Source organism: Nicotiana sylvestris, chromosome 1 (genome assembly GCF_000393655.2).
Source record: "Nicotiana sylvestris chromosome 1, ASM39365v2, whole genome shotgun sequence".
NCBI classification, from domain to species: domain Eukaryota; kingdom Viridiplantae; phylum Streptophyta; class Magnoliopsida; order Solanales; family Solanaceae; genus Nicotiana; species Nicotiana sylvestris.
In genome coordinates, this window is record NC_091057.1 from 118,693,707 (window position 1) to 118,765,795 (window position 72,089).

Here is a 72,089-nt window from a genome sequence, read left to right on the forward strand (position 1 = left end):
TCACCCCTCAATTCTATCAAGGGACTTTACTGAATCTTTGCCACTGTGGGGGAAAATGTTTGGTGGTGAGAATGGATGACAAGGATAATTAGCATTTCTAGCTTGACTATTTCTTTGTTAGGACCGAAGACGTAGTGTCCGCTGTCGCAGCCTTCCCTGAGGCTTGGAACCCTTCTCGTAAGTGTTCGTATCAGTTTGCATACCTTTTCTCTTCTAATATTTTCCTTACTGTTGGTCGGCTAAAAATTGTCTTTGATATGGGCAAGCTACGTCAGTACTGTTATAGCCTTCATCGACCTCCACGTGCTATAAGTGACGTTCCCTCAAAGATCAACCTTGGGGCGAAGTAGTCTCAAAGCAAGGAAAGATGCGGTCGAAGAGTCACCATAGTTCAAGGTCGAGGTCGAGCATCTTAAATAGAATTATAACGACTAGTTCTAAGATGAGATTTTATTTGAAAAAAAAGACATTTTGACTTTATAGATTGAATCTGGCCCTATTGCAAACGTACAAAAATCTTTTTACTAAGATTCTTGTCTATTATTTTTCCGGGATCCAAGAACAACCTAAGTGTTCAAAGGCTTATCAATTATTCATCACTGCCAGAAAGAATATCCATTGATCTCACCTTTTTTGGATGATTCAAATATTCTATTTACTTAAATGTCATTTATTGTTATTTAATGTCATATTCGTCTTTTTGGATCATTGAATGTTGTTTTCATTACTTGTATTCATTGCCATCTAGACAAAATATATTAGTTGTTTTGTCTGGACACCGGTAGCTTTATCTTTCGGATATTATTTTTAACTAAGATTAACTCTTTCTTCATATAAATCTATTTGGTTGAACCAAAATCTACATTTTTGGCCAAACAGTTTGGCGCCATTTGTGGGGAGATTCTTAGTTAATTTTTTAGTTTCTTTTAGATCTACAGCTAACGTGAGTCACTAACATCACAAATCCAAAGCTCTCTCTTTCTTTGCACGTAAAAAAATTAATATGGCAGGTAACCAAGGAGGGAGCGCTAAAGTAACAGGTGACTTCCCTAGTAACCTCATGAACGCAATCAATGAGAGTTGTGAGACATTAGGCAAGGACGTGACGCTACCGGTATCAAAACAAAATAACTAGTATATTTTGTCTATATGGCAATGAATACAAGTAATGATAACAACATTCAATGATCCAAAAAGATGGAATATGGTATTAAATAAATAACAATAAATGGCATAAGTAAATAAAATGTGTAAATCACCCAAAAAAGGTGAGATCGATGGATATTCTTTTTGACAATGATGATTGATTGATAAACATTGAACATTTAGGTTGTTCTAGGATCCGATGAAAATGTTGGACAAGAATCTTAGTAAAAAAGTTGTTTTTGTTTGCTTGCAATATGACCAAATTCTCTCTATAAAGTCAAAATGTCTTTTTACAAATGAATATCTCATCTTAGAACTAGCCGTTCTAATTCTATCTAAGATGGTCCACCTCGACCTTGAACTATGGTGACTCTTCGACCACATTTTTCCTTACTTTGAGGCTACTTAGCCCTGAGGTCGATCTTTGTGGGAACCTCACTGATAGCACGTGGCGGTCGATGAAGGCTATAACAGGTTAAAATAGCACGATCTAGCCAGTTTTCGGACTGATCATTCAAAAATAGTCAGTGTTTGCCGTCATTGAAAAATAGCCACTATTTTGCTGCAACAGAGACCGGTACAGCATAATATACTGGAGTTCGGTGCACCTGTGTATGAACTTCCAGCGTATTATGCTGGACCGGTATACTTTGCTGGCTCCAGTATAATATACTGGAGACTGGAGCACCGGTGCTCCAAACTCCCGTATATTATGTTGGACCCGATATATTATACTGGAACTCCAGTATATTATGCTGGAGTATTTTTCCGAATTTTGAACAGTGTTTTCATTCAGATTTATCTTTATATAAAAAGTAGCTAAATTTCGATTACTTTTGAAATTGTGGCTATTTTTGAATGACCACTTATAAATCTAGCTATTTTTGAATTTCTGTACTGATGCAGCTGGCCCATATCAAAGACATTTTTTAGCCCATACAATATTATCACTATCCTATCAAAACAGATAATTTTCGACAGGGGCCAAGTTAATAAATGTTACTGTTAGAACCCCAATCATCTCTTCACTTGATAAAATCAAGGAAACGCTCTTCGTTTGAAATAGAGTAAATTAGAATCTATCATCCATAACGAAACTGGAAGATTTGAAGCTCAAAGCTCAAAGCTCAAAGCTCAAAGCTCAAATCTTTAAGAAAAATTAAAACAGAAAAGACTTCTTTAGCTACAAAACTGTTAGGTGCCACTGTACAGATAAACTATGTAGTACATTAAGTGGAATGGAATAAAACACTTTGAGTGGTGATAAAATTGCTCTTCAATGAATCATGAAAAGCTTGTTTTCCATCTAGCTCTAACCAAGAAACCAGAGGGCCTCAGCAGGAGAGAGAAGAAATATTTGCAAGTTAAAAGAGCTTTCATGGCTCAACAGGGAACACTTTCTCCAAGAAATTGATGAAACGTTTCGAGTAAAGCTTGGGTTCAATTACAGAGACCGACATGGGATCAAATTGCAATGATTTGTAGGTATGCTCCAATTTCTTTTTCATGTTGTATTCCTGCAGTATATCAATTATTCCCAGATATAGAACAACATCATATACCTCAAAAAGTTCAACTTGTACTGAAGCTGTCTCATCCTGCATGAGTTTTTGGTTTGCTTGGGCTGGCATGTTTACACCTAATTGTACCCTTAACCTGAAAAAACTGAAAGCTGTTAGACATAAAGTGAATTCAGCTTGACAGCAAATAACATGACAATGGCTGTTCTACTTTTTCCTGAATGAAACTGATGAAGGTCCATGAGAAAACATGGCATGCTTGGTAAAAAAAATTTCACTCGATCACACCAAAATGTAGTGCCTTTTTGCTAGGACACTCGGGATTCAATGATCAAAGTAAACAAAGAGTAGAACATTTTTTGAGCATTTTTCACCCGATCACACCAAACATGACATGCTTGGAAAAAGCTGGTCATCCCTGCCCGTCTTTCATTCCTTTCTACACTTTTTTGATAGAACCGTTTTTTTCTACATTTAATTTGAGGTGTCTTGCAACATTTCTTTAAGCACACGGTAATCCCTTTATCAATCATATCAATAGGATAAATCCTAACATCATAATGCAGATGGTGCGAAACCAATATGGTGGTTTCCTTGAAGTCAGAATTCCGCTATGCAGTACAAGCTAGCCAGCAAGACTGAGTCACATAGCCCATCTGCTTCTCTTCTTTCTATTCTCCATCACTTACCCTGAATAAATAGAATGACTGAAAATTCAAAGAAAGGTTTTGAGGTCCGACTCCTTCCTCTATAATTTCTTGTTGCGTGGTTTTTTATTTTATCGACTCTCCAAGAGATTATAATATGGTTTTCTCTCTTCTTTCCCCATTTTGCCATCATCCCTCTTGCTCTTCGTATTTTTTATCTTAACCTACCCTGTGTTCCTGACTTCCTGCTATTATCCTGTATTTTTTCCAATCATTTGTCCACCTTTCTCTCTGTACATTTCCCTGTCTTCTTGTTTCTAACATTCAACTGCAACTTAAAACTTACGTGGTGGATTTTTTCCCTATCTCGTATTACTGACCTTTTCCATTTCTAGACAAGTAACATAAAAATTCTCAAGAATTTCTCTGGCTTATCTCTATCTTCTTCCTAAGAAATCTGTTTGGGTTTCTCTCATTCTTTTATCTGTTCCAACTTCTCTCAGAAAACCCTACTGCTTGTAAATTGTGCTTTAGTTAGATGACAGTCCACTAATTTTGAGAAGGCTGAAGTAAATGCATGCTTATTGAAAAAACTGTTGTGAGCGTACTTCTGATGATGGAAAAGCATTTGTGTCAGCTCTAAACAGAGAATAAGAAGCAGATCAGGTTACCTTCCAGTACCCGGGACAAGAAGATCAACCTCCTTGTCACCAACGGACATGGCTCTTAGAGTACTTCCTCTTATATGAGGACCTGGCGTAGTGCTGACAGAACTGGGTTCATGAGTTACCAAAATCAAACCCCTTGGTGGAATTGAGAGCTCCCCCTGAGATATCCCACCTTAATTGAGTGAAACAATAAATCAAGGAGCATTAGGGTAACGAGAAAAGAATTAGATGTCATAAAGCATAAAGAAGGAAGATTTCAAAAGAAAAGCTAATCATCTTTGTCGCTGATGCCCGACCTCTCAAGATAAATAGATAAACAAATAAGAAACAACATGCATGAAAAGAGGACAAATATTGAGTGAAATAAGAAGACAATGAGCATTGGTGTAAGTAGAGAAAAGAAATAGATGTTATCAAGCATAAAAAGGGAAGATTTCAGAACGAAGCTAATAACCACCGTCGCTGATGCCCAGCCTCTCAAGATAAATATTAAACAAATAAATGAGAAACGACATGCGTGAAAAGAGGGAAAATAGGAACTGACCCAGAGAATAGAGTAGCTTCCTAATGCACTGTTACAGAAGTTTTAGAACGCAAGAACTGAAGCATCCTAAGTAACGCCAGAAGTACGACTATTTTAAGTGAACTGGCCATTTACAAGATAACAGAAGTCTATTTGCAGGAGCCCTGGGGGCATGCTCGTCGAGTTGAATGGAGCCCCCTCCATAAGAAAGGATATGGGTGATAGAAAAAAGGCAGAATACATAATTTACCCCCAGAACTATGGACCAAATCCCTCATATTTACAAATACAAAAAGGCCTTTTTCATCTTACAAGGCTTCAAAAATTCAAAAAAAGTCTCTACATCCTCTACATAATTCTCTTTACACCAGAAGAGAAAGGACAAAAAAGCATTTGTCTTGATTTTCTGCATAGAGCAAGAATTGTCTTGAAAACACCTAACGTTCTGTTCTTGCCATACAGTCCACCAAATGCATGGAGGAACCATATTCCACCATTTCTTCGGTCTGATATTACCTGCTGCATTCCAGCTCCCAACAGATCCTTTGTATCTCTAGGCATTACAAATTTGAACCCAGCCAAGGACAAAAACAACCTTTCCTTTTTGACCACGGGAATCATTTTACACACTCAACCTTTCCAAATTGTCGCTAAGACACACCTCTTCGGTGTTTGACCACATTCTCCCAACAAGTGTGTTTCACGCACCAATCATGTTGTGACACGAGTTTTTTGTTAAAAGAGAAACCACTTCAAAGATACTTTATCTTCTTCATCTTCTCAAACAAAGACCGGCACCGAGAATCGTGAGTCGCAGGAAAATTCCTCTCACCATTTCTTTTATTACAATATCCAGCAGTGCCTCTATTTTTAACCACCGAAAAACAAAAACAAAATAAACACAAGAAAGACCTTCAATATTCACTCAAAACCGCCAAATTTTTGTAACCCAAAACCTTAAAACTATGATTTCCTTTTCTTAACAATTTCATACCCTAACAGAAAGACCTTAAAACTATGATTTCCTTTTACTATTTCATACCCTAACAGAAAGACCCATCACCATAGTTCAATTTCCTTCTCCAAATATACTCTTCGAAAACTCCACTCACCAGTAAGACCCATCACCATAATTGCTTCGATCATCTACATACAAATCCGTCTCTTCAACTCTTAATTTCCCCACACAAAAAGCACTGTAAATTTGAGCCACACCAACCTTTTTCTCCAGATATGAGTCCTTGGCATCAATTTGAAAGGGGATGGAGGGTTTTGGGGAAGAAGACTAAAGGGGAGGGTCTGTGAGAGTGAAGAAGAGGGCTTAGGGAAGAGGAAGACACAGGGGGTTTCAAGGGAAGAATGGTGGGGGACGATGGGGTAAGAAAATGGTGGGGGGCGCTGGGGTAGGGGAAGAAGACATTATATTTTTTTAAAACTAAAATAAAAGACAATAAAATTTGGACAAATTTGGGGCATGTGGCACTTAAACAAGGCCCCAGACACAAGTTTTTTACTTATTCATGCACTACTTTAGCGTGTAATCTACCTGGTCAAAAGTAGTGTGTCTTAGCTATACTTTGAAAAGGTTGAGAGTGTAAAATGATTCTTGTGGTTAAAGGTGGGTCACACGGATTTGGTACACCGCTCGGTAAACTACGTATTATGCCTAGAAAAAATAGAGAGGTTCAACCAAACTTAATGACCACAAAAGGATGGTGACGTGTTAATCTTAAGACGTATTAACCTTATTCCCTTATTATAGCAATTAACAATCAAGAAAGGAAAAGAAAACACACTGGAATCAGAGATACTGTTCAGCTTGAGGTAACACCATAATAAAGATTAAACCAAACAATAAGCTTAGGAAGAAAAGATATTACCTTCATGCTCAGGATTAGTTTCTACATTGTCTAGAGAATCAGGTGGCTGTAAAAGAGATATCAGATTCTCAGGAGCTCTAAAATGTAACCCCAATAGAAGGCTATAGTCTATAATGTTCTGAGATTCTAAAAATCTGCAGTCCAAAGATAATTGTCTGCAAAAAGCAAACGAGAGCGCTTTACTAAACCCAAAATATAGTTATAATAACAATAATAATAATAATAATAATAATAATGAGATAGAGAGAGAGAGAGAATTATAGTTAATAAAAGGACAACCTGAAAGTGTTGAACTTTCTGAAACCAACAAAACAGGAATTCAGGAAAAGAAATGAACAGTCCTAAATAAAATTATCCACGGCATTCACTATAACCATAAAAGGAAGAAAGAAAAAGAAAAAAGATAAGATAAATTAGGACATGTATAAGACACTTGCTGAGAGCCGGAAATTCGTAACTGGTCATTCGAGAATTGCGTAACCATGAAGTTTATCATGACACCATATACTATTACGGCAAAGTTCTCCACTTTTGGCATTAAAGTAATCAAATTGGTAAATATGAGATCCATCTTATGCACACAGCCAATGATAATTTCTGAAGCTACAAGCAACAAGATTTACAACAGATAGGTCTCTCCTCCCCCCCCCCCCTCCCCAACCACCCCACTCTCTCCACACCCACACCCACACAACATATATATATATATAAGGCATGTTGCATAATTTCTGACCTTTGTATATTAAGTTTTAAACATACTCAAGGCAACAACATATTTGGTTACCTGTAGATATTCAATCAATCAACTACTGCCTCAATCCCAGTTTCGTTAAGGACGTTCAAACTTTGAATAAATAAAAATAAAAATTCCTATGAGTGAGTGCACCGACATTTTTTTTTCAATGAGTGAGTACACGGAACAATATTTTATTTTTTTAAATCAAGATTCATTTACAAGTAGTCAGTCATTTGTACGGTAAAACTAACGTGTCTTGTGAAAAAAAAAAGGGAAGGTACCAAACCAAGAAGTTAAGCTTAAACAAGCAAGTCACTATTTATCGAGTTTCGGACTGTGCGTTACTAGTACTAGGAGAAAAAAGAAAGTCATTATTAGTGGTATAGTTTTTTTCACATTATATATTACGGAAATCACTTTTTTACTTACTACCATGAAAATTAAATTTGCAGCCTAAAATTATGTTATAACTCCTGAAATTTTCCTTTTTTATTTTTACTGTAAAAGAAAGCAAGAATAGAGGAAGGGTAGAGAGCAGTGTTTTGGATAGCGTGTGGCGACAAATAGCGACGAGGGCCCGCTTCACTGAGGCGAGAGGCGTGCAGCGAAGCGCTCGCCTTTTTGATGTGAAGCGACAATTTATACAAAAACACAAAATATTATATACATATATAAGACTATGATTCTACTATGTAAGACTAAGTTAATAATTGAAACAAAGGCAAACAAAGCCAAAAAAAGGGCCTCAAAACAGTCTCTATTTCTGGAAAAAAGGGCGTCAAAGCAGCCTCTGTTTCTGGAAAAAAGGGCCTCAAAGCAGCCTTTATATTTTGCCAAAACAGAGCCAAAAAAAAATTAAGAGAAGAAAAAAGAGGAAGTGAAGAACCTCTGTATTTTGCTCGAAAATTAGAGCACAAAAACAGACCTCTGTTTCTGCTCTTTTCGTCAAAAAACTGAGGAAAAAAGAAAAAGGAAGAAGAAGAGAAGAAGAAGGAGAAAGAAGAAAGAAGAAAGAAGAAGAAAGTAAGGAAACTCAGAGCTCATACCTGGGCTTTCAATGGCAGAAGCTTGATGAAGAAGAAGATGGCACTTGGAAGAAACCTCAAGCTTTGAGATGAAGAAGTTGAAGAAGTTGTTTTGTTCGAGCCCTAATCGCAGTTCCGACCTTTTCTTGTTGTTTTTTGTTCGAAGTTGAAGAAGCTCTAAACTCAAGCCCTAATCGCGACCTGTTATTTTAAGTTTTGCCCCTTTTTTTAAAAAAAATAGCGACGCTACAGTTGCTACTCGCTACAGTGTCGCCTCACGCAACACACCCTGAAGCGACCGCTATTTTGAAACGCAACGCAACAGTTGCTCTGCAGCGATACTGCCTCACCTCGCCTCACGCTATTAGCGCTGAGGCGAGCGCTATTTATAACACTGGTAGAGAGCGAAGAGAGAGAAAGAAAAAGGGAGAGAGACGCTCAGAAAATTGTCAACGAGGGGGTGGGATCAAAATTCAAACATTTTGGTCAGTACTTCCCTTTGATTTTTTACTGAAAAGAAAATTAAAGTTGTAGCTCACTTTGAAGAGGAGAGAGATAGTTGGGTTCAAGTGTTTTTGGGTCTGTTGAACTCAAACATTTCTGGGTCAAATGTTTTTTAGTCTATTTTCGAAGAGGAGAGAAAATTCCCATTTGCTTGTTCCTTAAAAAGAGATTTCTAAAAAGGAGTAAATAAATATAGCAGTTGAAGGGGAGCCTTGAAGCAACGGTAAATTTTGTCTCCGTGCACCGGCTTCCATTTTTAAATAAATGTAGCAGCTGAGGATCGAACTCCAAACAACCTGGTCGCTTTGCACATCCTTCACCGCTGGACCATCTATATCAGTTGTTTTAAGGGTGTACAAGCTTTATTACATATTCCAACAAAATATTTGATGTTTATACACTGTATAATTATCCGGCGAAGGGTGCTCAAGCGACCACCCTTACGCCACTGTAGCTCTGCCACTGCTCAATCCCAAATAAAGCTAGAGTTAGCTATAAGAATCCTATGTAACCACTCGGATCTGTTTGGATCGAATTATTGTTATTACGACTATAAGAAGATTGCAGTGACTATGAACCTACTGCAATCCTCCTTCTTAACCTAGCCTATGGGTTGCGAACTAACTGGAGTTTAACTTCAGATATCCAACTTGCGAGAAAAAAATAAAAATCCATCATCCTCAGCAGATTAGTTTTGGTTTACAGTAAAATTACTTGCTCCATCTTCAAAAACTTCAGTAGTCAAGCATTAAAGAGAAGAGACTACAATGAACCAGAATTTTAAACTCAAAACTGAAGGGGAAAACCAAACAAAGACTTACTTGAAAAGTGCCTCACGTAATAACTTGTCCATATGAAACTCATATTTCAAATCGAGGTCTTTTAATGTCGTCGTCTCATCAATACGATCTTTCTTTGTAAATCTCCCATGAGAAGAACCTTTCAAATCATAACGGCGATGTATTCTTAATTCCGTACAAAACATATTCCCCATGACTACAAAGCGTACCTGAGAATGAAATAAGTGAATACTCGACCTGAATAATGAGAAAAACTCATAGAAGCAAAGTACATAAGTACTTATGCCTGATCACTAACCTTTTTTCCACGTTTCAGTGATATCCTGTGCAGCCCAAATACTTTTGTTATGAGTGTGTTGTCATGTTCCTTTACATGTCTATAGTAATCAGGAAGCATCTTGAGTAGAACCTACGTGATGGTAAGAGATCCCTGTTAACAACCTTTCAGTCCACTCTCAGTTTGTAATTGTTTCTGAGCACAACAAATGGCACAGATTCATGATTACTTATCTCATCGTAAGTACAACTTCGGCATGGTAGTGACAATAAAGAACATACATTAACCAGAATTAGTTGTAGTCTTGACAGGTAAAAACACTATTCATAATTTTTTAGTTTCACCACTCATATGATGTGTCACACTCTAGAATGTGAAATTTGCATCGAAACCATCAATGATTCTATTATTCATAATTTATTTCATCTTTTTCCACAATGGTTTTGATTTTTAAAGGAAACCTTCCATAGCACATACGAGATAAAAAATAACTTTTACTGATCCCAGTAACTAAGTCAAACTCATTTACAGAAACAGAGTTTAAGGTGAAAGCAATCTGCAGTTCTTTATCCACACTTGAGAAATGTTTGGTTGAGGTGGTAAAAAAGAAGCGGAAGGTCTGGGTCTCCTTACACATGAACTTTTTAAATTTGTCCAACACTGGATAGAACAGAAGAAGCATATCACCTTTTCCCTTTCCTGCTGTACTGAACAACCAGTTGATCGTCAATGCAACCTAGGAGGAGAACAGATAGTTTTTCTCCCTCCTTTCCCCTCCCAAAAAAAAACATAGTGGTTATAGGTGAAACCAAAAAATGAGTAGGGTGCCCCCCCCCCCCCCAAAAAAAAAAAAAAAACCCCTTCTTTTGTTTCTTCATAGTCTATGTAGAGAATTTCTCAGGAGGTAGAATGAGGGAGGACTATGGAATAGGGAAAGAAACAGAAGAAAGGGACCACATGTATTTAAAACAGAAATCATGACCTTGACTTTCCATTAAGAGTTGCATTTAATTTCAATGTAAAGGCAACCTCTTGCTTACTTTTGAGTTAGCATGAAGATCAGTAGGCATGTAAATGTCGGCACAGTAAGGGAAGGAGAAACCTAAAACAGTTTAGTATGTTTATTTTCTTGTGCAAACCTTGAGCTCAGACTTCTTTAAAGTCTTGATCACAAATCTATCATCCCGAGAAAGATAGAAAAGGCTGCCACTCTTTCCAGGAGACGAAAGCTCTCTCAGACCATCATCACCACAGATGGACATCATATACTCTGCCGCATCCAGCTTGAACAACTCTCTCAAATATCTGAACATGACATTTTACATAGTCAGACAAATGACTCAAACTCTACAGTAACTCATGTAGAGCAATAAGAACAGAGAAGTCCTCTAGAAATTTTAGGTTATAGGTGAAAGAAAATTATGAATTTTCAAGGGTGGCAAATCCATACACTTCTAACATTTTTAGGCTCTGGAGGAAGGAAATTCAAGACCCATGGCACAGAATACACTATGCTAAATCATAACTGAAGAGTCCTGGAAGCAACATTCAGGATGAAATGATCCAGAAAGAGTGAACAGACAGCAGTAGAGCCTTTTAACCCATTGAGGGAAAACACTTGTACCAAGAAAATTTTAACCAAACCTTTTTACATAATCTCATCAAATCAAGTAGAATAAGTCCCTAACCCCCTCCTAGCAGTTAAGCAAAGTAGACAGTTCCCTATAAAAGAGCTATTGCCGGTTTAATCCAAAATTTTACTTTGCTCCCATCAGAAGGTCTTCATAGATGGAGAGTGTTAAAGAAACAACCAAGCGGAAGATATAAAATAAATGTGCAAGTACCTGAAAACCATAGGGCAATAGTCCTTCCAATAAAAATCGATGGAATGATGTGAAGGTGTAAATTGGGAACCTTTCCTGGGAAAGTACATTTTAATTCTAGCTTGATCTCCAAAATCTGATTGTCTCACTTCACGGATAGGCACAGGAGTAATCTTGCCAACAGAATACCTGTGATTTCTGCCATATTAACAAATAGTTCTACGGTACCAACTGGATTTTACCCCGCGAATTATCAATTAGAAAGGACATTGATGTATCCTTACCTGATACCAAGTTGCAAATTAAGCATCAGATAGTAGCTCTTACGGCCTTCTAGAAAGTACACACATGACCTCCGTTTTACTTCTTTTGCGTGAAACTTAATCCGTTGTTTACTTTTGCGAGATAGCCTACTAATATTTATAATCCTTTCTTTGATTAGGACTCCTTGCGTGTATTCTCTTTCATATGCCACAGAACCAGTTTCCAGAAAATCACTTTTGTCATCATGAGAGCTTTGAGATAATACACTTGATGAATCACAGGCCAACATGTCTTTGCTGGAATCACCAAGGGCAACGTCTTCTCCCTGTGACGTAGTCCTCAGTGATATGCTTCCTGAACCTTTAAGCAAACTATAGGAGAATCTCTCTGAAATACTACGCTTCACTTTAGGTTTCACAGACTCTGAAATAGTTGATGAAGTATGTGAGAGCTGCTTTTTCCTCTTCTCGTCATGCCTATCACTGGACTTCCCCAGAAAGCGATGCTTACTTCCAGCAGGATAAAACATTCCAAGTCCATCTTTTAGCCCTTTAGTCCACACCCCAAAGTAGTAACTTCCATCAGCAAATCGGTAACAGCCTGAACCATGTCTTAAACCATTCAACCAAAATCCATCAAAAAGATCTCCATCAAACCATTTCATAACACCTCTACCACACATTTTTCCATCTTTCCAGTTCCCAATATACATGTTTCCATTACTCCATGCATATCGACCGCTGCCTTCACGTACTCCCTCTTTCCAACAACCATCATAAACATCAGAATTCTGATACTGCTTTCTTCCTATCCCGTGCTGGGTATTCATTCTCCAAACACCTCTGTATATTGAGCCATCAGACCCATTAAATATTCCAAAACCATGGAGGTAACCTCCAGAGAAATCACCCTCATATGAAGCTCCAGAAGGCCAAATAAGCCGTCCTTCTCCAGTCATTTTTCCTTCTTCCCAACAACCATCATAAACGGATCCATCTGACCAAGTATATTTACCTTTTCCATGAGGAAGAATCCCCTTGAAACTACCCCCATAAGCATCTCCATTTAAGAAGACCTTTCCAGTAATGCTGCATATAGAATTAAGTAGTTGAGTACTAACAAAAAGCTATGTGGAAGACAGGCATAGTTCAGGCTAAAACTAAAAGAACCAGCATTGCTTATACATGGACGGATAAGGGCTCTAATGTGCAAGTACCTTCCACTTTCCTCCATGGCCTGTCGTAATCACCCGCGATCTGTTCAAAGCTCCTTAATGATAGTCAATGAACCCATCTAAGGAGCCTAGCCGTAAGTGAAATACTCTAGTTAGCAACTTCAATAATTTTTATACCTCACTAAGCACATTGCGATGCAATAATAAATAGGATAAGAAATATCCAATTCAAGTAGCATAAAGTGCACCTGTACCTCTAACCACTTCACAAATTTAGTTAACAGCAATCATTATTCAGCTGATTTTTCTTTATGAATAATTTTTATTATTATTTGGATAAGCACTCTACAGAGTAAAGGTTTTAGGATAAATAGAATTGAGGCAAATAGATACATTACAAGTTTAGTCAGTATAAAAAGAGAAGTTGAGGCGAGACTAGACGAGATTGCAGTGCCTAAATGCAAAATATTCTAGAGATCTAGGCTCGATTTTCTAAGAGAATGGTATGATAGATGAAGATGTAACATCTAAAATCAAAGTAGGATGTTTGAAATGGAGAACCAGAGTATTTTGCAACAAAAGCATACTTACCTAACTGAAAGACAAGTCATGTATAACACATTTAAATCTAGAAAGTTTGTGATTCTTGGATCACATTGTTAATAGTAACCGTACTTAGATACATTGTTAATAGAAGGATATACCATTTTAAATCCAAGTCACAATCCTTGAAACATTTTATGCATATCCGGAGATTGGAGCTGTTAATCTTGAAACACAATGTATCATTTGGTAAGTTTTAACTAAAAGCTAGAAGCTATTACATAAGTGATGGACTCACATATTTAATTTCATTGTTCTGAAACATTATCCCATTAATCTCCCTATATAATTACTTTTTCAGATTCTCATGCCAGGACTAAAATTTGCGTTCGACGCCAGCAGTTGTGCAGAAGAACCTAATAATATGCTACTACTCGTCAATCAACTTGAACACAATTCGTTCTGTAGAAATTGGAATCAAACGGTATAATTTCGACAGCATTACAAACATATTTCTGCTCCTCATCTTCTCTCTATATGAACTTAATCAGTCCAAATTTCCCTGCAAACTGACAATTATCTTAACAGTCGAAGCTAGTTGGCATCAAATTAAAATCCTCAACAATAATATCTCTAACTAGCAGCTGAAAATGAGAGCAGAAACACAAACATTCAACTAATCCGACGAATTCATCAATAGACTCAACAAAAGGAACTACATCATTTACTCAATTGAGAAAACACATCAACTTCACATAATCTGATAGCACAAAATAACTCGTCATTTAAATCAAAAATTGTCCATGATAAAAAATGAGCATCAAAGAACTATTAACTCACCTCCAAATTGCACTGTATACACCGAACGATCGCTGAGCCCTAAAATCGTCAGCTACTAAAATTTAAAAGTAAATTAAAAAAATCAAATCGATAGCTGCAGCGGAAAGCGATTTCGAATTGACACTTCAACTTCTTCCTTGAAATCTACCGCCAAAACATTCACCACTTTCTCTCTCTAGATTAATCTCTTTCTCTCACTATGACGTTACCTACAAGACTACAAAAGCTCTTCTATCAAGCTTAGCCTTTCCGCATAGTTTTCTGTATATGACATGAAGAAATTTCTGTTTGTACTTTTTTGGATTTCAGTTTTACGGACACACTTAACTGAGAAAAGGCTAACGCGATAGGTATTTATACTGACGTGGAAAAGGGGTAACGTGGCGGCCGCATAAGTGACGAGTTACACGTGTTTCGATCGTAGTGGTGATATACGGGGATTAGTTTGGACGGGAGTTGTAGCTGATTTTGCTGGCGTTAAACTGCTTGCCACGTAAAGTACAAATAGTGGGAATTAAAAAATTTTGAAGAGAAGAGATTTTAATTTAATTATTTAAGGAGGAATTGATTCCTCTTTCTGAACGAACAGCTCAGATGACTTGGAATTAATGGAATCTTTGGTTGCTCTATGTTGAGGTTCACACGAATTCACGTGAAAATTTATTAATTTCGTACATGATTTTTTTCCAATAGTTTTTTTTATTACTTCAAAATATGATGTTAGTAATATTATTTTAAGTGTTAAATGAATTTTTTTTGTTATTTTTAATTACTTTTATATATTGATCGGGGGGGGGGGGGGGGGGGCAAAGGGATTAATTTTCATGCACAAACTATGATAACATAGCTAAATTAATAAATTCATTGTAACGAATATTATCTTTGTTGATCTCACTAAAAAGATATGGTCGTCCTTTGGAATATTGACTCTTTGAAATTCGTACTTATGGCTTTTATTTTTTATTTTTCGTCTTCTAGCACAGATTTGTTGGATCGTGTTATAAAAGGTTTAAATCCGTTTCTTTTCTCACTTGCTTTATTTTATGATTCTGTCAAGTGAACCATTTGGAATGGACGTAGATCAGTGGAGCTATTGTGTCTCTCCTTCGTCAAATATTATACTGTATAGTTAAGTAAAATTATTATTTTTATGTATATTATATGTTGAATTCTCTTGATTTTTATATATAATTTATTTTTTATTTTTTGACACTCTTTAGTAAAATATTTGGATCCGCCTCTGCTTTAGACTTTAGTGGTTCTTTTGGCTTTGGACAAAAGCACCGATATGATGTGTCAAATATTGTCCATGACCCAAAAAAATATGTTGTCCATGCAAACAATAAAAACAACTTGACGTTTAGTGTCATGAGGTGCTCTTTTATTCATATATTCGTTTTCTTTTTTCTTTGTGTTATTGGAGGTGTGTCAATATCAACAAAAATATAGTGACAGTTGTTTACACGTTAAAAAAGTAGTATATTTGCGCAGCGTGACTAGATTAGGTAGCAATTCTTACATGTTTTCATTTCTTTCTCGATCTTTTGCTTTTTTTGGGTTATAAAAGAGTTTTAAATTTGTTAGGTACCTCTATTTTCAATGAGTTAGAAGGTCGTGTTTCTTTCAATTCGTGAATATAAGATAGACTAATACTTGCGTTCTTTTTAGGTGGCTATTACGCGTATACTCGACGGTTTAATTGAACTCATAACTTTCGATACGGAGTAAAGAATTATATTTAAAAATTTATTAAAATTGCAAAAATAGTAGATATAAACTCATAATTTTAAAAATATAATAGGTTCAAAGCTATTTTTTAAAAGTTGAACCCATAGGATTTAAATTCTGGATCCACCTCTAGCTATTATAGATATGACTAAACTCTATTGGTCTTAGTCCTCAATATTTTTCTTAAGAAATTTATTTAATTTGCATAAATTATTAATTTAGACCGAAGAAACTTAAAATAGTTAGAATTCGAGCTCATAAGCTTCAAATTTTGGTTCCGCCTCAAGGTTTAGCACATTTTCAATAAAAACTAAAAGATACAGGTGTACAACTAGCTGAATTTGAAATGCTTTCTTTCTTTTTTTTGTATTTCTAAATTAATAATACTATGTATACGTAGCATATTACTTGACATTTGATATGCGGCGCAAGATATCTTTTTTTATGTAAAATTGTATCTTAATGGACTATGGATTACCTTTATTTGACTTTAAAACTAGGTAGATTGACAAAAAAAAAAATGGCTTCTTCTGGGACAATGCATGTGAATCGACAATCTCTGATCCTATGTTTTGACTCGACATTAAAATGAATCTAAGCACTTCTCAAATATGAAATGATGACAAAAAGTCTATCTTTATTGTTCCTTTTAGTGATAGTTGGGAGATGGAGTGGGGTTACTCTGTCGATCGGTGAAAAAAGTTTAAAATAATTTAAATTTTTTAGGTTTACTATTTGATATTCAAAGTTTAATGGCCGACTAATACAGAGTCACATTACCAGATATTTTTCTATTCTTTCGACTCGAACCTTAGATTTGTAGACTCTAGTTAAGGTGATCCTACCATACCTCTTTATAGTGGAGTATATCAAATATATGCATCTTTAATTGATTGTGACTTGTGATTCCCCATTGACAATTATAGTACATAGTATTAACTAATAATTAACCTTTGGAATTAGATTCTAGACAGTTACTTTAGAGCCACGAGCAAATAATATGGTGAAGCTGGAAAGTGATGAGGTCCATCTCATTGAAGAAGTATTAGACCATGTGCCTAATAAAAGTTTTCTTTGGTTTGGTAGCCAACCTTGTTGACTTGGTTTGGTTGGTAGCCAACCTTGTTGAATTAGTTTGGTTTGGTAGCCAACTTTGTTGAATTTCTTTGGTTTGGTAGCCAACTTTGTTGAATTGTGAAAAGTGTGTGTAAATTGTCAAATATGGTAGGCTTTAGAGAGTGAAGCTTTGGCTATAAAAGGAGAGCTTCAACTCTCATTTCTACACACCAACAAAGAGAGAAAGAAAGAGTGAGGTTTCACAGACAAGGTATAAGAAAATAGTCTGTGAGGAAAATAGAGAGCGAGCGATATTGTAGTGAGGTGGGAATATCAAAAGAGGGTTATTTCTTTTGAGTGTTGTAGTGGTCTTTGGAGTATTTATCTCCGACCTACAAAGTGTAAAATTCCTTACTATAGTGATATCAGTTGCTCCTCTCGGGGTCGTGGTTTTTTCCCTTATTCAGAAGGGTTTTCCACGTAAAAATTTTGGTGTCATTGTTACTCTTTTATTCTTGTTAATTACCGTATCTCGGTGCTACATTATTATTCCGCTTTATTACCGTGAATATTATTTTGGTAAGGGGTTTATTCCCAACAACTGGTATCAGAGCACGGGTTCTGCTCGTTCACTGAAATACTATTCACTGTCGGTAGTACTATACTTGGTGAAAAAATAAAAATGTCCGGAGTAAAGTACGAGGTAGCAAAATTCAACGGAGATAACGGTTTCTCAACATGGCAAAGAAGGATGAGAGATCTGCTCATCCAACAAGGATTACACAAGGTTCTAGATGTTGATTCCAAAAAGCCTGATACCATGAAAGCTGAGGATTGGGCTGACTTGGATGAAAGAGCTGCTAGTGCAATTAGGTTGCACTTATCAGATGATGTGGTAAATAACATCATTGATGAAGACACTGCACGAGGAATTTGGACAAGGTTGGAAAGCCTATACATGTCCAAAACGCTGACAAATAAATTGTACCTGAAGAAGCAGTTATACGCCCTACACATGAGTGAAGGTACGAATTTTTTGTCACATTTAAATGTGTTTAACGGACTAATCACACAGCTTGCCAACCTCGGAGTGAAAATCGAGGAAGAAGATAAAGCCATCTTGCTATTGAACTCGTTGCCATCTTCGTACGATAACTTGGCAACAACCATCCTGCACGGTAAGACTACTATTGAGTTGAAAGATGTCACATCGGCTCTTCTACTCAATGAGAAGATGAGAAAGAAGCCTGAAAATCAAGGACAGGCTCTCATCACAGAAGGTAGAGGCAGGAGTTATCAAAGGAGTTCGAACAACTATGGTAGATCCGGAGCTCGTGGGAAGTCAAAGAACCGATCCAAATCAAGAGTCAGAAATTGCTACAACTGTAATCAACCAGGTCACTTCAAAAGAGATTGCCCAAATCCAAGGAAGGGCAAAGGTGAAACCAGTGGCCAGAAGAATGACGACAACACAGCCGCCATGGTGCAAAATAATGATAATGTTGTCCTCTTTATAAATGAGGAAGAGGAATGCATGCACCTGTCAGGTTCAGAGTCGGAATGGGTGGTTGACACAGCGGCATCTCACCATGCCACACCGGTAAGAGACCTTTTTTGCAGATATGTAGCAGGTGATTTCGGCACAGTGAAAATGGGTAACACAAGTTACTCAAAGATTGCGGGGATTGGTGACATTTGTATCAAGACAAATGTCGGATGCACATTGGTTCTAAAGGATGTGCGGCATGTACCTGATTTACGGATGAACTTGATCTCGGGAATTGCTTTAGACCGAGATGGATACGAGAGCTATTTTGCAAATCAAAAGTGGAGACTCACTAAGGGATCATTGGTGATTGCAAAGGGAGTTGCTCGTGGCACGTTGTACAGGACAAATGCAGAAATATGCCAAGGTGAATTGAACGCGGCACAAGATGAGATTTCTGTAGATTTGTGGCACAAAAGAATGGGTCATATGAGCGAGAAGGGATTGCAGATTCTTGCCAAGAAATCACTCATTTCTTATGCCAAAGGTACAACGGTAAAACCTTGTGACTACTGTTTATTTGGTAAGCAGCATAGAGTCTCATTTCAGACATCGTCTGAAAGAAAATTGAATATACTTGATTTAGTATATTCTGATGTTTGCGGCCCAATGGAAATTGAATCAATGGGCGGTAACAAATATTTTGTTACTTTTATTGATGATGCTTCACGAAAATTATGGGTTTATATTTTGAAAACCAAAGATCAGGTGTTTCAAGTTTTCCAGAAGTTTCATGCTCTAGTAGAAAGGGAGACGGGTCGAAAGCTAAAGCGTCTCCGAAGTGACAATGGAGGTGAGTACACTTCAAGGGAATTTGAAGAGTATTGTTCAAGTCATGGGATCAGACATGAAAAGACAGTTCCTGGAACCCCACAGCACAATGGCGTAGCCGAGAGGATGAACCGCACCATTGTGGAGAAGGTGAGAAGCATGCTCAGAATGGCTAAACTGCCTAAGTCATTCTGGGGTGAAGCAGTTCAGACAGCCTGTTACCTGATCAATAGGAGTCCATCAGTTCCGTTGGCGTTTGAAATCCCAGAGAGAGTCTGGACCAACAAGGAGGTGTCCTACTCGCATCTGAAGGTGTTCGGTTGCAGAGCTTTTGCACATGTACCAAAAGAGCAGAGAACAAAGCTGGATGATAAATCTATTCCCTGCATATTTATCGGATATGGAGATGAAGAGTTCGGGTACAGACTGTGGGATCCTGTAAAGAAGAAGGTCATCAGAAGTAGAGATGTAGTCTTCCGAGAAAGTGAAGTTGGAACTGCTGCTGATATGTCAGAAAAGGCGAAGAATGGTATAATTCCTAACTTTGTTACTATTCCTTCTACTTCTAACAATCCCACAAGTGCAGAAAGTACGACCGACGAGGTTGCCGAGCAGGGGGAGCAACCTGGTGAGGTTATTGAGCAGGGGGAGCAACTTGATGAAGGTGTCGAGGAAGTGGAGCACCCCACTCAGGGAGAAGAACAACCTCAACCTCTGAGGAGATCAGAGAGGCCAAGGGTAGAGTCACGCAGGTACCCTTCCACAGAGTATGTCCTCATCAGTGATGAGGGGGAGCCAGAAAGTCTTAAGGAGGTGTTGTCCCATCCAGAAAAGAACCAGTGGATGAAAGCTATGCAAGAAGAGATGGAATCTCTCCAGAAAAATGGCACATACAAGCTGGTTGAACTTCCAAAGGGTAAAAGACCACTCAAATGCAAATGGGTCTTTAAACTCAAGAAAGATGGAGATGGCAAGCTGGTCAGATACAAAGCTCGATTGGTGGTTAAAGGCTTCGAACAGAAGAAAGGTATTGATTTTGACGAAATTTTCTCCCCCGTTGTTAAAATGACTTCTATTCGAACAATTTTGAGCTTAGCAGCTAGCCTAGATCTTGAAGTGGAGCAGTTGGATGTGAAAACTGCATTTCTTCATGGAGATTTGGAAGAGGAGATTTATATGGAGCAACCAGAAGGATTTGAAGTAGCTGGAAAGAAACACATGGTGTGCAAATTGAATAAGAGTCTTTATGGATTGAAGCAGGCACCAAGGCAGTGGTACATGAAGTTTGATTCATTCATGAAAAGTCAAACATACCTAAAGACCTATTCTGATCCATGTGTATACTTCAAAAGATTTTCTGAGAATAACTTTATTATATTGTTGTTGTATGTGGATGACATGTTAATTGTAGGAAAAGACAAGGGGTTGATAGCAAAGTTGAAAGGAGATCTGTCCAAGTCATTTGATATGAAGGACTTGGGCCCAGCACAACAAATTCTAGGGATGAAGATAGTTCGAGAGAGAACAAGTAGAAAGTTGTGGCTATCTCAGGAGAAGTACATTGAACGTGTACTAGAACGCTTCAACATGAAGAATGCTAAGCCAGTCAGCACACCTCTTGCTGGTCATCTAAAGTTGAGTAAGAAGATGTGTCCTACAACAGTGGAGGAGAAAGGGAACATGGCTAAAGTTCCTTATGCTTCAGCAGTCGGAAGCTTGATGTATGCAATGGTATGTACTAGACCTGATATTGCTCACGCAGTTGGTGTTGTCAGCAGGTTTCTTGAAAATCCTGGAAAGGAACATTGGGAAGCAGTCAAGTGGATACTCAGGTACCTGAGAGGTACCACGGGAGATTGTTTGTGCTTTGGAGGATCTGATCCAATCTTGAAGGGCTATACAGATGCTGATATGGCAGGTGACATTGACAACAGAAAATCTACTACTGGATATTTATTTACATTTTCAGGGGGAGCTATATCATGGCAGTCTAAGTTGCAGAAGTGCGTTGCACTTTCAACAACTGAAGCAGAGTACATTGCCGCTACAGAAACTGGCAAGGAGATGATATGGCTCAAGCGATTCCTTCAAGAGCTTGGATTGCATCAGAAGGAGTATGTCGTCTATTGTGACAGTCAAAGTGCAATAGACCTTAGCAAGAACTCTATGTACCATGCAAGGACCAAACACATTGATGTGAGATATCATTGGATTCGAGAAATGGTAGATGATGAATCTCTAAAAGTCTTGAAGATTTCTACAAGTGAGAATCCCGCAGATATGCTGACCAAGGTGGTACCAAGGAACAAGTTCGAGCTATGCAAAGAACTTGTCGGCATGCACTCAAACTAGAAGACAGTGCTACCTCCTCTAGATGAATGAGACTGGAGGGGGAGATTGATGAGGTCCATCTCATTGAAGAAGTATTAGACCATGTGCCTAATAAAAGTTTTCTTTGGTTTGGTAGCCAACCTTGTTGACTTGGTTTGGTTGGTAGCCAACCTTGTTGAATTAGTTTGGTTTGGTAGCCAACTTTGTTGAATTTCTTTGGTTTGGTAGCCAACTTTGTTGAATTGTGAAAAGTGTGTGTAAATTGTCAAATATGGTAGGCTTTAGAGAGTGAAGCTTTGGCTATAAAAGGAGAGCTTCAACTCTCATTTCTACACACCAACAAAGAGAGAAAGAAAGAGTGAGGTTTCACAGACAAGGTATAAGAAAATAGTCTGTGAGGAAAATAGAGAGCGAGCGATATTGTAGTGAGGTGGGAATATCAAAAGAGGGTTATTTCTTTTGAGTGTTGTAGTGGTCTTTGGAGTATTTATCTCCGACCTACAAAGTGTAAAATTCCTTACTATAGTGATATCAGTTGCTCCTCTCGAGGTCGTGGTTTTTTCCTTTATTCAGAAGGGTTTTCCACGTAAAAATTTTGGTGTCATTGTTACTCTTTTATTCTTGTTAATTACCGTATCTCGGTGCTACATTATTATTCCGCTTTATTACCGTGAATATTAGTTGTTGGGAATAAACCCCTTACCAAAAGAAAGATGAAGAGATAATCATTGAGTAAACTCTCTTTAATTACCTTCTTTTAGCCGACCATTAACACATCAGGAATATAGTTAACTGTTTCTTAAGTGGATTTTGTTTTGACACCAGAGATGAAAGAACTTCTAAAAGTATGTTGAGGAAGTCCAAGAGCATGTTGACAATTAATGGAGTGAATAATTATATATTTAGTAGGCATGTTATGTCTTGATTTGATTACTCAACTAAATTTCATCATTATATCGACTTGATCGATAGGTAAGATATGTTCTACTGAACGTATAATTAATTATAAGCAGTTTCGTATAATATAATATTATTCGTCTTGTCTTTGGCAACAGCGATGTTGATTTTGTTGTAAGACAGCTATAACCTATATAATCATTCACGAGAAAAAAGAAAATCGAAAAAATTATTTCTGAGCTCATAAAACAAGGGTTCTTTTCCCAGAACTATTTGCACGCTACTAAGAAGAAAAAATAGCAGAAAAGATGCATAACTTATGATCTGCATGGAAGTGGTAAAACCATGTCATCATGTACAGTACAACTAAAACAGATTTGCATGTCAAAAACAACAATCTGTACTATGCAGCCACACGCGCACACACATTCGTAGATATATATATATATTTATATAGTTCACGATACATGGAAAAAAAAAAAGAGAGAGACGCACACAATCAGTAGAATTTAACCAATTATAAGGATTAGTCAATTCACCCAATCTTCGGGACTAATTATTCTTAATTTTTGTACCTTGAAGTTTGAGCTGCTAATTTGGAATCCAGGACTTAATGTCTTAAATATTTGAGCTGCTAATTTGAAATCCGGGACTAAGAGTCTAGAATTTCTGAACTGCTAATTTGAAATTCAAGGACTAAGTATCCCGAATTCCTAAACTACTAATTTAAAATTCAGGACAAAAGATTTGAATTTCTGGACACAATTTTCAAACTTTAGGGTACGATGTCCTGAAGTTTGAACCTCACTCAAGACGTCGTGCCCTGAAGTTTGAGCGCATTGGCTAATCTTTAAATATATTGTAAACTGTGAATATATTTTAAACAACATGCTTAATAGTGGTTACCTAATGTCATTTCGTGTACTTCAGGCACTCGAAAATTAATTGTTCCCTGAAAGTTTCAAATATTACCTCAAAAAATATATTAACAAGGCTAAACTATCATGACCAGAAACACTCTGGAGAAACTAATTCATGCCATTTCGTCACTTCTTAACACAGACATAATATAACTGGTCACCATAAACACACATTCCTTCTCTTCTGCAAACATCTAAGAAAATGCATTTAGAGGAAAAGTTCTCAAGTTTAGGTTTCAATGGATCAAACAATTCCATAGAGAACAAGTCTCAAGTGACAAAACATGTTCAAAACTTCAAAAAATTACATCATCATCCAGAATGAGAGTCCACGTTGATGCAACATTAAATTATTTAGAAGAATATTAATCATTCACTATATATATTACACTACCTTTTCTGCACCCCCACCACAATAAAAGAAAAAGGTAAGAAGAAAAACACAAAAACAAAATAGTCGTCTTGCCTTTTGGGATTGAGCCTACCTGTCGCACAGGGCTTGCCTAGTGTGATTTACATCCTCTGTGTGGTTTGCAGGCTATTACACAAGGGGATGTTTACCCAATGCGCACAAAGTGCTCATCACAGAGTGCTCACCCGAAGGGTAGAGGCTGTGGCAGAGATTGTAGCGGCTGCGGGTTTCCCCTCTTACCAAAAAAAATAAATTGCAGTCTTACTGTAGCAATCTTTCTGGAACATAAAGAGCATATGGCAGAGGAGAAACATCTTAAAGAATCAGAGGAGTAGAGAAGAGAAGAAATGCTTGATTCATACGACTGTATATGTGTTCACCAAACAAAAGATCCAAAAAGGTTATAAGGGTTCTGGTAAAAAGAAAGTTATCTCTTTTCAGTTGATTCTTCAAAACAAGCCATTTGAATCATTGCATCAACAGTCAGCTGATCAAGAAACGTTGGACGGAAACTTGTTTGCTTCCGCTTTGAAATTATCAGGATATCAATCAGAACTACATCAGCACCACCCACACTATTATGCTTTGATTAGCATTCATTATGTTAAGAACAACGAGAACAAAGACTAGATGTTCACAACAGAATTACTGATGAACGTCTTTTCAAACCTATGACTGAATGCCAACAGAATTACTGCGGATCGTCTTTTCAAATCTATGACTGAAAGCTAAAAGAAAAAGAAAATGAACGGTGGCCTAACTCAATCAAAAAGCTAGCTCATGCGGATTGCTGGTTTCCTAGACCATATAAAGAGACAACAACCTATATACTCAACCAATGTGGGATACTTTTGTTAAATGGACCTTGGGCCTAACTCAACCCCAAAAGCTAGCTCTAGAGGTGAGGATTGCCCAAGTCAATATAAGGAGATCACCCATCCCCTTCATTGTTGATGTGGGACTCAACAACTTAACAACCCTGCATGCCTAGGGCTGGACATTTGGAGCGTGGACAACATAACAGGAGGGGTCCAACATTAAGTAAACCAAGAGTAATGATGGCTCTAGCTTTAATACCAGGAGGTGCCGATTGCACAAGACCATATAAGAAAAAAACAGTCCATTCCCTCAAGGCCTCAACCAATGTGAGGCACTTGACAACCTCGTAGAATATCTCTCCATATGTGTTCAAGTTCTCAACCATTTCGCCAAATCTAAGAGTGTTTTGAAAAATCAAGGGCAGCAAGTCTAATGTCGAATAAACAATCATATCCAGGATTTTCAACAAATCTGTAACCCAAAATATATATACATGTACATATGGAAAGGGACGGTACGCAAACAGGGGAAAAGGTACAGTGAGAAACTTGTGTTTCAGCTACGAACTACAGTTAGAAGGGAAGCCCTTGGAGAAGTAAAAGCTTAGAAGGTCTTTAATTCACTTATTTCTTCAGACAATACACGTATGTGCATCGTTTGGGGTGATGGTTTCAACCTAGGATCTATCAAGAATGATCATGAAGCAATAATTAAGTGGGAAACAGACACTAACTTTACGAGGTTACCAGAGTAAGGTATAGCAATGGCGTAGACAATGGCTTAACCACAAAACAATTAGAAGTTCTCCAAGTACAACTATGACTGATATATCAACTCGAACAATAATGTCAACACTCAAAGATACAGCATAGGAATTATCTCTGATAGCACAGAGACAATAATAGTTTCAACTTTGTGCGTCAGACTGCAAGGAGTAAAAAAGCCAAGATGCTTGTATTTGGAAATGATCGAACCTTTAGTTCCTGACAAGCATCCAAGAATCTGTTTCGCGTTCTCCAGGTCAATGTCCATGGCATCTACATGACCTGCAACAAGATGTTAGGATTATGCCATAAGTGAAGAATCATAGAGCTGGCAGTTGCATTTTTAAGTATATTAGGTAAAACACCAGATGCTACTTCATGCTGAAGTTATAAGCAGTATGAAACTTATTCAAAGATACTGATTAATCGAGATGAAAGCAGAAAAAGAGGAGGAAAGACCTTATACATATGCAAGCCAGTACATTTATGCGTACATCCTAAGAAGCAGAGGGTACTCAAGAATGATCAGTAAAGAAATGCCTCTCTCAGCCAGCTTGGAAAGAACTTCCAGAAGATTGAGACACAGCGTCATTTCCATGTCAAATTTGAACCTTATGGTCATTCCTCAGCATCAATAAAGGCCCGCTGGCTATAATTGTAGATGATATGATGTTGAAAGCTTAATGTAAAAGCACTTTACCTGTTGCCTCCCAGAATATGCAAAGGTAAACACTTCAGGCGGTACTGAGACAGCATATTGAAGGAAAGGTGGCTCTCGACATTTGTCCAGATAGAACTAAAATAAACAATTGTCCGCATTAGCTTGGGGAGGAAGGGACCTCTCCTATGTATGGGAACGAGGCGGTTCTACAATCAGATATATAGTATGTTGCAAAGCACTGATATGATATATAGGTCCATTCAAGTAATGTCTCAAAGAGGAATGTAAATTTTCTCTCTTATGAGGAGAGAGAGAGGTCATAGGAGAAGCTTCACTAGTAATAGAATGTTTATGTCGGCTCAAACAAACATAGAAATTTTGACGAGTCAATCATATTATGAGAAACAACTTAATTATTATAAAATACAAACTTCAAATTTAGGATTCAACAGATAAACTTTTATGACTAAAGTAAGACGTTCACCATACAACAAATGTTACGCTTATAAGTTACAATGATGTACTATGTAGTGCTCATCCTAATTGCTGCAAAAATTATCTCTGACTTCTACGGTTGGAAGAATTCCCTTTTCCCAGAGGAGGGAACTCATCTTCATTGGAGAAGCCCTTATTACCACTTTCTGCATGATATTCTGACTTATCATGGTTGTCATTTATACCATCTTTGTGGTGTCGAATTCTTGACTTGTCCAATGATGGAGGAACAAAAGGCTCAATTGCTGAAAGCTCAGGGTCAGGAGTATATGCAAACGGCAATTTTCTGTCATCCATCTTACGGAAAGTGATGGATATTCTGCAAGAAAGAACATAACAATGACGGTGTCAGTGGAATAGACAAGACAATTGCACAAGATAAGGAGCCATTTGGAACTTTTAGACAATTTTTTTTGCAAAATGATATGGATTTCCTTTTGTGCGCAAAACACTTGTCTGGGTAGTGGTATTATACATTTTTATTAAGAGCAATTATTAATATTGAATATTTATAGTCTTTTTGTGAGTGGAAGAAGAACTACTCTTTGAGAACATCGTCAAATCACTTCTATCGAAAATAGTGTTTTGAGAAAATCTTCTGCAAAAACTTCTTGAAAAACAAAAACAAAAATATATTCTGAAAATCTTTTAAATGTTTGCATTAAAAAAAAACAGTCTTTTTGAGAAATGCCACATTGATGTCATACATAGAAGAGAATTGGACAACCTTTTAGCTGGAACGCTAGGCACACAATGTTTAGCAACATCAGCTCCATTACCATTGAGAATGAGCACCGACCTGCATGATAGAAAGCAACAGGTTCTTAAACATAAATTCCAGACCAAAAGTATAGCTTTTCATTAAGGTGAATTCAAAAAGTATTTCAAATGAAGGAAAGGGAAGCTTAATTTTGTGAGACTGTTCTTGGAAATAAAGCTAGCCTTATTTACCTCAATATGCCACCACTACTCCCTATAAAACTAGATGCTAAATCTCTTCTCTAGGGAGGCAAAAGGAAGTTTCAGAAGTAAATTTAACAGACTTATAACCATCCCCCCCCCCCCTTTAATTTCAAGTGTGAACAATGACATTCTTTGATTAATTCAAGTAAACAATGTAAAAGTCAGAACAAAGGTTACTAATTAAGGTTTGCGCAACTTCCTAGTACCAAGTTTGTTCAATTATCTCTACTTGAAGTACCCAATAATTAATCCAGACATTTTATGATAGACTCTCTTGCTTTTGTTTCACTATCTTAGACATTTATGCAAAATTAGAGGAAAATGAAAGGTACATATTTCTATAGCATTCCCTGCTTAATCACCACAAACGTGACAAGGCAATGCAGATGGGGAAGAACTTGGGATGGGACCGAATCATGTAAGGTATTAAAATTTAATAGAGCAAAAAGAATGTAGTGTCATACCCGAGAGGAAGAGGTAAGGAGAAAGGACCAGAGAACTCTCCAGGATTAATAATCTTTAAGCTTGTGCCAAAGAGTATATTACATTCTGCCAAAAAGGACACTGTGCAGAAAGGTCGAACAAAGTCGTGATGGTCAATATGAGGAGGAATGCAATCACCCTCGTCATAAATATTCACAATGCAACTATTGGGAACACATGTCGGAGGCAAAACATGCCATCTAACCATCCTCCTAATCATTTTCTTGAATAAAGGAGGCAATGGATCCACTTCTTCATCTCTAATAATGCCTGGTGGATTACCATCTTTGTCCTGTTAAGGAGGATAAGTGGATAAATGCTGAGATAAAACTGAAAAGGAATAAACATGCATCTCAAAGAATCAATTAGATAACTCTTACCACAGCATAATTATAACAACAACCAAACTGCATTGTGACACGGCCCTTTCCTTTCATCCACTTTCTTGGTTCAGAATATGTTCGTGCTGCAAAATCAACCAAAAAAGAGAGAGAATTGAAACACTTAATTTTATTTATTTTTGTGAGAGCAACATTGTTAATTGATATAGCTACCTCTCTTCTTCTACATAGCAGCCTGGACAAAAAACAATTTTCAGTGGAGACTGAAATATTACAATGTAGTCAAATAATGTGTTCTCTAATGCCAATCCACAAAGAAGAAGATACATATCAGGATTAGAGAATTTTCTACCTCACATCTTAACCTATCGTATGTACTTTTTTTGTTAACCAAGAAATTCCCGAGGGTCAATGCCACACAGTTTGAAGCTCGGTAGATAATGGTCCCACCCACTCATCTACCTTTCTCCACTTAAATACTAGGTTTTTGTTTACGGCACGATACGAACCTGTGACCCACGCCTAACCTATACATCACGCGCTGCACTCTTACCGCTAGACCAAAACATAGCTTATGTATTGAACAAAATATACTTTCTTAATCAGATAACTATAACAGAACTAGAAAACTGATGAATCTATTTGCCTCATATATCTGTCTCTCTCGTTTTAGCCTTTTCCTGAGTTGCACAATTATAGATACTGAGAGAATGCACTTCAGATTTCCCAGATATGTTTATCGTTTCCTATGTTCTATAAGCGGACAGTCATTTATTAATATTTTGACTGAAAATATATAAAAAAAACTTGTTGATAATTCATATAAGTCTAGATGTAATATGCGTGTATCGTATACCAACAAACACAAGAATAACAATACAATAGCTTTCCAAACATTCTTCGCATTTCTCTAGCTATTACTCTAGATATAATTAATGGAAAAATGCATTCTGCAATATTGTATCACCATACTGATAGCCTTAATTCAGAAAACAAGATTGAATGATAACTTTAGTATGTACCTCTAAGCTGCCGTTTTTGTCCCATTCTCTGAAGTGCATAAATAAATTCGACTATCTCTCTCTGCTCATCAGGATTGAAAACCCGAGTGTGAAGCTCAAGCCCTTTAAGTATATTTGTCTCCTTTCCATTGACCTTCTCATAATAAATAAAATCCTTTCGTCTACCAACTTGGCCAAATCTACTTAACTCTTTCTGAGCCTCCGATAAACCATTGCCTACGACTGACCTACTAAGTCCATCACTTAGTGGAATCTCATAATTTGAATGATTGAACACTGATCGTTTGTTGTTTATCGATGAAGGTGTAACAAGTACCTTTGGCCTTCCTGAGTAAGTTGATTCGGCAACTTGTGGAGAACGCAAAGAGTTGAGTGTATGAGCATAAGAATTCAGCCTTCTCTTTGGTGAAATTACATCATCTGATGATTCTCCATGCAAGAATTCTGCAGAACTTTTTGTGACATTAACATCTGATAAAGACATTTCATCTAACCTTCCTACAAATTAGAAGAAAATTATCTGAAATTTGAATTGTATCAAAAAAACAAATCACTCCAAAAATCCTATTTTACCATCAAAAAAAATGAAAAGAAAATACTGTAGCCATTCCATAGATTCTCTATCTGAAAAAGCCTAATCTGTGATTTAAATCGAATTACTCAGAAATTAAATTTCTATTCAGGAACTCGAGATTGAATTTGAACATTCCTTAAGAACCACCCAACCTAGGATTATGTCCGAAGCATTCCTTAAATTCAAAGAGAAAGCTCAGTTCTTTCAATACTAGCAAGCAAAATATTCTCACGAGGGAATCTTAGTATTTTCAGTTAAAACAAACAGGCACTGTAATCAATTTATTCAATAGATATATTAATCTCTGCTAGAAGGGAAGACTTTAAAAAATTCAGGACAGAAACAAAAACTATAGTGTCACAAACAGAACATCAAAGAATTGATAATTACAACCTAAAAAATAAGTTTTTTGAAATTAAATTCAAATCGTAACAAAACATTAGATACAAATCCATTGATAGATCCGAAAATAGAATAACTGGGACAACTTACTCTGATGAAGATTGTAAACACGAGCCTCAATAACATCTTCGCAGTGGGGACATAAACCTTCAGACAAAACATCAAGAATCTCTTCACGTGACAAGTTCCTTAACATAGCCATGAAATCCTGCGACCTGCGGCAAAAATCTCCGGCCATGACCCAATTCTTATTCTTATTCCTCTTAGCTCTTGACCCACTAGACATAAACATGAATCAATCTGAATTTAACAGAGTTCATTGTTTTTTGGGACTGGAATGTATAGACTAAATTTAGCAAAGTCTTCGTATTAAATATAGTTGACTGACCCGAGGTGACAAAACTGAAACCTAAATGAGTTAGGAGTTAGGACTATGTTTTCAGTTAAAACAACACTGTACTTTCCATCTGTTAATTGTTTTTTGCAAATTAATCCTTTTAACCGTAGGAGTGGTAATTGCTCTTTTGTACTACTTGTGAAAAAAAAACCTTGGGCTTCAAGGTAAGGAATAACCGACTTTTGCAGAGTAAATGAGAAATACTAGTTATTATTTAATTCAGGGACGAAAAATGGGCAAAAGTACCCTAGCTTAAATATGAAAAAATAAATAACGAGATTATTGGTAATATTAATTTATAAGAAAGTGTGTTCTGTTGGCACACTGTTTTTTTCTTATTTTTCCTCTATTTAAATAGAAACAACTATATTTCTCTAAAAAGGCTAGCCACTAAATAAAAGTTGAAACATAGAATTTTCCTAGAAACGAAAATTAAAAAAAACGAAAAGGGCCAAATGTGTCCCTGTACTATTGAAAATTAGTTATTAGTACCCTCCGTTATACTTTCCCACATTATTTATCTCTAACATTATCTATTTTAATATCCTCACCCACATCACTAACGGACCCTTCTAGAGGGACACGTGTCTTAATCCTAAACAACCTAACCACTTACCAGTTGGATGCCTCACCCGTTTGGCCCCGACCCGCTAACCTCTGTCCCCCTTAAAGGATGTAATCGTTTAATCCTCTCAAAACCTAGGGTTATTCCCCAACTGAAGCGATTTTCTTCTGGTTTCTCTCATCATCTTTATTTTCTTTATTATTTTGTCTAATTTTCAAGAATAGGGAGTTACAATGTCAGAAGGTAGTTCATCGTCTCAAGAATGTGTATCAAGTAGGACATGCAAATGTGGATTAACTGCACTCTACCTCATGGCTTACACTCCTTGGAATGCTGGTAGAAGATTCTATAAATGTCTGAAACCTGAGGTTAATATCGTATATTCTATGGTTTTCGTGGTTTTATGATAATTTTATGGTTTTCATTTTTTGAAATTTCACTTATAACATGGTATATGATTTTGTTTTTCAGAAAAATTCGTGTGGTTATTTTGAATGGACTGATAAAGTGTTACCCGACGGAGCTATGATAATTATTTGCAAGTTGAAAGCACAACTGGAGGCTGTCAAGATTGAAAGGCTGAAATTGAAGGAAAAATTGGAAGCATTAGAGGCAATAAATAAGGTTGAATTAAGGGTGTTAAACTGCTGGGCTGGGCCGAACTGGGTTGGGATTTTTTGGGCCCGTACGGATTATAGTCCGGGCCGGTTACGGGTTGGGTCTTACCGGGTTTAACAGGTTCAGGTTCATCCTAGTAAAAATTGAACCGTAAGGGTTACGGGTTGAGGGGGCCGGGCCGGGTTTAGTGTATTTTTAACTTCTTTTTTTTTGTATTTTATATAACTATTGTAAGTTATATTAATACAAAGTATTAACATAAAGAATACAAGGAAGATGAGAAAAAATTGCACTTATAAATTGCAAGTGCTACATTTATTTCAAAATTACAAAATTAAAGTTTGCATTTAAAAAGTAAATTAATAAAAAAATAGTAAAACTAAATTTTCATGCATAATAAATTAATAATACTTCATATTAATCTAACAAACTAAAACATTAAGCATAAATACGTCTAATAATTTTAAAATAACACAAATTGTCTTAAAATCTTAAATATGAATTTCCGGAGGACGCTCAAGATAATACTTTATATGCCTCCTTAAACTGCCTGTGCCAGACTCTGAACGAAAATTTAAGACTTGACCACAGTTCTTGCACTTTACTTTCTGACCTTCTTCATTTTCTTCTACCACCTCAAAGTGTTGCCAAACATATGAGCGCACTCTAGAAGTACGAGGCATGATTTAACTTGAATTGAGATTTGAGATTTGAGAATTGGGATTGAGAAATCAGAATTGAGAGATGAGTGAAGAAATGAGGAAGAGGAGGGGGTATTTATAGTTTTAGAGAAGGTTAATTTTGTAAATTAAAAAAAAAAATTTAAAGAAAAAAGAGGCTATTAATGCAATTAAGGGTGTTAAGCAACGGATTCCTGCCATGGGTGACCGTTGCCAATGGTTAGTGGGCCCCACAGATTTCAAAAAATTTAAAAAAAACAAAAAAAAGACTTAGTTGTTGTACCGGTCCAGGCCGGGCCGGTTAAACCGGTACACGGTACTGTTTACGTGGACCGGGTTTGACCGGTTCGGTTAACCGTTAAAAAAATAAAATAAACGGACCAACCCCCTCTACCCCTCCTACCCAGCCCCACCAGCCCCTATGTACCGGGCTGGTCCGGTTTCGGTTTTTTCCGGTCTGGGCCGGTCTAGTTACGAGTCAACCCGGCCCGTTAGACACCCTTAGGTTGAATGCACCAAAACAAGAGACATATTGAAGGAAAAAATTGAAGAAATGGAGGCTGCAATGCGCTGGAAAATGACCAATTCAAAGAAATTGAAAGCCAAAGTCTTGAAGTTGAAGATCTTTACTATGATATCTTGGGTCCTATTTGCTGGCTTAATTGCAGCTTGTATGATAAATAGTTATTAGTAGTAGTTGGTGAAATCTAGTTTGTATTTTGTTAAGTATCATGAATGATTAACTTAAGTGGCAGTAGTGCATTGTGTATTTTTTTGTTCCGGATTGTATGTATTAATTTGTGTTCACCTATTTTTGTTGGTTAATATGATTTGAGCTTCATGAACTTATTTCGAAATAGAAATGAGTCGCACATGTTAACTGCTACTCAAACTACATAAATGAACTTGTGCTTATTCAAGTAAAACTACACTACTAATCATATAAGTTGCAATAAGGAAAGAAACTGAAATAACAAACCGAAATAGTCTAAATTACCATTAACATTAGTAGCAAAAGTTAACTGTCAACATACAGTTAAATTGACACACGGATGCCATATGATAACCCCAAAAAAAGTTACCACCTAGGTCATACTATGGCATCCAACTGTCAGTACCAATAAAGCATTTAAAACTAGAGTTAAATGCACTGTCAGAAGTCATAAATTACAGCGCCAAACCAATTTGTTTAGACAAAATACTATTACTTCAAAAACATATTGTCCTGCAAAGTTTCACTTCCCCTTTCTTGCCCTAAACTTCCCAATCTTCTCATGCGCCTGCATCTCTAGTTTGTTAGTAGTTAGAGCTTCCTTCCCCTTCCATGTGAGTTGAGTATGACAGAACTGAGGGCTGACTCACACCAGTTGAATTACCTCTTAAGTTGATGACTTCTTGTTCCATATGTAATGTTGGGTTCCTGTCTCATTTGAAGACTTTTCCCCATCTTCGATATAACTTTTGTCCTTAAAGCAGGATCTTCCTCATCTTGGATAACTGGCAGAGAACATGTGGAACTAACAGATTTCTGGAGCCTCTTTAAGTGAAAAAAAACTGGTGTAGGAACAAACACAAAAGGATTGCTGGAGCCTACACTAGCTTGAGATTGTTCAGGCCCTAGCAAAGGTATGTCTTCATCAATATCTTCATAGCTTTTAGTTGTCTTCCTTTTCTGTGGTAGAGTTCCATTAGATGGCTATCATTAATAAATGTGACTTATTAATAATATAGATATCACTTGTTTAACTAATTATCTAATTATAGTAACAGTTATCTTTTTACACCCTCGTGAGTTGTGATTTGACTCTCCACAGTTGCTGCAATTCATAACCCTCCCCTTCCTTGACATAGACCATTCACTTTGTCTCTTAATTGCTTCATCCTTTTGCCTTGTTCTCTTCACCTTAGGTCTGCCAGCTAACTTCACTATCTATAGTGATTCCATTGCATCTGCAGGGACTGCCTTCCTGAATTTTTCTCCCCTAACAGGCAGTATCTTGTGTGAATATGTCTTAGATGTTGCCTCTTTTCTATACCATCAATATATTCCCTCCAAAGGGTCAAGACCTTTGTACACAAATGCCCTAATGGCATGAGGATATGGTATTCCAGATAGTTGTCAAGCCCTATGGCTGCACTCCTTCAAGACTATTTTTACTGTATGTCTATCAGGACCTTCAGATATTTCATAGCCTCAGTCATCATTAATGTGAACCTTGAATTTATGTGCAATTCTCAAATAACCTTCATAAAGATTCATGGCATAAGGACTAAAGTCAGTAGTCTATGACTTCACTTTGTCCTCATGTTCTCTCAACATTTCCATCACCTTCATCCTAATGTCCTCTAATATCTTAATTATAAGTTTGTACCTTGCATCCAAGATTCATGCATTGAATGATTCTGTAAAGTTATTATCAACAGCCATATTCTTGCATACAATGTCAAAAAATGCTCTACACCATGACTGGGGAGGGTAATGAAGCAAATCCTTTACTGCATTTTTATCCATGTTACCTATCTTCTTCAATTGATCATCAAAATCCTCCTCATATGTTCACCATGCACTCCACCACAGCAGCTTTTTATTTTCTCAGATCTCCAACTTTTACACCAATTAGCCTCAATGTGTCTGACAGAATACCTATGATTAACATCAGGTAAAACAGTTTTCATTGCCTCAACCAACCCCTACAAATCATAATGAATACAACATTAATTTAAAGAACCAGTCACAAGTTTAAAGAAACTGAAATAACTATAAAACAATATGAAAAAAAACACTACCTTTTGCATGTTTGAAATAAAAGTGTATCCTTCTCCCATCTTGAGCTCCAATGACATTTTTAGCATTTCCAAGAACCAGTCCCCAGTTCTCTTTGTTTCTTTGTCCACTATAGCCCAAGCTATATGGTAGAAATAATTCATTGAGTCAAGACCAACAACAACCAAAAGTTGACCATTAGTTTTTTCCTTCAGAAATATCCCATCTTGTCCAATGAAAGGCCTCATACCTTCCTTAAAACCATTTTTATAGCATGAAAGCAAATATACATTTTTAAGAACCTCATCTTGCCTTCAAGAAGAGCATCTTTTGACAAATTAATTATTATATCACTTCCAAGGTTATTAATCTTCATTTCATTAACATAACTCTCTAGCTTGTTGTACTCATCTTTAAAGCTTTCATGTAGCTTATTCAAAATAAGTGTTTTTGCTCTCTTTCATTTACTATGGCTTGCATTAAGCTCAAATGCAGCTCTCAAATCAGCCTTCATCTCTTTCACTTTATATTTTGGATTGTCTTGCAACTTCCTCTTAAAATAATGTGCAATAGTGAAGTAGTCAACAGTGCTATTATCATAAGCAATGAAACACTTATGATTTGGATTTAGTGTCCTCACTCTAACCCCTGGACAGTCCCCATCCTTAAAAATTAGGCAAATAAATGAACAACCTACTTGACACTCATACCTAAGCCTTCTTGTATCACTTTTCTTAAGTACTATCTCTTTCTTATTTGCCATAGCATACAGTTTCAGACACTTCCTAACTTCAGGAATATCCTTAAAGCTCATATTTTTATCTAGTTCTTTGTAATCCAGCAACTGCTTAGTTATACTCATACTCCTCTGAGTTGAAATAAATTCTAATTCTTCAGAATCATATCTAAAGAATCAGAGTCAGATTCATTAGCAAACTCACCATCTGTTGAGCTACAATCAGTTGCAGCCTCATGGTCAAGTGCAACTTCATTAGGTTCACCTTTACCATAATGTAAAATATCAGGTACATTCACATCCAACTCAGGCTCCTCTACAGCAAATATATCAACAACATTATAATCACTACAAATCATTCCTAACAGTTTCCTAATACCACTATCCCCATCAACTTCATAGTATCTACTAGAAAGAGCATATACAATAACTTGTTGAACCCACCAAAACATAACTTAGTGCAAAACTCATTAACTAAATCTATAAAGGATAGATGGTCAAAGTCATAACCTTCCCAGGTGTGTAACAACTTCTTTGTGTATTTGACTTGTGGCTCTCTAGTCCATTCTCTGCCATAGTTAAATATCAAGTCCAAATTAACCATAGTAATCTGTAATCAATTGACATATTAAACAATTAAAAGTTAAACCATAAAATAAGCTAAACAATAACTTAACTAATCGATATTATAAAATACAGCCAAAAAGAAACTAATAAAAAATAGTAAAGCAACATCCAAATAAGCTAATAAAAATAGTGAAGTAACATCCCTAGACAAAGGGACAGAACATGGTTCAAAAACCCTAAAAGACAAAGCACATAAAGACAACCCGGACCACCAAATCAGCCACATGCACTACAACAACTAATAAAGTTAAAGCCTTTAAGATAAAATGAACTATTATACTATACATTCGGGACCACCATCAATTGCATATGGAAATACAATAATCCATAAAGTTAAAGCCATGTATAAAACCCCACATTCTGCTTAAAATGTTAGACTTTGCAGTGAAAATCATATAAAACTAGGAGCCAGACACGAAACCCCAACCTCAATAACAAAATCTGTTAAACCCTAGATATTTTAGTCACTGAAACCAAACATGAAAAAACTAAGTTTTAATCAACTGAAAAAATCTTAAGGCTAAGCTTTTACTATGGTAGAAGAATTAATTTACCTTTAGACCATGAAAATCGGCAGATTGTAATCGGCGATAAGAGTGAGAGTCGCCTGATTTTAGGTAGGTGAGGTTAGACTTTAGAGATAAATGAGGTTTAACCCTTTTTTGTTTTAACGTATATGTCGGGCTAAGGAAAATGAAGGGGGTTAGCGGGTCGGGGCCAAACGGGTGAGGGATCCAACTGGTAAGTGGTTAGATTGTTTAGGATTAAGACATGTGTCCCTCTAGAAGGGTCCGTTAGTGATGGGGGTAAGGATATTAAAATAGATAACGTTATGGATAAATAATGTGGGAAAGTATAACGGAGGGTACTAATAACTAATTTTCAATAGTACATGGACATATTTGGCCCTTTTCTAAAAAAAAAAAGTGATTACACTCCCTTAATTTTTTATGTTATCCCAAATTTTACCAGGTTTCTATTGTATGCCTTGGTCTTTGTTCCCACATCGGCTTGTAATATAAGATGGGGAAAAAGCTATGTATAAAAAGGGCCGGAAGAAACTATTCGATGCATACCCTTCTCGGAGTCTGAAACCTAAATGTGGTTCATTTTGACTCAAAACACATTTTTACATGTTAAAAAAAGTTACTTTTCTATACAAAATGCGGTACATTACCGTATTTTACCTTAACGGTTATTTGGTCCGTTAAGGTAAAACGCGGTATGTAGCTGCGCTTTATATATATCGCGGTAACAGACCACATTTTATATAAAGTTGATAATAGTGTTATATAAAATGCGGTTTGTTACCGCGATATATATAAAGCGCGGTTACATACCACGTTTTATATAGATAAGTATTATATCCCTTTCCCCACTGCCCAACATCGTCTTCTTCTTCGTTAAAAAAAAGGTCCCCCTCTCGATTATTGGTTGATGTTTCACCATTGCGTGCTATCTTCAATGTGGGCGTGAAGGGAGACGGATATCCTGTTTGTACTAATCCATTTTTTACTTGGCATTAGGATGTTTTTGTCTTGATTTATCCTTTTATTGTCTTTTATTTTCATGTATGTTGCTTTAGTTATGGTTGTTGTGTTTTTCCTTTTGAAGTATTATGTTATGAAATTTCAATCTTCATATTGGTCTTTTTTACTAATACCAACTGAAAAAAGTTAAATATCAATAAGATGTAACAAGACTGTAGAAGATAATTTTATTTGTATTGCAACATAAACAAGTACAGACACTTATTATAAAAAATATTACGAAAACAAAACACTAGGTGTATCCTTGATAGTGGGGTACATTAGACGAACTTGCACTAGGAGCTGGATTACCACCGCCACCCAAACCAGGTGAAGGATATTTACGACGGTCGTGTCCTGTTTGCGAGCATATGCCACATTTACGCGCATAAAAGATATCACCAACATCCATTTGGTTCTGTATACGCGTTCTCTTCTGCACTTGCAGATTGCGCAAATAGTCCTTGTTACACAGCATTTTAAATGGTTCTAGCGGCCAATAATGCCCAGCACCCAATGGTTACAACTACCCACCATATATATTTACGTATGCAGCAATACTATATTGCCTATCAACATAGTTGGTTGCCCCTAAACCAACTTGTTGAAAGCAGTTCATGGCATGTGCGCACGACGTGTGGTAGATGGTCTATTTCCCATATGAACACAACCTGTTGGCTTCATTTACGGTCTGTAGATTATTCTCCCAGTGTCCGCGGATAGCGGTGCGAACTTCAAAAGCACCCAGGTCGTGATCATACTGTAAATATGAATGCCAATATGCTCGCCTCCGATATTTCTCAAATCTTCTCATCGGTATTGGCATAAATTCAACACCCCTGTCCGTCAATTCCGATGCAGCTCTATGCCTTTCAACAAACCTCTCCTCAATCTGTTTGAATGTCATCTGAACCATGGTAGTGACAGGCAATCCACGTGCAGACTTCAATAACCCGTTGAATGATTTTGATACATTTGTAGTCACGGCTTCACATCGTCTGCCACCATCAGCATGCAATGTCCACTTGTGAAGCTCATGTCCCATCAACCAATTATAGGCTCTTTCGTTTAACTGCCGGAACGATTCCATGCACCTACTGAATTTGCATTGCTGGTGCTCAGTTGCAGCCATCCACATTAAATCATGCAAGGCCTTGTCGGGATATTTCTTCTAGAAATTGGCCTTCAGGTGCCTCACACAGTAACGGTGGTATGCATAGAGTTCCTGTCATTCAGGCAAATGCCGTACAGAACTTAAAATACCACCATGCCGATCAGATATTAGACAAATACTTGAACGCTATTTGACAACATGCTTCTTCAAGTGGTTCAAAAATAGCGTCCACGTCTCTTCGCTTTCATTGGCACAAATGGCAAAAGCTAGTAGAAATATTTGTCCGTTGGCATTTACTACAACTGCGGTCAAAAGCTTAATATCATACTTTTCATAGACATGAGTACCGTCTATGAAAATTACCGGAAGGCAATGCACAAAATCATCAATTGCTGGTTTAAATGCCTAAAACACCTATCTGAATATATATTCCGGTATTTCCGGACTTCGCACATGCCTCCATTCAATAACAGTCCCGGGGTTAAAGTATTTCAGTGCGGTCATGTACCTGGGTAGAGATGAAAATGACTTATCTCAGTCACCATAAATAATTTCAAATGCACGTTTGCGCCCGAGATATGCCTTTCTTTTGGTTATAGTACACCTATATTCCTAGAGGACGGATGTAATACACTCTTTGATCTTGTGCCTAATGGACACTTCCAAGTTTGGAGTCAAGACAAGAGAAATCAAGTCTACATCCAAGTTGAAGTGGTTCTCATTGAATGTGTCTATTTCACATCTGTGGGTGCTAATATATTTACCCACTTTCCACAACCATGTTTCCTTCTTGCTCGCACGCAACATCCAGTTACAACTCATAAAATGTCTACGGCATATGACCTTGTATACCTCCGGAGTTGACTCCCTTACTGTCATCTCACGACACTCTCTTATGTTGTACATTTTACAAGCCCTGGATAGGCGATCTTTATCGGAAAAATATATGCCCTTTGCCAGCACCGTTGGTCTAGACTCATCCCACATTGCTGACCGAATTTCGTCAAGATCCCTTGTGAAGGCATCCACATCTGGTATACTTGGAAAATTATCAAGGTAGGGAATATTCCGCTCATGAAACGGCACATGGGACTCGTACACTCTTGGTCTAACGGGAGGTACAGGAGCATGCTCCCTCGTCAGCTCAGGCTCGACATTCACTTCCTCCTCCTCATCACCCTCATCAAGGAAGGGTGTGTCATCTCCAGATTCATCAGTATTGTTGTCATAATCACTATTATCTTTCTGACTCTGCGCATCTGCCAAATCACAAGTAAATACGTCGTCAACGGGAAACTGAGTGAGGTTAGGACCATCAAATTGCTCGTTTTCACTGCACAAAAAGAACAAAATAATAAGCTACTCAAATTGTTAAATATTTTACATATAGCTATATCACTTCACTTACAAGTCGTACTGTATTGATATTTCATGATGGACATTCTCATGTTGGTGATGACTTCCGGATGGACCACCGTGATCCAACACGCCGGAACTACGCATATTCCAACTGGGCGTGGGGTCATAACTTGTAAAATTCATATCCGGACGGTACCCCATGTGAAATATATGAGTGTTAATACAAATGCAATTCAAACAAAAAATAAAACATCGTAATAGAAAGGAAAATTGAAGTTTACCAGTCGTCTTGTAGATTATGTAAAGTAGGAGAGAAATTATTTCCTCGCTCCTCGTTTGCCCGCGGAGATAAGTTAAGATCCGACCAAACTCTTTCAGCCGAAACTTGTTGGGCTAAAACTGCTCCAGAATAACCACCCGAAGATTGAGGGTTATCCCTCCTTTGCGCAATCTCATTATGGTGAACGTCTTCAGCCTTGACGTACATTTCCAATAATTTTATCACAATAAATTCCCTATATTAATTCGGAACCCCCAAAAAATCTCTCAGAGTTTCATCATCTTCGATGTTAAACTCAGAATAACAAGTAAACCCCTGCGAAGTCACAGAATACGGATATCTTACGGTTATTTTAAGATTCACCGAACCATAGGTCAAATCTCATTTTATTGCATAACAACGATACCAGTCTATCGTACGGCATTGAAAGTGACAACTTAACATGACTCTGTGGAGATGAATTATAGCTCACTGAGTTATTCGCCACCACAACCTCACCCCCCCCCCCCCAATATAATGAAACCCTTACTTTTCGCTCTTCAGACATTATGAACAAAGCTTGAGAATTTAACAACAAGAAAAATTTATCACGAAGTTGGAGTATTTCTGAATGATAATTCTCAAAACCCTTAACACCTTTATATAAGGCAATGCCCAATCTAGGGGATCTAATTTTTGGACATAAAATGCGGTTTAAAAGAGCGTTGTACATATTTAAATTATTGTTATATCAGTTAAGCTTAGAAGAATTATTAGTGGGCCCACATTTCTATATAAAACGTGGTATGTAACTGTGCTTTACATATATCGCGGTAACATACCGCGTTTTATATAGCAGTCTTATTAGATTTATATAAAACGCGAGCTGTTACCGCAATATATGTAAAGTGCGGTTACATACCGCATTTTACCTTAACGAATCAAATGGCCGTTAAGGTAAAACACGGTATTGTACCATATTTTGTATAGAAAAGTAACTTTTTTTAACACGTAAAAATGTGTTTTGAGTCAAAAAGAACCACATTTAGGTTCCGGACTCATCTTTCTCGGCCTTTTGGCTAAGATCAAGTACAGTATATGTTCTTATTAGTTTAATATCTGATATGTGGAATATTTATATTAAAAGCACGAAGGCCTTTAGCGAAATGTCGTTCGTCTTTTTTACCCTCTTAAAATAGAGTTCTTATCGAACAAAATAGTCATTTGAGTATTTTCCTAATATTTAGGACTTTAAAAATAGATAAAATATTTTCATCAAATCATTTCTTAAACTAGCTATAAAGTCCTAAATATTAGGACTTTAAAATCACGTAAACATTTACCTTATATAAATTATAAGATAGAAAGAAAAAACAACCAACAATCTAAAATGAGCAACTAACCCACAAAATCTTTATCACTTTATTTTCCCCCATTCTTTTATTAATCAAGATACCGTACTCATTATTTTTTCAATTTTAACAGAATCCAATAGAATATTATTGATGACTTAGTGTTTACCTATAATTAATAAAAGACTAGAATAAACTTTGAAAAATATTACTATTTGAAAACAGAAATATATTCTAACAAAAGAAAATGCAAACTGAGACTTAACGTTCTGGATTCTAATATGTTACACGTTAGTCTATATCCCTATGTAAATCCCATTAAATTTTAATTATTTGTACAACTTGAAATATATGCATTGATTTTTAGATTCTTGTTTGCTTCTTTCGCGCGTAGAAAAAAAAGTTCATAAGGAAGTTAATAGCAGATTATGATTGGCAGAACACTATTTATGAACTGAAATTATGCAATTTTATACATGAAAAAATAGGCAAAAAAGTTTAAGAGTATGGTTGGCAGAAAATCGTATATAAATATTTATGAAAGTAATAAATAAATATGATAAATAAAAAATCATAAAATACTTTTAGAAAAATAAACAAGCAAAGTATTTTGTAAATTTTGTTATCATAAAAATGTTTTAGAGAATATAAATAATTAAAATATTATTTTTTTATCAAACCAGATTTTCTTTTAAAAAGTCCAAATTTAAATGAGAAGTCATACACATACATGAAAACTAAAACATTGCATCCTCAAAATGTGTTTAAGAATAGATTTGAATGTGTTTATATTTTCACTCCTCTTAGGTTAGTATTAACGAAGCCCTTTAGAATTTATCAATTGCAAGTAATTCCATTACAATCATAGACTTTTGCTTCCAAAAAAAAAAAACAATATTCGGATATGTATATATGCTTGGACAAAAAAAGAAAGCTCTCTTTAAAATAAAAAAGTAAAACAATAATTATTAAGCCTCAATCCCGAACGAGTTGGGATACCATATTTATCAAAATATAGTAACAGAATTTTCTTTCGCAATAATATTTTATTCTTTTCTAATATGTTAGAAATAATTTCTATCAGATTTCTTATTCATTAGAGAAATACAAAAATTTGCATTTTTCTTGTGATCTAAAAAAGGCCTTATGTTAGTTTGCTAATCCTAATTATGTCTTCTAAAAGGAACTTAAGAATATGTAGCTTTTCAAAAATCATTTTAGAAAAATTCTTAATTTTTTAATAAATGTGTGTTGTTGCTGAAATTAAAAAGGAAGCATAATTATTTATGAAATTGAATTAATATAATTATAAAACTAGAATAAAATCTTAAGTTTGCTATATTGATCAAGATGATTGAGAATTTATATAGGATAGAGTTTATTCTTTATTGAGCTAGCTAAACATGATGACCAATCATCATTCTCAAGAATTTATATTTTTTTAAAATTTATTTTAAGCACAAATTTTAATATAGTATTTATGTATTTTTTTTAATTTTTTTTTATCCTCATAGAGACGGGATACACGCGCAAAGTGCTTTATATATTTTTATTTTATTTTTTTTATCTTCATAGAGACGGGATACACGCGCAAAACACGTACTCTAAGATTAGGTAACTTAATTTTTTTAAGGGGAAGAGTCATTAAGGTAGCTTGCTACCTGGACTCTTGAGCGTCGCTCATGCCTTTCACTATTGCACGGGCTTGGCGCACCCCAACAAGTCCAATCCAATTGTCACGACCCTGGTTCGTCCTCCGTAAACCATCGTGACGGCATCTAATCTTTACGACTAGGTAAGCCTAAATTGCGGAAGAAAACCAAAATTTGCGGAAGTAAACAATTTAAAAGCAGAAATAAGGTAATAACAGTGTTTAAATATACTGCTCGGCATACACCATATATATAAATCTCAAAACCAATATCCAAATCCAAGACCCAGAAACTCACGAATCACAAGCTAAGAAAAATGAAATACTACATAGCTCTAACTCTGGAATTTGTCTAATAAGAACAGAAAGTACAGAAGGGTTAAATACTAGAAAGCAAGAATAGAAAGGGACTCCTCGGTCTGTGGACGCAGCAGATGTGCCTCGAAGTCTCTAAGTAGTCACCTCCCTCAAGGATGGTAGGCCTGAGTAGAAGTTCCTGGATCTACACATGAAAAATATGCGCAGAAGGGGCATGAGTACACCACAGTGGTACTCAGTAAGTGCAAAGCCTAACCTCGGTCGGGTAGTGACGAGGAAGGTCAGGGCCCTACTGAGGTTAAATACAATATAAGGGTTAACAGTGTGGAATAAAACAGTATAAATAAGTGCAACAATAAGAAATAACATAGAATTGAAAGAACCTACAACAACTAGAACAGAGATAAACAAACCACGGAAAGAAATACAGCTCAATATAGAGATAACAACCGGGGCACCTTCCAGGATGCCGTCCTGTGGTCCCAATTATATCTATCCAGTGGATCTCCTAGGATACCGTCCCATAGTTCATCATATATATATGTCCTAAGGATCTCCCGGGATCCCATCATGTAGTCCAGCTATCAATGCGCGGGGATCTACCGGAATCCCGATCCATAGTCTCAAATATAAATACTCAGTACTGGAGGAATCTACCTGGTGCATTCACGTAGTTTCATATAACTGTGCAGGGGAATCTACCGAGAATCTAACTCGTAGTCCCAAGGTAAATAGACAAGGGGGAGCTACCGGAATCCCACATCCGTAGTCCCAATAAATACACAACAACAGAAAAAGATACTCAGAAATGGAAATTTCATATCAAGGCATCAAGTAATTCTAGCCTAGCATGCTGCACGGAGTTCAGGTAAACAGATTGAACAATTAAAGCAATTAAATCACTTAGTCATGCTTTTCGAAGCTAACAACGGGCTTAACAGTGCAAGTAATAAAAGCAGGAAAGAAACATGCTAATGAATACTTTAAGAAAACCGGGTTTCCAACAATTTACACAAGTACGCGCTCGTCACCTCACGCACAAGGCAATTCAGTTACTAAATATACCAATCCTAAGGGGAAGGTCCCCCACACAAGGTTAGACAAGCCACTTACCTCGAACAAACTCAAGTCAACCCGAAAGCACGCTTTTGCCACGATTATCCGACTCCAAATAGCTCAAATATATTCAATTCAATTGCATATTGTAAATAACACCTCAAGTAACTGATTCCACAATTAAATTCTAAGCTAACACGCGAAATTAGGTAAAAATTACCAAAATGCCCCTCGAGCCCACCTCTCGGAATCGGGTGAAATTTATATTTTCGAAATCCTCATACTCTCACGAGTCTATGCATAATAAGAACACTAAAATCGGAGTTCAATTGACCCCTCAAATACTCCTTTTTGTTTCTCTTAAACTCAAGCCCTAATTACCCATTTCTCCCAAATTTTCCACCACTAATCAGGTATTTAATCACATAAAAATAAGTTATGAAGTCAAAAATATTACCTCCAAGTGATTTCCCTTGAATCCCTCTTCAACCCTCTTCAAAAAGCTTCAAAATCGCCTAACAATGGAGGAAACTAGGCTAAAATTCGCGAAATAACTCTTTTTAAACATTCTGCCCAGGTATTTTAATTCCTTCTTCGCGAACGCGGTCAAGGCCTCGCGTTCGCGAAGCACATAAAGTCATTGATCAAAAGTCCTCTTACGCGAACGCGACACTGCTCTCGCGAACGCGATGCTTCTGCTGACCAACCCTTCGTGAACGCGTTACACCTCTCGCGAACGCTAAGAGCAATTCCACCTCGAACCCAACTGACCACTTCCTTCGACGCGAATGCGATACCCTTCCCGCGAACGCGATGCTCAAACATCACCACCCTTCGCTGGATACTTCCTCACGAACACGAAGGCAGAATTCCATCAAATCCCCATTGACTCTTAGCGAACGCGAAGGGTAAAATCCCTCTACAACAGCTGAACAAAAACCTGCAACTTTTTAACAACTTGAAATGATTCGTTGAGCATCCGAAACACACTCGAGGCCTCCGAGACCTCAACCAAAGGCATTAAAATATCCTAAAACCTTATTCAAACTTGTACCAATCAACAGAACACTTCAAACAACATCAAAACAACCAAAACACATCAGATTCAAGCCTAAGTTTCAAAAATCTTCTGAATTCCTCCTTTGATCAAAAACCCCACCAAACCACCTCTGAATGACCTGGAATTTTGCACACGCGCCCCAAATGACATAACAGGACTACTGCAACTCTCGGAATTCCATTCCGACCCTCGGATCAAAATCTCACTATCGAACCGGAAACTTCCAAAATTCAACTTTCGGCATTTCAAGCCTGAATTAGCTACGGACCTCCAAAACACAATCCGAACACACTCCTAACCACAAAATCACCCAACGTAGCTAACGAAACCATCGGATTTCCATTCTGAGGTCGTCTTCACACTGTTCTGACTACAGTCAACTTTCCAACACTTAAGCTCTCATTTAGGGACTAAGTGTCCCAAAACTCTCCGAAACTCAAAATCGAACATCCCGGCAAATCAAAATAGCAGAAATAAACTTGGGGAAAGCAGTTAATAGGGAATCGGGGCATTAATTCTTAAGACGATCGGTCGGATCGTCACATCCTCCTACACTTAAACATTCGTTCATCCTCGAACGAGCATACAGACATACCTGAAGTAGTGAAAAGATTAGGGTAACGGCTGCGCATATCCTGTTCGGTCTCCCAGGTCGCCTCCTCGACCGGCTGACCCCGCCATTGGACCTTCACTGATGCAATGTTCTTTGACCTCAGCTTCCTAACCTGCCTGTCCAATATTGCCACTGGCTCCTTAATATAAGATAGATCTTTGTCCAACTGGACCGAACTGAAATCCAACACGTGCGACGGATCACCGTGATATCTCCGGAGCATCGAAACATGAAATACCGGATGAACTCCTGCCAAGATGGGAGGTAAGGCAAGCTCATAAGCAACCTCCCCAACATGCCTCAATATCTCAAAAGGGCCAATAAACCTCGGACTCAACTTCCCTTTCTTCCCGAATCTCATAACTCCCTTCAGAGGCGAAACTCGAAGCAGAACCTGCTCTCCAACCATATAGGAAACATCACGAACCTTCCGGTCCGCATAGCTCTTCTATCTGGACTAGGTTATACGGAGTCTATCCTGAATCACCTTAACCTTCTCCAAAGCATCCTGAACCAAATCTGTGCCCAATAGTCTAGCCTTACCTGGCTCAAACCAACCCACCATAGATCTACACCGCCTACCATATAAAGCCTCATACAGTGCCATCTGAATGCTGGACTGATAGCTGTTTTTGTAAGCAAACTCCGCCAATGGCAAAAACTTATCCCAAGACCCTCCAAACTCAATCACACACGCATGGAGCATATCCTCACGAATCTGAATAGTGCGCTCGGATTGTCCGTCCGTCTGAGGGTAAAATGTTTTACTTAACTCTACCCGAGTACCTAACTCATACTGAATAGCTCTCCAGAACCATGATGTGAACTAGGTACCTCTATCTGAAATGATGGAAACCGGAATACCATACAAACGAACAATCTTCTGGATATAGATCTCTGCCAGCCGCTACGAGGAATAAATAGTACACATAGGAATAAAGTGAGCGGACTTGGTCAGCCGATCCACAATCACCCAAATAGCATCAAACTTCCTCAACGTCCGTAGAAGCTCAACTACAAAGTCCATGGTGATCCGCTCCCGCTTCCACTCCGAAATCTCTATCTGTTGAAGCAACCCACCCGGTCTCCGGTGCTCATACTTCACCTGCTGACATTTGAGACACCGAGCTATGAATCCAACTATAACTTTCTTCATCCGCATCCACCAATAGTGCTATCTCAAATCCTGATACATCTTCGCGGCACCCGGATGAATGGAATACCGCAAGCTATGGGCCTCCTCTAGAATCGACTCTCGAAGCCTATCAACATTGGGTACACAAATCCAACCATGCATCCTCAATACCCCATCATCACCAATAGTCACCTCTTTGGTATCATCGTGCTGAACCTTGTCCTTGAGGACAAGCAAATGAGGGTCATCATACTGTCGCTCCCTGATACGATCAAATAAAGACGATCGAGAAACCACGCAAGCTAGAACCCGACCGGGCTCCGAAAGATCCAATCTCACAAACTAGCTGGCTAAGGCCTGAACATCCATCGCCATAGGCCTCTCCGATGCTGGTAAATAAGCCAAACTCCCCAAACTCTCTACCCGGTGACTCAAAGCATCGGCCACCACATTGGCCTTGCCCGGGTGATACAAAATAGTGATATCATAGTCCTTTAGCAACTCCAACCACCTCCTCTAGTACAAATTTAGATCATTTTGCTTGAACAAGTGCTGCAAGCTCTGATGGTCAGTATAAATCTCATAAGGAACCCCGTATAAATAATGGCACCAAATCTTTGCTTGAACAAGTGCTGCAAGCTCTGATGGTCAGTATAAATCTCATAAGGAACCCCGTATAAATAATGGCGCCAAATCTTCAAGGCATGAACAATGGCAGCTAACTCAAGGTCTTGAATAGGGTAGTTCTTCTCATGTATCTTCAACTATATGGATGCGTATGCAATCACCCTACCGTCCTGCATCAACACCGCTCCGAGGCCAACCCTCGAGGCATCACAATAGACCGTATAAGACCCTGAACCTATAGGTAGTATCAAAATTGGGGTTGTGGTCAAAGTTGTCTTAAGCTTCTGAAAGCTCGCCTCATACTCCTCCGTCCACTGAAACGGAGCACCCTTCTGGGTCAACCTGGTCATGGGGGCTGCAATCGACGAAAACACCTCCACAAAATGACGGTAGTAACCGCCAAACCAAGGAAACTACGAATCTCTATAGTTGAGGATGATCTGGGCCAACTCTGCACGACCTTTATCTTCTTCAGATCCACCTAAATACCTTCATTCGATACCACGTGGCCTAAGAATGCCACTGAATCTAACCAAAACTCATATTTCGAGAACTTAGCATATAACTTCTTCTCTCTCAGAGTCTGAAGCACAATCCTCAGGTGCTGCTCGTGATCTTCACGACTCTGGGAATACGCCAGAATATCATCAATAAAGACAATGATGAACGAGTCAAGATACGGCCGGAACATACTATGCATCAAATTCATAAAGGCTGCTGGGGCATTGGTCAGCCCAAATGACATAACAGGAACTCGTAATGACCATACCGAGTCCTAAAAGCAGTCTTCGGGATATCTGGCTTCCGAATCTTCAACTGATGGTAACCTAAGCGCAAATCAATCTTAGAAAACACTCGTGCGCCCTGAAGCTGGTCAAACAGATCATCAATACGAGGCAAAGGATAACAGTTCTTCACTATACCCTTCAACTGGCGATAATCAATACACATACATATAGAACCATTCTTTTTATTCACAAACAAGACAGAAGCACCCCAAGGTGAAACACTGGGTCGAATAAAACCCTTATCAAGCAATTCCTGTAACTGATACTTCAACTCCTTCAACTCAGGAGGAGCCATACGATATGGAGGAATAAAAATGGGCTAAGTGTCCGGTAATAGATCAATGCCAAAATCAATATCTCTATTAGGCAGCATGCTTGGAAGGTCAGCTGGAAACACATTGGGAAAATCTCGTACTACTGGAACTGAATCAATTGAAAGGGTATCAATACTGACATCTCTTACATAAGCTAAATACGCGTCACATCCCTTCTCAACCATACGCTGAGCCTTAAGAAAAGAAATAACTCTACTAGGAGTGTGATCTAAAGTACCCCTCCACTCAACACGCGGTACACCTGGCATAGCCAGTGTCACGGTTTTGGCGTGATAATCAAGAATAGCATAATGGGGCGACAACCAGTTCATGCCCAAGATAATATCGAAGTCAACCATACTGAGTAACAATAAATCGGCTCTGGTCTCAAAACCACTAAGAGCAACCAAACACGACCAATAAACGCAGTCTACAACGAGAGAATCTCCCACATGAGTAGAAACATAAACAGGGGAACTCAAAGAATCCCGAGGTACACCCAAATGTGGAGCAAAATAAGAAGACACATAAGAATAAGTAGAGCCTAGATCGAATAGAACCGATGCATCTCTGTGGCAAACCAATATAATACCTGAGATGACAGAATCAGAGGCAACAACCTCGGTACGGGCAGGAAGGGCATAGTATATGGCCTGGCCTCCCCCTCTAGGGCAACCTATACCTCCCCGACCTCCACCTCTAGCTGGCTGCGCAGGTGGGGTAGCAATTGGAGCTGTAACCATAGCTTGAGAACTCTGCGGGGCACTCTGTGGCTGAGAAGTTTGTGGAGGTGCACCCCTCCCAAGTTTGGGGCAATCCCTCACCATATGACGCGTGTCACCACACTCAAAACAAGATTTGGGAGGATGTGGTGGCTGTGACTGGCTAGGGCCAGGTCTGCTGGACTGACCTCTGAAAACACTCCGCGCCGGAGGCGCGCTAGAATTCGGAGGTGCATAATAAGGCTCATGAGGCCTAGGAGGAGCTGGAATACCACTGGCTGCTGGAAGAGCTGAATGAACAGGGCAACTCATATAACCCCTACCATGACGACGTGCAGTTGGGGTACGGGCACCAGAATAATGGCCCGACTCTCGAGACCTCTTGGCCTCCCTCTCTTCCTTCTCCCTAGCATGCATACCCTCAATCCTCCTAGCAATGCTCACCACCTGCTGGTAAGAAATATCCATCTCCAACTCACGAGCCATGCTAGATCTGATGTTGGGAATAAGGCCCTCAATAAATCGGCGAACCCTCTCGCGGACAGTAGAAATCAAGGCTGGTACATGTCTAGCCAAGTTGGTGTAACGGACAGCATACTCTGAAATAGTCATAGCACCCTGGCGCAAATGCTCAAACTCTGCGCGCCATGCGTCCCTAAGGCTTTGAGGAACATGCTCCCTCAAGAACAGATCTGAAAACTAAGCCCAAGTCAATGAAGCAGCCTTATCTGGACTGTCTAGCTCATAGGTGCGCCACCACTCATAGGCGACTCCTCGAAGCTGGAAGGTAGTGAAAGAAACCCCGCTCGATCCTGAAATACCCATGGTACGGAGAATGCGGTAACACTCATCAAGAAATACCAGAGCATCCTCCAATGATAGACCACTAAATACAGGGGGTTTGTACTTTTTGAATCTCTCAAACCTAAACTGCTTATCCTCGGAAGTCGCTGCCCTGTCCTTGGGCTGAACTGGCACTGCAGGCGATACAGGAATAATCTCAGGGACCTGCTCAACATGCACTCGCTGCTTAGGAGTGGGGGCGCCGTGAGTCTGTGCTCCTCCCCTGGCCTAAGATATAGCTGCAGCAAGGGGAAGCAGCCCTGCCTGAGCTAGAGTGGTGTACATGCTCATGAACTGTGCCAAAGTCTCCTGAAGAGCTGGAGTAGTAGTAGCAGTAGGCATGTCAGTGCCTAAACTCCAGCTGGATCTGCTGGCCGTACCTCGGCGGTAGCTCACGCAGGTGCTCTGGCTGCACCACGTGCATGTCCTCGGCCTCTGCCCCGGCCTCTGACGGTGGCAGTAGGGGGCGCGAGTGCCTGATCGTCTCGGGTAGCACGTGTTCTCACCATCTGTGAGAGAATAGAAGACAGAAATTTAGAATTGTGATGTCAAAAATACCGCACGACAAGAAAATCAACTGAAGTGGAATTTCCTAACAGTTACATAGCCTCTCGTAGATAAGTACAGACGTCTCCGTACCGATCAGCGAGACTCTAATAAACCGGCTTGTGATCCATGACTCCTATGAACCTAAAGCTCTGATACCAACTTGTCACGACCCCGGTTCTTCCTCCGTCAACCATCGTGACGACACCTAGTCTTTACGACTAGGTAAGCCTAAATTGCGGAAGAAAACCAAAATTTGCAGAAGTAAACAATTTAAAAGTAGAAATAAGGTAATAATAGTGTTTAAATGTGCCGCTCGGCATACACCATATATATAAATCTCAAAACCAATATCCAAATCCAAAACCCGGAAACTCACGAATCACAAGCTAAGAAAAAAGAAATACTACATAGCTCTAACTCCGAAATTTGTCTAATAAGAATAGAAAGTACAAAAGGGCTAAATACTAGAAAGCGGGAATTAAAAGGGACTCCTCGATCTACGGATGCGGCAAATGTACCTCGAAGTCTCTAAGTAGTCGCCTCCCTCAAGGATGGTAGGCCTAGTAGAAGTACTTGGATCTGCACATGAAAAACATGCGCAGAAGGGGCATGAGTACACCACAGTGGTACTTAGTAAGTTCCAAGCCTAACCTCGGTCGGGTAGTGACGAGAAAGGTCAGGGCCTTACTGAGGTTAAATACAATATAAGGGTTAACAGTGTGGAATAAAACATTATAAATAAGTGCAACAATAAGAAATAACATAGAATTGAAAGAAACCACAACAACTAGAACAAAGATAAACAAACCACGGAAAGAAATACAGCTCAATACAGAGATAACAACCGGGGCACCTTCCAGGATACCGTCATGTGGTCCCAATTACAACTATCCAGTGGATTTCCCGGGATACCGTCCCGTAGTCCATCATATATATGTTCGAAGAATCTCCCGGGATCCCATCCCGTAGTCCAACTATCAATGCGCGGGATCTACCAGAATCCCGATCCGTAGTCCCAAATGAAAATACCTAGTACTGGGGGGATCTTCCGGGTGCATTCCCGTAGTTCCATATAATTGTGTAGGGGGATCTACCGGGAATCTAACCCGTAGTCCCAAAGTAAACAGACAAAGGAGAGCTACCGGAATCCCACATCCGTAGTCCCAATGAACATACACAACAGCAACAAGAAGATATTCAGAAATGGAAATTTCATATCAAGGCATCAAGTAATTATAGCCTAGCATGCTGCACGGAGTTCAGGTAAACAGATTGAACAATTAAAGCAATTAAATCACTTAGTCATGCTTTTTAAAGCTAACAATAGGCTTAATAGTGCAAGTAATAAAAGCGGGAAAGAAAAATGCTAATGAATACTTTAAGAAAACCGGGTTTTCAACAATTTGCACAAGTACGGGCTCGTCACCTCACGCACAAGACAATTCAGTTACCAAATATACTAATCCTAAGGGGAAGGTCCCCCACACAAGGTTAGACAAGCCACTTACCTCGAACAAGCTCAAGTCAACCCGAAACCACGCTTTTGCCACGAGTATCCGACTCCAAATGGTTCAAATATATTCAATTCAATTGCATATTATAAATAACAGCTCAAGTAACTGATTCCACAATTAAATTCTAAGCTAATACGCGAAATTAAGTAAAATTAACTAAAACACCCCTCGGGCCCATGTCTAGGAATCGGGTGAAATTTTTATTTTCGGAATCATCATACTCTCACGAGTCTATGCATAATAAGAACACTAAAATCGGAGTTCAATTGGCCCCTCAAATACCCCTTTTTGTTTCTCTTAAACTCAAGCCCTAATTACTTATTTTTCTCAAATTTTCCACCACTAATCAGGCATTTAATCATATAAAAATGAGTTATGAAGTCAAAAATGTTACCTCCAAATGATTCCTCTTGAATCTCTCTTCAACCCTCTTCAAAAAGCTTCAAAATAGCCTAAGAATGGAGGAAACTAGACTAAAATTTGCGAAATAACCCTTTTTAAACATTCTGCCAAAGCATTTTAATTCCTTCTTCGCGAACACGGTCAAGGCCTCGCATTCGCGAAGCACATAAAGTCGTTGACCAAAAGTCCTCTTACGCGAACGCGACACTGCTCTCGCGAACGCAATGCTTCCGCTGACCAACCCTTCGCGAACGTGTTACACCTCTCGCGAACGCGAAGAGCAATTCCACCTCGAACCCAGCTGACCCTTCCCGCGAACGCGATACCCTTCCCGCGAACGCGATGCACAAACATCACCACCCTTCGCGAACGCGAAGGCAAAATTCCATCAACACCCCACTGACTCTTCGCGAACGCGAAGGGTAAAATCCCTCCGCAATAGTTGAACAAAAACCTGCAACTTCTCTACAACCTTATTCAAACTTGTAACCAATCTACAAAACACTTCAAACAACATCAAAACAACCAAAACATATCGGATTCAAGCCTAATTTTTAAAAATCTTCCGAATTCCTCTTTTGATCAAAAACTCCACCAAACTACCTACGAATGACCTGAAATTTTGCACACACATCCCAAATGACATAACGGAACTACTGCAACTCTCATAATTCCATTCCGACCCTCGGATCAATATCTCACTATCGAACCGGAAACTTCCAAAATTCAACTTTCGGCATTTCAAGCCTAAATTAGCTACGGACCTCCAAAACACAATTTGAACGTGCTCCTAACCCCAAAATCACCCAACAGAGCTAACGGAACCATCAGATTTCCATTCCGAGGCCGTCTTTATAGTGTTCGGACTACGGTCAACTTTCCAATACTTAAGCTCTCATTTAGGGACTAAGTGTCTCAAAACTCTCCGAAACTCAAAACCAAACATTCAGACAAATCAAAATAGCATAAATAAACCTGGGGAATGCATTTAATAGGGGATCAGGGCGTTAATTCTTAAGACGACCGGTCGGGTCGTCACACCAATATTTTATTTTGGGTTTTGCTGCTTATGTCTTGGTCCCAACCGTATTTAATTGCTTATTCGTCCATTTATTCTATTGGAAATTTAATCAAATTTCCTTTTAATCTGTAATTTGTGCTTTTATAAAATTCTTTGTATGAGAAAACGTAATTTATAAAGGATTTTATATTAACCAAATATCTCCTTGCAAAAATGTGCAGTAATTTATTCTATTACAAGGTGTGCAATAATTATCTCGTAAATTAATTGCATTTTGTTGTCCACAAATTTAAATACTATGGTTAGAAAAAATAACAAAGGGGGGCTGATTCTTTTTTGGCTAATAAGGCTTTTATTGAAAACTTAACTAGTGGATTACAGAAGTCGGAACTGAACGGTATGTTACAATTCCAGTTACATCGGAAGCTAAAAGCGATAAGGTAAAAGTAGGGGGATTTGCAGAAAGCAAAACATCAGTAGTTTGTAGATCCGTGATGGTCTTCCCAAACTTGGCCAAGACATCCGCTACACCATTACCCTCCCTGGATGTGTGTTGGATTGTAGTCACCTGTAGGTCCCGAAGCATCAACCTGCATACAAAAGTTAGATGCGAGTGTTTTAGTGATTTGTGTGATAGGAGGTGTATCAATACCTGAGAGTCCGTTTCAATTTGTAATGGTTTGAGATTTCGAGCAGTTGCTATGTGCAGACCATGGTATATAGCTAAAAGTTCAACTTATATAATATCAATATGTAGCAAATGCTTGGTAAATCCATATACCCATGCTCCTGAAGCATCACGAAAAACTCCAGCTGCCCTGCCACTATGGGAACAAGTATCAAAAGCTCCATCAATGTTTAATTTAAAATAACTTTGGGGTGGTAGGTGCCATTTGAAGGGAATGCGAGTGGTAAGTGTGCATTGGTGGATGTAATTGTTAGCTAGCTAGTAGAATCGGGAAGCCTGATTGATTATAGTATGGAAATTAACTGAGTGGTGGTGTGATTGAATACATTATTATTACGATTAGCCCAGAGGTGTCATAAGATGATTGGTACTATTATATATAATGGTACAGTGTTCGGGGAAAAGGTGTTTGTTGTGTGTCATGGGAGACATAATGCTTTTCACCCAATTTTGAGAAGGGTGTATAGAGATCGAGATATTGAAATGTTGCCATATAGGTGTGGCAATGTGGCAATGAAAAAATAGATGTTCAACGTCTTCAATTGCTTGTCTGCACAATGTACAGGTAGAATCTATGGAGATGTTGCGATGATAGAGAAATGAGAGGTGGGTAGTTTCTGTTGTAGCATGAGCCATAAGAAGTGCTTAATTTTATTGGTAGAATGGATCTTCCAAACCCAATAAAACTGAGAATGGGATTGTTGGGTGTTAGGAGGAAACGTTATTAGGTTGTACGCAATAGAGGTAGAGAAAGTTCCAGTGGAGGAGGGACTCAAAAAAAACTGGTATGTAGTATTAGGTGCAGAGCTTAACATGGTAGTAATGATATGAGGTTAAGGAGGTGAGGTGGTAGGTCAAAGGAAAGTGGGGATAGGTTCCACGATCCATTATTAATGATAGTGTTGAGGGGGAGGTTATCTTCATTTTATGGGAGTGGTCCTTGAATGAGATGGCATAAGGTGTTGTCCGTAGGTAGCCAGTAATCGGACCATAGTTGGATCTGGTTACCATTGGCTATATTCTAGCCCAGCCCCTGCTTGTAGAATGGGTATGCTTTAGTCATGCTTTTCCAAATGTAGGAAGCACAATGTTTCCATGTGTGATGCAATGTGGGATTTGGGTGTTGTATTTTGGATTGATATTTAAGGTGGAGTATAGTGGCCCAAAAGGCATTATTGTTATTGTAGTAACGCCAAAGTAGAGCAGCAATTAAGGATATATTTTTTGGATATAATTTGGGTATTCCTAAGCCACCATATATTTTAGGTGTAGTAATTTTATCCCAGTTAATAATATGTAGTTTGCGTTTGTCAGGGGAAGAGCCCCAGAAAAAATTTCTCTGAATACGATTGACATAGCGGAGTGTCTTAGGTGGTAGGTGATTAACTTGCATAGCATACGTGGGAATAGTATTTAAAACCGAATGGATGAGGGTTGTTCGGCCAGTAAAGGATAAGAAATTATTTTTCCAGCCAGCTCGTTTTTGAGTTAAATGGTCGATAAGATATTGATAATCATAAGTGAAAGTAGGTTTAGTGTTGGTTATGGACAGTCCCAGGTACTTGCCAAAAGTAGTTGTGGAGTTGATGTTAAGGAGTGATGAGATTTTATTTTGAGTGGCATTAGGTACATTAGCAGAGAAAAGAATTTTAGATTTGGAAAAGTTAATGCGTTGGCCAGAGTGGCTACTAAGCTGGTTGAAGATGTTGATAATTGTATGCACATTTTTCTTAGTAGCACTGGCAAACTAAACTAGGTCATCAGCAAAAAGTAAGTGAGAAAGAGGGATGGAGTTGCGAGATATTTTTATAGGCGTCCATTGTAGGAGGTCAACAACATGGTCAATTAGACGAGAGAGTGATTCTATACAGATGATAAAAATAGAAGGGCTTAACGGGTATCCATGTCTAATGCCCCTTGTAGGTTGAAAGAATTGTGTAGGTTTCCCATTGATGAGTGTCGAAATAGAAGAGGTTGAGACATATCACATGATTAGTTTGATTAGATGCGGAAAAGAATTTAATTGATGTAGTTAATAGTGTATAAACGATCATTCCAGGCGGTCGAAGGCTTTCTCGAGCTCAATTTTTAATAACATGTTACCAATTTTACCTTTCGATCGTCTGAAAGAGTGCACTGCTTCTTGAACGATGAAAGCATTATCAACCGCGCGTGTACCCAGTATGAAACTACTCTGTGTGTGGATAATAATTTTGGGTAAATACGGTCTAATATGGTTAGTAATAATCTTCGTAATGGTCTTATAGATAGTATTACAGAGTCCAATTGGACGATATTGAGAAATTTTTTCAGGGGTTTGAACTTTGGGTATCAATGTAATAAAGGTTTTATTTAGTTCATCTGGGATGGTAGTTGAAGCAAAAACATCTGTACAGATTGTAACTACAACTAGTTTTGCATCTTTCCAAAATTTTTGGAAGAAGAAAAGATGTAGGTCATCTGGTCCGGGTGCCTTGAATGGTTTAAAGGATGTTATTGCTCGATAAATTTCAGTATATGTTAGTGGTTGTGTAAGTGTTGGGTGAGTATCGTTGGAAAGAACATTGAAGTAACAAGTGGAATAAAATTTTGGAGTAGACGTGAATTGTGTTGTGTATAAATATTAGAAGTGGTTGATAATTGTGTCATATATAGTGGTAGTATCAAAAGTCCAATTACCAACACTATCAACAAGCCCAAGGATGCGATTGCATCTACATTAATGAATGGTTGTGAGGTGAAAATTTTTTGGTATTTGCGTCTCCTTCGTTTAGCCATTGAACCCGGAATTTTAATTTTCAAAAATCTTCCTCGACTTGTAGAAGTAAATTTAAGTCTGTTAGTAGGCGATTTTCTAAATTGTAGTGAAAAGAATTTTTTTTGATGTGGATTCATTCTTTGAACGCCAGCTAGTCGTGAAAGAAGATTTTTTTTGTGTGTGAAAGATATTGCCAAAAGTAATAATGTTCCAATCTTGTAGATGAGTAATAAATTATAAAGAGTATCAAAATACAACGGGTTAGAGAGCCAATGGGAGAAGACAATATGACGAAAATCCGGGTGGCATAACCACATTGTTTCAAACTTAAAATTAGAAGTAGGTTTGGAGAACAATTTTTGTAAATTGAGTAATAGCATACAGTGACCTGAGTGAGTGTGTGGGAGGTGTAGAACAGTAGCATCTTCAAATAATTTTATCCAAGCATCGTTAGCGAAAAATTTATCTAATCTCTCCGGTATTAGTCTATTAGGTATGTTAGCATTTATGTGAGCAATGTATCGGATTCGAGGTGTGTTAGTCCATGTAAAACGTGACCCAGTAAAACCAAGATCTATCATGTTAATAGAGTTAAGACAATTGTTGAATGAAGCAGTTCTATTTTGTTTAATAGGGTTTCCACCAAATTTATCTGTAGCAGAACATAATTCATTGAAATCCCCACATAATAGCCAAGCCGATGTATGACATTTATTAAACTCTTGAAGATTTTTCCAGAGGAGTTTCCTATCAGCATAGGTATTGCTAGCGTAAATAACCGATAAAAATTATTTGGGAGAGTTGGGACTAACCTGAATAGTAGCATGTATTTCTTGGCTTGTGATAGCAACAGGATCTACATTCAACTCATTTGCACGCCAAAGAAGAACTATCCCACCAGAATGGCCATTTGATGCGACTTGGATGAGGTCAGTGAAATCAAATTCCTGAAGCAGAGATGTGTGATCTTGCATATTTGTCTCTGTAAGACACAAAATGGATGGATTGTTCCAGTTTAGTAGGAAGCGAAGATTCCGACGAAATTCAGGTCCATTGGCTCCCCTACAATTCCATAGCATTATCTTCATGAGCTGATCATTGTGATGAAGCCCTCTTGGGGTAGTGATAATTCCAGATGCATAAGAAGGTGCGATGGGTGATAAAGATCCTGTGGAAGTATTGTGTCGTTAAGAGTGGGTATCATCAGGACAATGTATTTGTCTTCCAATGAGTAAGAGTCGAGGCGAACATTCAAGGATGTCTTCTCCAAGTTGTGTGGAATGAATATCAAGAATTTTCTTTCGATATTTTCTGGCATGGATATCGTTAGAGATTCGTTCAGTGTCAAGGATTCCATGAAAGTCTCCGGAGTATCTGCCTCGCTTGCTTGTGGTTGTTGTTGATACTCGTCCATCGGCGGCGATGCTGGCGGCGTTGGTGGATACATTTCCATCTGTTCCTGAGCAGGTTGTTGTGGACATAGATTCTCCTCTAACGCAGAGGCGAATCTAGTATATTATGGGTTCAACGAATCTAGTATATTATCTATGGGTTCAACTGAACCCATAACTTTCGACGAGGAATAAAAATTTATATTTAAAAATTTATTAAAATTGCAAAAATAGTAAATATGAACCCATAACTTTAAAAATATAATGGGTTCAATATTAAAAACCTTAAAATTGAACCCATAAGATTTAAATCTTGGATCTGCCTCTGCTCTAACGGTGGTTGTTGTTCTACATACCAAGGCAAGTAGTTGTGTTGTGGGGGTGTATGCCATATCTGATAGTGCTGATGGAGGCGTGTATTCCATTGGTGAATGTTGCGTAGTTGAGTTTAAAGCTCCAGTGTGGTAATCTCCTGCTGGTGCAGTATTTGCATGGTAGTTTCTTGTTGCATGGGCATGTAGATGCCCTGTTGAATGATGTTGGTGAGTGCTTCGGTGTTATCCATTAAGATCGTTGCATGTTGTTGAAGTAGTGGTAGGTCGGGCAATGGCGGAGGCATAGTGAGTTGTGGTGGGTGGAGGAATCTGGGTGGTACATGAGGGTAGTTGTAGGGTTGTGGAAAGGTGTGTAGTTGATGACCCAGTGGTGGTGGAGTTGGTGGAGGTATTAGTTGTAGCAGAATTGGAGGTGGCAAGGTGTAGTGGTTGATGTGAACATTGTTGTGATAGTGCATTGGTGAATCCAAAATTTTAAAGCTATGGATGCTCACCGATAAAAATTTCAAAAGAAGAGGAAAAATAAATTTACTTGTGGGTGCTCACTCAATATTTATCTAAATATTTGTATTGCTGCCTATATAAATTAATTAATATGGTCAAAGTTAATGGGTGCTTAAGCACCCACAACTCTCTATGTGCATCCGCCAGTGTGATAGTGGCGTTGCCTTTGGTAAGGGCGTTGGTAGCGTGGGTGTTGGTAGTGATACATTTTCAATTAGTGAGGAAGGTTGTAGTGGATCTTGAGTATCAATAAGTGTGAACGTGTTGAGGCTTGGGGTATTAATATTTGTAGGGGTGGCGGAAGTGTTTGGAGATGAAGGTTGTATCAATGTATTAAGAATTTTCTTAGAGATTGTTTGTTCATTTTGCGGTGGTGTCAGTGTCATGATTGTCGAAGTGACCGGCGATTCCCGGTGTATCGAAATTCCAGCATTAGAGGTGGTAGGGTTATTAGGTTTATGATGGTGTATGTTTTATAGGTATAGGTTTGGTGAGTTAGCTATAGAAATAGTAGGTTGCATGGTTGTATGCATTGGAGTTGCACTGGAGGTGGCAAGTGGCAGTGGTGAGTTTAGGTGTTCATTCTATTGTGCATCTTGGGGTTGGAGGGGAGTAAGTTGTAATATAGAATCAAGAGAAATTTTGATGGGGTGATCAATATGAATAGTGGTAGCAGTGTTTATGAATACTGTAGGAGGAAAATTCAATGTGAATGTTGTTTGTGTATAAAATTGGTTTTGAGAAGTGAATGATTTTTTTGGTTGAGGGACGAATTAGTGGGTGTATTGGTTGGTTATAAGATTTTATTTCAGTGGAATTGAAGATAAGTGTAGTTGTTGAATGGGATGGTGGTATTATTGCATTGGTAGATATATTGGAAATTGGAGCTATATTTGGCATGTGAGTATGATGAGCTTGGGAAGTAATTTCGGTTGTGTCTATGGCAGCCGAAGTGGGTGAAATAATTATGTGAGGTATGATATAGGGGTAGGGGTAGGGGTTATAATTGTCAGGGTTTTCCTCGGGACTTGTGTACTAAAATCTGTTGGTTAAAGGAATTGTAGTGGGAGTGGTATTGGTATTGTGGGTCCCATCTGTGATATGGTTCTTCTTTTTGTCTTTGTTGTTACATAAGTCTAATTTTGTAACAGGAGTGGCATTGTGATAATTTTGGGAAGTGGTTTTAAGTGAATTTTTGGAATATGTCACTGTTTTCCATTGTTCCGGTGGGTTTGAGTGTATGTTAATGGTATTTGAGCGGATGTTGAGGGTGTATTAGACAGTTGTTAGGATAGTGTGAGGAGTTGTGTCCTAAGCAACCACAAGTAATGCATATTGAAGAAGCATCTTCGTAGTAAATTTGCTGCATATGAGTTCCTACGAGCACACTTTTCGGTATATGTTGTCCTATTGGTGCTGGAATGCAGAGTCGTGCATATCGATCTCTAGTGGTGTGGACTGTACATGTGTCAATCTTTAGAAGAGTACCAATAAGATTAACTATTTTTTTAGGATTTCTAAGTCATCATACCCGATAGGTAGTTCTCGTAGGCAAATCCAAATGATTGATAGATTAATATTAGCATTGGCAGGGTTGAATTTAGGTTCCCATTATCTAATTGTAAGATATTGATGATCTAATGAACCACGACCCTGGTGAAGGATTTTGTTGTAATTGTCTAAGTTGGAGATTTTTATTAAAGAGTAGTCAAAACCTAAGTCAATTAATAGCAGTGGTTCAGATAGCTGTCATAGTTGCTCTAATTTCGTTTTTAGATAATGGTAAGCTGTTTTTTTCCTAGTAATTTAATAATAAGGGCTATTTGCCATGATCGATAGAGTCTAGTTTTATCTTTTGTTGGGTATTGGAATGAAGTGGTGGTAAATTTTTGATTGTCTAATTCATCCTCTAGACGAAGTTTATTCAAGAAGTTGGTTTCAAAGTCAGTAGGCATGGGGGAAGGCTGGGAAAGAGTTTATCTCGGAGACTTACATTATCAAATGAAGTCGGCATGTTGTTGTGTTGTGAGGTTTTGGGTTTGTGAGTACTCTGATGCAGTTGGTCGATTTCTTGTTCTGACAGTTGATGTTCTTGCTCAGATTGCATGTTGGGGATTGGTTAGGGACAATGGCGTGCCCATCACTTGTTGATTGAGACTTCTCTCTAGTTTTCTTTGAAAAGGTTGAAATTGTACAATTTATGCTAAAGGGGAGCTGATTTGCACCTATAGATTTGTCAAAATAAGTCAAGGAATTACTGGTTTGCGAATTATTGCATAGTGAAGCAGGTTACCCGCACCTGAAGGGTCAGACCGCGGGTTTCCCTAAGTATTTTTCAGAAAAATGAAGTTAAGGAATTACAAATAGGGGTGTTCATAATTCGATTTAGGTCGATTTTCCTCTAAAAGAAACCAAACCAATTAAATCGGTTTTTCAAATATTAGAACCAAACCAATTCAGTTAACTCGATTTTTTATAGGTTCGGTTTTATGTAGGTTTTAGTTGGTTTTTCGTTTATTTCGGGGTTTTTTCTTAAATATGAGACATTTGCCAAGTACATAATCTGGCAACTATATTCTAACACAACACTCATCAATTATTCTTTAAGAAAAGTTACCGTTTACTAAGATAGAGTAATAATATATATTGAATTAAATAGTGAAGAATAATTTAAGGACTCAATTAAAGACAGGTTATTTTTAACGTGAAATAGATTATCGGGCCTAGCAAAATCAAATTACCATCAAGCTAGAATATAAATGCAAAGAACTTGGTGATTATATGGGGTAAAATTGGTTTATAATAAATGGTCGAATGATAGCATGACACTTGAAACCGAAGGCAGACAAAAAGCGAGTCAAGTAACAATCAATACTGGATACAACAACTGCAATCGACATCGGATAAATCCCGAAGTGAGCATGGTCAACGGGAGCACATCGAGTATTTACCATCAGATAGTATTCAATGAGAGAATATTCTCCCTTGCATTCATTGCCATTACATATTTATATGACTCCTTTATCGTCATTTAAGTGGAGTTTGATCCTAGGATCTTGTTTCCCTAGGTATAGCTATAAATAGCAGGCTCAACAGCTACTATAAGGGAGGAAAATTCTTGGAAAACACAAGATGTACTTTACTTTTGCTCTCAATTAAACAACGTTACTCATTTTTTATCATTGCTTTTATTTTTTGTCCTCAGAGGCATTACGCTCGGAGCCAGGCTTCTTTTCTTCTTCAATTTCAATTGCTAAATCTTATTCTTAGTCTTATTTCATTATCGTTTCTGGATTAAATCATTTCGCTTGTCTATAAACCACATAACAAATTTAACTGTTTGAATTTTTGATTTTTCAGGAAACCCCTAACTACAAACTTAAGATCAAAGAGTACATGTCTTAATGGTGGGCAACAAATAAACTTCATTCTAAGAACATATAGTCATGTATAAAATCGTCTATTGCTAATCTTAGCCAACTTTATACTCCTTAAACTTGTACTCATGATTTGAATAGATTCTTTCTTTCCTTTCTCTTGTTAAAACTACAGATACATTATTTACAAGTAAAAAACTTGTACAATACTTTGTAAAATTTGAACAGAAAATGCAAAGGAGAATAACCAAATGATGAGAAGTGGACATGTAAACTTCCATATTGAATTGAATCAGCTCCAAAGTTCGATTTTTCCTTTGTTCCATGACGGAGAGCAGCTTCCAGAAATACGATGTTGAAAATCCTCTTGCAACCATTGTACCAAAACTCATTTCCGCCCTCTTCTTACGCACCTATTTTCCAGTACTTGATTGGCAAGAATTTCCTCAAACTTGGCCAACAAGTTCACGCTCACTTGGCCGTTCGAGGGATTTATCCCAATGGATTAGTCGCAGCGAAAATGGTCGCTATGTATGCCAGCTCCGGTGAAATCGACTCCGCCTCACATATTTTCGATAATGCCACTGAACCCTCTTCGCTTCTGTATAATGCCATGATTCGAGCACTTACCCTTTATGGGATTACTGATAGAACAATACAGCTTTACTTCCAAATGCATTCTTTGGGTTTGCGTGGTGACAATTTTACTTATCCTTTTGTGTTCAAGTCATGTGCCGACTTGTGTGATATTTGGTTGGGGAAATGTGTTCATGGCTCAATATTGAGATGTGGGTTGGTGTTTGATATCTATGTAGGCACTTCTTTGATTGATATGTACGTTAAGTGTGGTGATTTGATTGAGGCTCGCAAACAGTTTGATGAAATGCCCGTGAGAGATGTGTCGTCTTGGAATGCATTAATTGCTGGGTATATGAAGGATGGGTTATTCAAATACGCTGAGGAGTTGTTTGAGAAAATGCCAACTCGGAATATAGTGTCGTGGACAGCAATGATTTCTGGATATGCTCAGAATGGTTTAGCTGATAAGTCGTTGCGATTGTTTGATAAGATGTTGGATCGTGACTCGGAGGTGAGGCCTAATTGGGTGACGATTATGAGTGTCTTACCTGCATGTGCGCACTCTGCTGAACTAGAACGTGGGAGGAAGATACATAGTTTTGCTAGAGAGACCGGATTGGAGAAGAATCCTTCGGTGCAAACAGCTCTTATAGCCATGTATGCGAAATGTGGCAGTCTGGTTGATGCTCGTTTGTGTTTCGATCAGATGAACCCGAAGGAGAAGAAGTTGGTTGCTTGGAATACAATGGTTACTGCTTACGCATCCCATGGTTGTGGGCAGGAAGCTGTTTCAACGTTTGAGGATATGATACGAGCTGGTGTACAGCCTGATGGGATTACATTTACAGGCTTGTTATCAGGTTGCAGCCACTCGGGTCTTGTGGATGTTGGACTAAGATATTTTGATTGTATGAGTTCCGTTTACTTTTTGGAGCCGGGACACGATCATTATGCTTGTGTGGTTGATCTACTTGGTCGTGCTGGACGATTGGTGGATGCATATAACCTCATTTCTCAAATGCCAATGGCAGCAGGACCAAGCATTTGGGGTTCGTTATTAGCTGCTGGTCGAAGCCATCGCAACTTAGAAATTGCAGAATTAGCAGCTAAAAAGTTATTTATCTTGGAACCAGACAACAGTGGGAATTATGTGGTGCTCTCAAATATGTATGCAGAAGCTGGGATGTGGGAGGAAGTGAACTACTTGAGGATCCAACTGAAATCACAACGTATTATGAAGAATCCTGGATGTAGTTGGATTGAATTTGAAGGAAAGGCCCATTTATTCCTTGGAGGAGATACATCTCATCCACAGGCAGAACAAATATACATGTTTTTAGAGGCACTGCCTGCCAAGATAAGAGCGGCTGGTTACATTCCAGATACTACTTTTGCTTTGCATGATGTGAGTGAAGAGGAGAAAGAGCAAAATCTGAGTAGTCACAGTGAGAGGCTGGCCATTGCCTTTGGCATTCTTAATACAAGCCCAGATACAGTTCTCCGAGTGACAAAGAATCTTAGAATCTGTGGAGACTGTCATACTGTTATAAAACTTATCTCGAAAATATATGAAAGAGAGATCATTGTAAGGGATGTGAATCGGTTTCATCATTTCAAAGATGGGTCCTGTTCCTGCAGGGACTACTGGTGACCCGAAAAAGAAGATGTAATTTATTGATACCTCTTGTTTATCTGTTCCAGCGTCAAGATCAATTAACAAACTCTGTTCGGGAATTCCTGAAGTTGCTATGCATGACCATGTCCAAGACTACCAGCTGTAAGATCTACCTTGTTAACTGTCCAGGCTTGGGTGGAAATGATTAAATGGCCTCGGCATTGAATATCTGTTTGTACACAAGCTGTCTCCTCATTGAACTATCACCCGTTGCTGAATAACAAGCCTCAAGATGGTGGTTTGTTTTATGGAGATTGTTTATGTTAGAGGGTTTTCTCAATGAAGACTTGATAATAATCAACTTTTGGAGAAGCCATTTAAAATCTCACAATATGACTGTGGTGGGAGAAGATAGACTTTATCGTAGTATTTCGTATATTGCAGTATTGGTGAGACACCAATATTTTGGAACTTAGATTTCGAGAATGTTATTCACTGTTGCAGGAAGCTCCGTACTGCAATAAACCATTAGACCTGGTCTGGCCTTGCGGTACAGTAATGCTCTTGGTTACCTCAAAAAAGAGAGAAGTTGAATGTCCTCGAACCAATTTGTTAACCCACATATTGTACTATAAGTATTAAATTCAACAATTCGTCAAAGTGAAAAAGATCGTATGGACTGTTGATTAAGTTACCGGAAATATGAGAATGCAAGTCCACGGGAATTGAGTTATGTTTAAGATTTTGAAGGTTTTGACTATCATTGAGTATTACTTCTAACATATTCAGCTATTGTACATGAATGGTACTCTTCCTTGGATGCTTTTGTCGTACTATCATCTTCAACTGTCCCCAAAACTAGAATGTGCATTGTAGCTAGTGTCTTATTCCTACAAAAGTGATCCAAGTGTAATACAAGCGAAATACCAAAAGGTTCTGGACTTGAAACTGTTGTTTATCCCCTTTCAAAATAGAAAACCATACCTGGTTGAACCGTAGAAAGCATGTGTTTAACAAAAAATTCATAAATGGCTGTGTGGAAAATTCTTCCATTTATACATAGGCTTGGTAGGGCCATTGCCACTGAGAAAAAAGAAAAATGATAATGGGGTGAGAGAGGCTCGAACTCTCGACCTCAGGATAACTCGGAAGCTATGAGACCTACGCGCTAGCCAACTGCGCCACCACCTCGTTGTTGTTACTATTACAAAATGAAATAATATAATGTTGTCCTTAGTTATCTACTTTTACAGTTTAGGGAGATCAATTCACAAAGAAAAATAAAACGCGTGCAAAGACAGAAAGCTGAGCATCGATCGTTGAATTTCTGATTGAAGCACTAAAGGTAGCAGTCAAATAAAGGTCTAAAAGTCTGAAAGTTCAAAAAAAATTGCTGTATTTTTTGACAAAAGAAACAAAGTAATTTTCCTTACTCCGATAAAAATTGCAATTTAGTAGAGTCGTGTTTTTGCTCTTTGGCTAATAATCACTTAGCGATGAGGTACGTATGTGCTAATGGTACTCAGACCAGAACGGTGGAAACTCTCCCAGATTCATCTGTTCTACCTATCCAAAGTAATAATTGCTGGACGTTAAAGAAGTTTACCAAGAAAGAATAATATGTCACTGGTATAAATATATTATATTATGGATGTTCATTTAGTACTCCGTTGTAAATAAGTTTCCTAAAGAAGTTTATCCATATGGGACTCCACAGTAAATATGTTTATCTATTTAAGTACTCTATTGGAAATAAGCTTCCTGAAAAAGCTTATCACTTCGATACCCGATTATGGATAAACATTATCCCCGATAGAAGATTATCCATATCGGGTATAATAAACTTATCCTTCCAGTATCCAGTTATGGATAAACATTACCCCGGTAGAAGATTATCCATACCGAGTATAATAAGCTTATCCTTTCAGTATCCAGTTATGGATAAATATTATCCCCGATAGAAGATTATCCATACCGGGTATAATAAGTTTATCCTTTCAGTACCTAGTTATGGATAAACATTACCCCCGATAGAAGATTATCCATATCGGGTATAATAAGCTTATCCTTTCAGTACTCCGTTATGGATAAACATTGCTCTCAGTAGAAGATTATCCATATCTGGTATAGTAGCAGCTTACACAGCAGCTTCCTTTCTTCTATAAATAGAAGAGATTTCAGTTCATTATGTACATCAGTTTGAATTCGAATAATATATCAGTTTCTCTCTTATACTTGTCTTTACTTTATAGTCTTTATTTTATAACACGTTATCAGCACGAGACTCTGCCATCTCGAGCAAATATTTTGAAAGTATCTGAGGTAAGAACTTTCTTTTCCTAAATAATGTCAAATCTTTCTAAACTTGAATTTGTAGCCCTGGATATATCGGGCAAAAGCTACATGTCTTGGGTGCTTGATGCTGAAATTCATCTTGATGCGATGAGTCTGACAGACACCATCAAAGACAAAAATCAAGCATCAAACCAAGACCGTGTCAAAGCAATAATATTCCTACGCCATCACCTTGACGAGGGCCTGAAAATGGAATATCTTACTGTTAAAGATCCAGTCATACTGTGAAATAATTTGAAAGATAGATATGACCACCTGAAGATGGTCGTTCTTCCACATGCACGATATGATTGAACTCATCTAAGGTTACAAGATTTTAAATCTATCAGTGAGTATAATTCTGCTATGTTCAGAATTATTTCCCAATTGAAGTTATGTGGTGATAATATTACTAATCATGATATGTTGGAGAAAACTTTCACCACTTTTCATGCCTCGAATATGCTCCTGCAGCAGCAATATCGAGAGATGGGATTTAAAAAGTATTCTGAACTTATCTCACATCTTCTTATAGCCAAGTAACATAATGGGCTATTAATGAAAAATCATGAAAGCCGACCTGTTGGTTCTTGTCCATTCCCTGAAGTGAATGAGACGAACTTCCACCAGGCTAAACGTGGAAAAGGTCGTGGCCCCAGTCGTGGTGATGGTCGTGGTCGGGAAAGAAACTCTAATCATGGTAATAATAATGCACCAAAAAACACTCCTCACCACCAGCAGTGGAAAAGGAAGGAACAAAAGCATGAAGCGGTGCAAACACCAAATGCAGAAAATGCATGCTATAGATGTGGAGAAAAAGGGCACTGGTCACGTACTTGTCGTACGCCAAAGCACCTAGTTGAGCTTTATCAAACCTCCCTAAAGAAGACAGAGAAAAATGTTGAAGCAAATTTTATTTCTGAAGATAATTTAGACTTCATGCATTTGGATGTAACTGATTACCTTGCACTCCCAGAAGGAGAAACAAGTCATGTAATCGGTGGTGAATCTGTAGAAATGTAAATATTTTAATTTTTGTTATTTGTAATAGATAGTATGGTTATGTAATTGTTGTACATAAAGAAAAATTATGATTTGATAATGATGTTTACTATAATATATCTTATTTATGTCATTTTAAAGAATATGGATAATATTATTAGATCAACTTAAACTCTAGCAGAGTTTGCAAGAAATATACAACCACCAGAAGTAGTTATATTTCATATATCTCATTGTAATTATATTTTGTTAACCACCAGAAGTGGTATATGTCTATGATCACCATAAGTGATAATTTAGGCTTTCTATGGTTACAATTGAAGATAATCTACATAAATATTCTCTATATTAAATGCACGCCTTGATTTGCTCCTGAAGTAGTAAATATTTTAAAAGGGGTTGAGGAATCACAATTTGATGTGATTAATGCGCATTCAGATAATTATGTTCGATTTCCTGAAGGATGAGAATTTTTGATAATATTAATCCTTTCCCTGAAGTGAATATGACAATACTAATAAGTCGGATAAATATGAACGCGCTCTTGATGTGAATACATTATAATTCACCTCCAGAAGAGTTAATATAATTGAGAGAATATATACTCAATATTTCGTATTTTAAATTTGCTCCTGAAGAAGTAACACAATTGAAATTGCCTCCTGAAGTGGAAAAATATTATGAAGAGGAGTTTTCGTGTGCTTAAACAATTGTTTTACATTGTTTATTTGATTGTGATTTTCTCTCATGACACCAGCAGTGTCTGAGCAATATTTGATAGTACAAAATGTATCAACAACTCCTGAAGAGCTAAATGTTTGCCTAAAGAATACATGACACCAGTAGTGCCAGATAAATATTAGATTGTGGATAATAAATGAAGGCTCTCGAAGAGCTTATATACAAATATGTCATTCATATTATATGATTATGGTCAAAACATATGTTGTAGTAAACCTGAAGTTTACTAATACAAATGGCTATCATATTGAGACTACAAATGATTGGAAGATTGATAATCTTCATGTTTCCACAATCATAGGGGGTAAAATAATATGTATGTGAGAAGTTACCCGCCTTATTCTTTAATTTGTACTATATCATGTATCACAGTAAACCAGAAGTTTACTAAAGCAAAAGTTTATGCCATAGTAAACCAGAAGTTTACTAAGAGATAGCACATGACATGATAAACTTGAAGTTTTCATTTGCCATTTTTAAATGAGCTATTTGAGAATTCAGATAAGCATATACTAAAGAACTAGAAGATTCTTCAGGAATTCTCATGTGTTGCTTGTTCTCATAATGAATTGATTATACCAGCTAAAGTTGGGACTAAGACCCCTGATTCTGAAATATATAAAAGGTGAATATGGGCCCGTTCACCTATCATGTGAACCACTTATAGGTGCATATATGAGATGGTTACATGTGTAATTATTGTCAACCTGCAGTTTGGCATTTGGAATTGCTTTTCTCGATTAAGAGCATAATTTTCAGATTATGAAATCAAGACAGTTCATCTTGATAATGCTGGTTTATATCCAAGCTGGTTTAGCATTGAATACCTCCTATTAATGGCTAAACCATTGCTTATGAGAACAAAGCTTCATGTGTTGGTCTAAGATTTTCTAAATTGCATATAGCAGCACTTGTATGCATCAGATCAACAATATATGATAAGTCCTCCCTTCACAATTGGTTTAGGATCAGAAACCAAATATTTTTACTATCTTTTGTTGTGTGGTATATGATTAATTTCTCTACCATAATACACAAAGATATGTTTCCCAAAGATGATTGGGGATATATGTTAGTTTTTCTAACATTTGGGGGATGGAATAAACAGTTGAAAAATATGCTATATGAATCGAATTATCATGATCCTCACTTAGAAGATAATTCAAGTCGAATGCCAGAAGCATTTGTTGATCCAAAATTAAATATCATATTTCAGCTGCAAATGCTCCTATTAAAATTAAAGTCCCTGAAGGATAGAGTTTACTGTACGCATGAAGCGTGGTAGACCAATCGGTTCTAAATGTAACAATCCTTGAAAAATAGTAGGAGCTAATGATCAAAATGAGGAGGAAATAAGCTCTAGAAGAGCCCACGACATAACATTTCATGAAACTCCCGAAAAAGTTCAGGTACCTGAAAATAAAGAAAGTGATGAGATCTCCACAAGTTATGTCGCTTCGGAACTGACACAAAATGATCGTCGACGATATATTTAATACAATATAGTGCACAATATTGTAAAAGATTGTGAGGATCGGACTAGCAGTCCAGACACTTGAAGATGTCATACCATTTAGATACAAGTCTTAACCTATAT

General features: G+C 37.8%; 3 protein-coding genes and 1 pseudogene across 4 annotated transcripts; 2 read left to right on the top strand and 2 right to left on the bottom strand.

The window, feature by feature from the left end:
• Window positions 1–2,179: 2,179 nt before the first annotated feature.
• LOC104245989 (phosphatidylinositol 4-phosphate 5-kinase 7-like) lies at window positions 2,180–14,708 on the bottom strand. Its single transcript, XM_009801710.2, has 10 exons — window positions 14,371–14,708; window positions 13,030–13,115; window positions 11,834–12,901; window positions 11,571–11,738; window positions 10,866–11,031; window positions 9,748–9,858; window positions 9,471–9,658; window positions 6,385–6,539; window positions 3,985–4,153; window positions 2,180–2,802 (listed from the first exon to the last, which is right to left on the bottom strand). The coding sequence occupies exons 2-10, from the start codon at window positions 13,044–13,046 to the stop codon at window positions 2,523–2,525; spliced, it is 2,322 nt and encodes a 773-aa protein (XP_009800012.1). The 5' UTR covers window positions 13,047–13,115; window positions 14,371–14,708; the 3' UTR covers window positions 2,180–2,522.
• Window positions 14,709–26,670: 11,962 nt separating this feature from the next.
• LOC104245988 (RNA demethylase ALKBH9B-like) lies at window positions 26,671–30,943 on the bottom strand. 2 transcript variants are annotated; one of them, XM_009801709.2, is made up of 6 exons: window positions 30,646–30,943; window positions 29,580–30,023; window positions 28,597–28,682; window positions 28,198–28,508; window positions 27,498–27,569; window positions 26,671–27,089 (listed from the first exon to the last, which is right to left on the bottom strand). In XM_009801709.2, exons 1-6 carry the CDS (start codon window positions 30,845–30,847, stop codon window positions 26,831–26,833), a joined length of 1,374 nt encoding a protein of 457 aa, XP_009800011.1. In that variant the 5' UTR covers window positions 30,848–30,943; the 3' UTR covers window positions 26,671–26,830. The 2 variants fall into 2 exon arrangements, with proteins under 2 accessions (XP_009800011.1, XP_009800010.1); XM_009801708.2 differs by having other exon boundaries at window positions 29,580–30,077.
• Window positions 30,944–42,261: 11,318 nt separating this feature from the next.
• Window positions 42,262–42,394, top strand: LOC138882073 (U2 spliceosomal RNA; annotated as a pseudogene).
• A 21,943-nt stretch (window positions 42,395–64,337) lies between these two features.
• Window positions 64,338–67,175, top strand: LOC104245987 (pentatricopeptide repeat-containing protein At3g62890-like). Its single transcript, XM_009801707.2, has one exon. It carries the CDS (start codon window positions 64,574–64,576, stop codon window positions 66,449–66,451), a length of 1,878 nt encoding a protein of 625 aa, XP_009800009.1. The 5' UTR covers window positions 64,338–64,573; the 3' UTR covers window positions 66,452–67,175.
• Window positions 67,176–72,089: the final 4,914 nt, after the last annotated feature.

What these genes read in the sequence shown, in the direction of transcription:
- LOC104245989 (XM_009801710.2), bottom strand. An exon ending in AACTAATCCTGAGCATGAAG is followed by an intron (nt 4,154 to 6,384) that starts GTAATATCTTTT and finishes CACTCAATTAAG; the next exon opens with GTGGGATATCTCAGGGGGAG. An exon ending in CTTGTCCCGGGTACTGGAAG is followed by an intron (nt 2,803 to 3,984) that starts GTAACCTGATCT and finishes CAGTTTTTTCAG; the next exon opens with GTTAAGGGTACAATTAGGTG.
- LOC104245987 (XM_009801707.2), top strand. Translation starts at nt 64,574, where the DNA reads ATGTTGAAAATCCTCTTGCAACCATTGTACCAAAACTCATTTCCGCCC.
- LOC104245988 (XM_009801708.2), bottom strand. Translation starts at nt 30,847, where the DNA reads ATGTTTATGTCTAGTGGGTCAAGAGCTAAGAGGAATAAGAATAAGAAT. An exon ending in TGTTTACAATCTTCATCAGA is followed by an intron (nt 30,078 to 30,645) that starts GTAAGTTGTCCC and finishes TCTAATTTGTAG; the next exon opens with GAAGGTTAGATGAAATGTCT. An exon ending in ACAAAAACGGCAGCTTAGAG is followed by an intron (nt 28,683 to 29,579) that starts GTACATACTAAA and finishes TTGATTTTGCAG; the next exon opens with CACGAACATATTCTGAACCA.